Below are 72,089 nucleotides of genomic sequence, written 5' to 3'. Positions count from 1 at the left end.
TCATCAGAATGCATGTCTTTAAACCTATATTTGAGTTCTAGGTATGGCATTTTTGGTTAGGTAGTGGGTGCTATGATGGTCTCTCTTATTAAGATGGGTTGGTCTTGTATCTAGCAAAATACTCACATCCAAACACGACTTTCTTCATAAAGGGATATTTTATTCCTTAAAGAAACAACTTAAGGCCTCACTAACGATTTCCCAACCAAACCATAATCAAAGTTCAATAAAGCAATAAGTTCGATGGAATCAAACAATCTCTCTAATGCAGATTTAAATGCAACACTTAAACATTTAGTACACGCACGTTCATAACAATCAACTTCTTATCATTGACTAGCTACTAATGCACATATAATTCTATCTTATATGCCCTTTTTATACTACCCATCTCTCATAAACTAAAGCATTGAAATAATTTAATTAACAAAGTAAAACGACGATAATATAAGAAAATTATAACATAGAATAATAACATAAATAAAAATATAAAATAAATAAAGTGAAATAAATTAAGGAAATGCGTAGCGAATAAATTCGAAAATAAAGTTATTAATTCGAAAAAGTTTATATTTCCTAAATAACGAATTCTAAATCTTGAAACAACTAAATTTTTTTTTTTTTTTTTTTTTTGAACTTCTTTAAAAAATGTACTCATTTTTTGAATAATAAATAATAAGAAAAATAAAAATTTCGAAAGTATCGCTTTAACTTGAATAAATAATTTGATTTCGAATTTAAATAAAAATATTATGTTCTTTCAAACAAGATAAAAGGAAATCGGCCCCCCAAAAAAAAGTACCAATTTTTGAACACTATAATCATAGAAGCTCGATTTTTAAGAATTTTATTTTAAATAACTAGATAGTTAGGCGCCTAAAAATTTATTAAAGTAAAACCTTAGCTTCTAGATACCACTTTGTAACACCCCGACAATTCTCTCTTTTCTAAAATAACCTTTTAATATAAACGTAGAGAATTATCAAGGCATTATCGCCCGTGTGAAAACGTAACGGCTTATTCAGAATTTTGCAGCGGAAAACATAAAACTAACTTTAGGTTTATAAATAATCGATTACAGGTTTAGTCCCAAAAATCAACCAACGAAAATAAGGAAATATAAATAGTATGACAAGTTTAAAGTCCAATTAAGCAAACCCAAGTCAACTTAGCAAATCAAAACTAAATACAAGCTCTCTATTCCCGATCCCAATGATGCAACATCTTCAAACCTGCAGATGGACAATGCTTATTGATCCTTAGAGACTGCTCACCAAAGATTGGGTCATCACAGGATCAATAAGGCATAGCCATGATCAACATGCACAAGCAAAAGCACGTAATCAGCAAAGCTGAGTACTACATACTAAATCAATAATAATCCTTACATGATTCTATTAAACGAACAACCCTAACATGATACTAATGAACACAAACAAGGGCAGACAAAACATGATAGTTTGACGACCATACTTGACCAGACTAGACTAGGCTAGACTTTTAGCAAAAATATTATTTTAGTTGAAATAGACAATGGACCGAGTTGACCATCCAGAAGTCTTCACTAAGGAAGACGAGGTACGGGCGCGACTCCGTAACCTCAGTGACCTGCGATATCGAGGAACGTTTAAATAAAAATAGGACACGGTGATCAATCCGGTCCGAATTAAAGGCCATGGGCTACCACCATGAACCCCAACTCCTGTTTGTCCGTCACTTCAGACGTGCACAGTCTAAAGCTATTGCTATTCAGTTTCACTTTACATGATTTACAAATTGAGATTCCGTTATGACTCAACCATTACATAAGACAGACAATTCACATTTGTTCACAACTGTTTTTATCTTGGAATTAAGTAAGTGATCATAAAAGCATCAATCAAGACTCATTCCAACTTAACCAACCTTTCCTTTAACCATGAGCAACCCTGTATATGGGCATAGAGTTTCAACTTACTAAACAAGGTCCTCCGCCCTTATAAAGTAGTGAAAAGATAGAAAGGGAACAACAACCAATTGATCCAACCCAATCATATAGAATAATCTAGTGTTCCCAACCAACATGTTTGTATCAAACATCCATACTAACATGTTACAGTTCTTATAGTGCAAAATAAGTTCAATAAGTTTGTCCAACAGTATTAAACATGCACATTTCATATAACCAAGTTTGTCTATAATATCAACATCACCAAGTTCAACAATAATATCAACATGATTTCAACAATTAGCACACATTCCAAGCACGCAGGTATGTACGTACCTTGTGTAAACAAACTGCAAGACCACTTTAATAATTCAAAAGTCGCCTACGGAGAATTCTCCACCTAACAACAACCAATATAGACTCATATCAATTCATATTGAATTTTCAACAACATTAGGGAGCTTCAAACCCTTCCTAAACATAATTAGAACATTTTTCAATATCGAAACTTGAATATTTGGTTTCCTAGCATCATAATTATTATATTAATTATTGAAATTCGTTGAAAACTCTTCGCAAACATCATACTTTAAATTTTCAGCAATATAACTAATTTCAAACTACTCCCAAAACTTTGAAATCATAAAAACAATAACTTTAATAATTTATAATCATTCTACCATGATTTCAAAACTATTAAACCTTTAAAACCTTAAAATTTCATGCTTTAAATAATTAAAATTCAAATTCCAATTCAATTACATAATCTGAAAATTAATAATTTGATTATGCAAAACATATAATCTGAAATTCATAATTAAATTATAAAACTATAAAATTTAATTCAAGAAAACATAAATTAAATTAATTAAACATAATTAAAACATTAAATTAGCTTAGGGTTAGGAGTAAACCAAAAAGTGAAGGGAGGAAGAGCTGACGGCGGTTGGTGCAGCAGCACGGCGATGCCACAGTGGCAGCGCGGCGATGGGTGGTGGCGCAGCAGGGTGACCGAAGGTGGCTGGTGGTGCAAGCAGGAGGAAACGCACGCAGAGGAGAAAGAAAAGGAGGAGTGTTGATGCTTCGCGAAGGAGAAGGGAAGGGGCCAACGGCCGGTGCTGGTTGGTTGGCGGCAGCGACGGGGTGCAGGTGGCTTTCGCAACAAATGAACACAAGCATTAAGGAGGAGAGAACGAAAGGGAGAAGGAAAACCGAAGGAGAAAATGAGGAAGAAGGAGTTACCGGCGAGGAAGGTTGCACGCGACGGAGGAGGAGCGTCTGAGGTGGTTGGCCGGCGGCGTGAGGGACAACAGCAAGGAGGGCGGCGGTGGCTGAAGCAGAGAGAGAGTTTGCTTGCTTTTCACGTGAATTGGAGGAGAGGAGAGAAGAGGGTTTTTGGCTTTCTTGATTTTACGTGAAGTTGAATTATGGGTTGATAATATGGGTTTTCTTGTTTTGGGCTTTGTCAATTTGGGCTAGGATTAGAATTGAGTTTGTTTGAATCCAAAACCAGTTAATATTGTTTTCCAAATTCAATCGAACGTGTTTTCGCAATTCAAATTCTTTTCAACATAAAATTCTAAAATTATTTTTTTTGATTTCATAAATCGTTGAAATATTTAGAACGTATAAAAATAAATTACGTTAAATATATATTTATTACTAAACTTCATAAATTCTATTTAATTATAAATAATATACGTTAAAATATATTTAATAAAATTTATAAATTTACGGGGGATTACAGCTACAGTGTTTACGCACTTAAACCTTAATTTTTTTTATCTTTAGTGGAAATTTCATCTGGGTTTCTCGTTATTCGTTGAAATTTGACTACCTTTTTTGTTAAAGAAAAACTAAACTTGCAAATATTAAGTACAGTAATAATTATCGTTGTGTGGTTCACCATTGTTATCCATAGATTTGTAGGGTAAAGTTAAAGTTAAAGACTTCATAGAGTTGTTAATTAACATGTAATTGAATATTAGAATGATTATATGAGTTTTAGATTGAAAAAAAGAATAATTAGAAAAGGGGCAATTTAGGAAAAATAATATTTAAGTAATATTTAGTTATTCTGCATTTAGGAAAAATACTACCTGCAATTAGTATTTTCCATACCTAATTATTAGAGCGCCACATAAGCAATCATTGAAATTCGACGAATGATAAAGAGATAACAATTTAATTTAGAATTAAAATAATCAAGCGTCACATAAGAAAAAACTAACAAATCGGAATTGAATGGAGTTTTTAAATTAATTTAATACTCCATAAATAAAATGATCTTCTGTTATGTAGGATTTTATCCAATATTATACTAAGAGTTTTTATTTACTTTTTAATATTGTGATAAAGTAGAGTTTAACACAAAGTTGAACTTCCAATCATCAAAACATTATAAATAGACTACTTTTTTGTTGTAATAGTAGTAGTAGCAGCAGCAATGACAACAAAATAAATATCGTGACACTCATAGAAATCCTGAAAATATGAAGTATATAATGTGTTTGGTTGTTTGAAATGGATGAGAGGAGAGATATACAACAATTCAAAACTTTTGGTTTCAAAATTTAGCATCCCCTTAATTGTTGTAGGATACAAATATATGCTCGATCATCAATGTTTATATGTAATTAATATTACACTCAATTATAATATCCAAAATCATTGTTATGCATAGTAGTAATATGCTTTTCTAAAAGTTATTTTCTATTCGAATCTAAAAAGTATAACATTATAAATTTGATTATATATTTATTAATATAATTATACACTAGAATTTCAAATGCCCCACAATTAAGTGTGGACATGATAAAATGTAAAAGATAAAGTATTTTGTACAAAAGCTAAAAATTTATTGACTCAAGAGCACGAGTCAAGAAGCGTGGCTATGGACATATGAAATTATATGAGACACTATATAACTCTATGTTGAAGAACTTAGGTAGCAATTTGTAATTTTTGCCGACAATTATATGCTCGAGGAGTCAAGATTAATGAACAAGATCTAGACAATAAAATTAAAGAATAAACTATTGTAAAATTAAAAACATACGTGTAGTAGTATACTTCAAGTTATTTAACAAAAAAATAGTAGTACTAATTTGTAAGATAAGACTTAAAAATTTAGAAAATGTTGTATTTGTATCATAGTAAATCACACCTCCATCGATAGATTTTAAGAAATATTGTCTAGTAGAAAATAAAAAGTGATAAATTCAAAAGATTTGACATCTATCTAATGAAAAACAAAAGGTTTTGATCGCACAAGGTGTACAATAAATTTATTGTACACCAAGATAACTTTTACCCATTTTTTTGTAACTTTAATCTAGTTTTGATTAACTTTTATATTAGTAAAAAAAAGTTGATAGATAAATATTTTAAAGGGTTAGATGATTAATTTTATACATTATTAGTGATTTTGAAGAAATAAGTTTTCCTAAAATAAAAAAAATTATCACCAAAAAATAGATAACTTTAACATATATATGCTTAACTTTTAGGCATTTTGAGTTAACTTTTACTCTGGTGTACAATATTTATTGTACACCCATTGTAAATAAGAATTTGTGAATGAAAAATTAATTAAATTGATACTCTCATAATATAATTTGGATTCTCTATAAAAATTGATTTGGATAAAATCAATCAAGATGATCAAACTATATAGTTCTATATGATCAGATTTTAATCTCTAATTTCTTTTTTAGATTTACATATAAAGTTTTAATTGGTTTTTTTGTTTCTACATTTGGTTATATAATTTATATAATTTCTTTTCTTTTAGTCTCTGTGAGATTTGTGTCTAATCCCTCACCTTCTTAAAATAATATCACCAAACACATTTGGTAATGATTTGTGCGGGTTTATTTAGAAAAAAAATGATTGGGTAATTCTTTAAATTTTGTAACAAATAATAAAACACTTACTATGTACTACGTACTCATCGCTTTAAAAAAAATGTTATAGTTTCTAATTTTCACGTTTGCCAAAGAGCATTTTGTATCATTTTTATTCTAATAATACATTAGATAAAATTATAACATTTTGATATTCTTAATGTACCCATCGAAACGAAAATAAGACACTACATGTAACACCCCGACCTCTAAATCACTTATTAAGGAATACTTAGCAGCGGAAATAACCTAATTCGGTCGGGACATTACAGCCGTAACTCCCTCTTGGGAATTACAAGGCAACTATCAATCATAAGCTATTAAACTCCAAAATTCACATAATCATCCTTCTCAATTCCTTAATAAAAGTACGAAACTTAATCAAGAATCTTTACTTAAACTTGTTACAACTTAACATTAACTTAGGTGAACTTGGTAATAGTGAAATCCTCGCCACTACTCGTTTCCGTGGTCCCCAGCAGTACCTAAAACGGAAAACAAAACGGTGAGCCGAAGACTCAGTAACAAGTTACCCTAGCATCGTAATATCATTTCAATTCATTTTATTTAATAAACAAGGAGAATAGAATATAGTAAAACATTTAATAAATCAATATCATCATTTCAGGAACATTAGTTTCAGGAACGTCATTTCATTAATCTTTTTCCTTTTAACAGTATTTATTCTGGTCGTCATGACTTTACAGGAAAACATGGTAGGACGTCTCCTACGAACAGGGGAAACCAGTGCTTCATAACAGGGGGAGTCAATGCTCCATAACAGGGGAAGCCAGTGCTTCATTTCAGGGGGAACCTTGGTTCCATATCAGGGGAAGCCAGTGCTTCTTATCAGGGGGAACCTTGGTTCCATATCAGGGGAAGCCAGTGCTTCTTATCAGGGGGAGCCTGGGCTCCATATCAGGGGAAGCCAGTGATTCTTATTAGGGGGAGCCTGGGCTCCATATCAGGGGAACTTGACCAGTTCTTACACTTTTATTTATCATGTTTACATTTCTTTTAATCGAACATTAATCAGGAAAATCTCAATCATTCAGGGTGGTTCGATAAACCATTAAATCTCGTTATTTCATAAAATCATTTCTTTCAGGAATAATAATTCATTAAATCAATACTTTGCATAAAGCTGCATTATCGTAAAACAATTCAATCAAATTAAAACAATTCAATCAAATCATACTTGTAATCCCGCAATTCATAAAACATCATTATAAAACATCAATCATTCATAACATCATTCATAAATACATTTCGAAGGGAATGCGGGTACTAGCAATAACCGTTACCTCAATTCCATGATTTTCCAGGCCTTTTTCCTTGGTTCGTTCGTCCTGAGCTCCGAGTCCGATTTCTTTCAAAGTATCAAATTATTGAATTAATTATTAAAACGATAAATTTCTTAAAAACTAATACGATTTTAAAATAATGAATATGTATTTTATAATTTCGGAATTAATGAAATATTATTTATTCCCAAAAATCTGACAAATTATATTTTAAATCATTATTAATAATTTATTTTATTGAAATGTTTAAGTAACTATTTATTTTCGTATAACATTTAGATTGATAAATTCATAAATAATAATTTTATAAATAGTGAATATTGAAATGATGAATTTAATAAAATTATAAATGTTTATAATTTCTTGAAAATATTATTAAACGAAATTTCAATCAAAATTTCATAAATCGATTTACATGAATATTATTTAATTTCATTAATTAACGAAAATATTATTTAAATCCAAATTTTCAGTCAAAACATAAATCTGAAATTATCATGAAATTTGTATGATGACAATTGATTAATATGAGTGTTTAAATAAATAAATAAAAAGAGCTTACTTTGGGATATTGGGTCAGAACAAAGGGGTTGGGCTTAATTTCAGAAATAAAAACAAAGTTCCAAATTACTGGAACTCGTCCTTTTTTTTTTAAAGTTGGGTACGAAGAACAGGGGAAGTGAAGCAGGGGAAGAAGGCTCGAAACAGAGGAGGGAGAGGAGAGGAGAGAGAGGAGGTGGGGCTGCGCTTGGGTTCTGGACGGCGCAAAGGCGCGGAATCGCGCCGGTAAGGCGATGGTGGTGGTGTGTTCGCGACGGCGAAACAGCAAGGAAGGGGAGGGGGTGTTGCGCGAACAGGGGAAAGCAGGGGAGGGGTGGTGATTTGGGCGATTCTGGGCGGCGGCACAATGGTTCGCCGGAGTATTTGGGGGCGGAGATTTACTAGAGGGGTGGTGCGGTTATTGCTGCGTGGTGGTTAAATGGTGGTGGCTGCGGTGGGTCGAGTGGGTTTGGGGTGGTGTTTGACAGTGGTTTATGGTGGCGACAACCACTGATGGTGGTGGTGGTAGGGGTTCGAACAAAGAATACAAGGGGGAGTGATAATTAGTTTTGTTGATTGATTTTGGGTGAGGAACCAAAATGGCAATTGTCTGATTATAAAACTAAGAAGAGTGAAGAAGAAGATTCAGCCCTTGGGGAGCAAGCAATGAACCAAGGCTGAATTGTGAGGAAAAGGGAAGGAAGGAAAATGCTCCTCTTGTTTTGTACGTGGAGAGCAAAGATAAGAAAGGGAAATGAAATTTTGATTTTGCAAGGGTATTTTCGTAATTTCAATTACTTAGGTAAAAGTTCAGAAAATTGGTGTTGCCTTAGGAAATTAATTAGAATAGAAATGATTAATTAAAACTAAGTTTTAAAATAATTATTTATAAAAATATCGTTAACGAAAAATAAATTTAGTTTTCGAATGAGAACGTTCCGAAATTATTAAAAATCCGAAATAAATCACGGAGTAATTTAGATTTTTTTAAAAAGTAGCTTAAGCTCGAAAAATTTGAAATTTAATCATAGAATCTGAAAATTAATAAATCGTGTAATAATATTAAAAATTTAAGCGAAATAAAACTTCGTTAATTAAAATAAAGTTTGAAATTAATATTTAAAACGATTTTAAGCTAAATAAAAATAATTAAGCATATTAATCGAGTTTTAAAAATTCGGGGTATTACATTCTCACCCCCTTAGAAAAAGTTTCGTCCTCGAAACTTGAAAATTTGATTTATAAAATGTTTGTTGAAAATTGAAAACAATCGAATAAAAGTATGGTGTTTTATTTCAAAATCAAGATCTCACAATTTCAATTCTGACAACGTCTAGCCTTCATTCCGCCATCATCTTTTAGGACTCCGCTTCAACTCGAGACCTAGAATCGAAGAGTAAAGAATACAAAAGGGGCAAAATTATATTGATCATTAATCGTCATTAAGGTCAATTACATTCCGCCATCGTCTTTCGTATCTCCACTTTACTTCATAAAATAGGATCGAGGAGCAAAGAACATAAAAGGGGCAAATTGTTAGCTTAGACTTGGCTCCCATTTTACTTTGTGATATCTTGTTTGAAAGTATTTTCTACCGAAAATAGTAACTTTTAATGAGAATTAAATTATAATTCTGAAAATATACGTATATTTAGTGAAAACAAATATTTATCAACCAATTTCAATACTCGAATAATTTGTAAAAGTCATTTATTATATCAATCTCGTACTCTGAGCTCAGGAGAACTTCCATCGGAGGCGGCTTCCATGTTTAACAATTAGACTACCAGTACAATCATGTCATGTCATTATAAACACAATCCATATCATAGAGACATAATTCATGTGAACATTTCAAATTCAACATAAGCATAACATCTAACACACGAGCATGGTTGACCATAACATAATCATTCATAGAAAACATAGTAATTCATACATCATATCGTTCGTGGGCGAATAATTAGATATATTTCGCTTTCATTTTCCATTGGGCTTCTTTGTTGCAGGAAACTTATCGTTGACTTTCGTTATTCGATTCGTTTCGATTTCGATTTCCGATCTTTTCTTCTACGTCAAACAACTTCGTTGACTACGTTCGTTGCGGGGGTTTGAGTCCAACCACGTGACAAGAACTACATCATTAGACGTACGACTTTGTTACTTATCCTTAGTATTTTAAGTCGACAAACACTTGGGTTTTGGCGGATAATTCTAAGCCATCACATGTGCCTTTATCAGAAACAACCTAGGTTCTAGAAACTTAGTTCGGACTACCTGGCTATCATTTCGTCGATTCCTTTTCTTAACTCCATTGCATTCCTCAATAATAATTCTTTTCGAACTTCATAACATTTATTGATATCATCAACCTCATAGACAGACTAATTCTCGACAACTTACATTGGTAAGATCCCCAAAACTTAGTTTCATCTTTCGATCACCAGAAATCATGTTTTCCACCTAATATTTTGCAAAACCTTAATTCTCTCTCTTAGCTTTCTTCAAGCATTCTTTCAAAAACAATCCCTATAAATGATGCGGAAAGGTATACTGAAAACACCATCAACTTTATTGACTGACTAATTCCTGATTACTTCCTTCGGTATAATCCTCAGAACTCCATGTGTAACCTCAATTTTATATTTTCACCATAAATCATGTTTGGTCTCGATCACATAATATTTTTGCATAACTTTTTAATATTCTAGCTTAGCTTCCTTAACATATCTGAAAATACACTTAGGTGCTTATAACCACAAAACAATCATTATGAAGGGTGCGGGAAAATAACCCATAAATCAACCTTAATCATAACTTAAACGCTTTGAACCCTGAATAACCTTGATTTAAGCGGTGACTCACCTTTTATGAAATACAAACTCACACTCTTCTTGTACTCTATCAATCATCCTTAAATACAAACTCATGCTCTTTCGGTACTCTAAAAATCAACCTTAAATAATTCATAAACATAAAAGTTCCTTAAAACAATTCATATCCACAAAATCATGCTTTTATTAATTCTTTCATAAACTTCCTTGAGGACATTAATGATCCTTAAACATTTCATAACATGTCCTTGACAAAATATCTATGACATGATTCAAATCTAAAACAGGATACTTAGGTTCAAACGTACATAAGAACTAAATTGAAATAGTATCAGCGTTGGCGTCATCTTCTTCTTCCTTGTCAGCTCTCATCATGTAAGCCTTTCCAGATATTGGTGGTCGTGGTGGATCATGATTAACCCTAGCATTGTTGTTGTTTCGTTCATGATTGGTCGAGGTTGCTCTTGCAATATCCGTGGGAGGTGGTTTAGGGCAGTCTCTGACAAAATGATCTTTTCCTCCACATCGATAACATTTCTTTGTTCCTGCACGACATTCACTTTCAGTATGGTTTCTCTTCCCACACTTAGCACACCATACACTACGAGATGCTCTATCATTGTAACCTTGGTTTCTACTATCGTTCCTTCTATGATTATGGTTTCCTTGGTTTGGCCTTTTAGTTCCTCCATGGTTTTGATTATCATTCTTCCTTTTATCACCAACATTTTGTGCTTCTCGAAGTAATACAACTCGTTCAACATTAACTGCAATATCAACCATATCTTGATAGGAAGTAAACCTTTGAGTTGCCAACCTATCTTGGTATTTCAAATGAAGACCTCGCTCAAAACGGTTCATCCTAGATTGTTCTGTCGATACCAGCTCCGGTGCAAATCTTGATAATTCCATGAACTTGTTTGCATATTCCATAACACTCATTGTTCCTTGTTGCAAGTGCAAAAACTCGTCTTCCTTTTGTTTCCTCAGGGATGGTGGATAAAACTTATCTCTTAGTAACTTTTGCAGTTCGGTCCAACCAAATCTAGGCTCATTCTTCCTTTCCTTATTAACTTTCCACCATAAACTTGCTTGGCCCGTTAAGTAAAACACGGCGAAATCGACTCTCCATTCCTTAGGACATTGCAAGGTTTCAAACAATTGATCTACGCGATTAATCCAATCCTCGAATTCTACAGGGTCGGGCTTGCCATCGTAAGATGGTGGGTTTAGGGATGAAAACTTCTTGAACATTGATGCATTTTCGTTCGTATTCATCGATTTCTGTTTCTGAGAATCTTTGATTAATTCAGCTAACATCGTGCTAACGGTTTCTAATCATTCCATCCTTTCTTTGTGACCTTTGATAGGTTGATCGTCATAGGGATCATCATGGGCGACATCCTCGTAGATAGTGTCATCATTGACATGGACGTTGTGATCGTTGTGAGCTCCCTCGTTAATATCGTTAGCAGCCTCGATAGTCGACATTCTGCATAACATGCTCAATCAGGAAAACATACACAATAGGAAAATAATCCTTTTTCAGCCCGTTCCTACACTCACACTCATTTCATTTTAACTTAACATGATTTTAACATATTCTTTTTAACTTTTCCTTAAAACTCTTTGCTTAAAGCCTATTGAATTCTATTACGTGCAAAACCCGTAAGGTTTAGCACTTATGGTCCAGAACCTGGCTCTGATACCAAACTGTAACACCCCGACCTCTAAATCACTTATTAAGGAATACTTAGCAGCGGAAATAACCTAATTCGGTCGGGACATTACAGCCGTAACTCCCTCTTGGGAATTACAAGGCAACTATCAATCATAAGCTATTAAACTCCAAAATTCACATAATCATCCTTCTCAATTCCTTAATAAAAGTACGAAACTTAATCAAGAATCTTTACTTAAACTTGTTACAACTTAACATTAACTTAGGTGAACTTGGTAATAGTGAAATCCTCGCCACTACTCGTTTCCGTGGTCCCCAGCAGTACCTAAAACGGAAAACAAAACGGTGAGCCGAAGACTCAGTAACAAGTTACCCTAGCATCGTAATATCATTTCAATTTATTTTATTTAATAAACAAGGAGAATAGAATATAGTAAAACATTTAATAAATCAATATCATCATTTCAGGAACATTAATTTCAGGAACGTCATTTCATTAATCTTTTTCCTTTTAACAGTATTTATTCTGGTCGTCATGACTTTACAGGAAAACATGGTAGGACGTCTCCTACGAACAGGGGAAACCAGTGCTTCATAACAGGGGGAGTCAATGCTCCATAACAGGGGAAGCCAGTGCTTCATTTCAGGGGGAACCTTGGTTCCATATCAGGGGAAGCCAGTGCTTCTTATCAGGGGGAACCTTGGTTCCATATCAGGGGAAGCCAGTGCTTCTTATCAGGGGGAGCCTGGGCTCCATATCAGGGGAAGCCAGTGATTCTTATTAGGGGGAGCCTGGGCTCCATATCAGGGGAACTTGACCAATTCTTACACTTTTATTTATCATGTTTACATTTCTTTTAATCGAACATTAATCAGGAAAATCTCAATCATTCAGGGTGGTTCGATAAACCATTAAATCTCGTTATTTCATAAAATCATTTCTTTCAGGAATAATAATTCATTAAATCAATACTTTGCATAAAGCTGCATTATCGTAAAACAATTCAATCAAATCATACTTGTAATCCCGCAATTCATAAAACATCATTATAAAACATCAATCATTCATAACATCATTCATAAATACATTTCGAAGGGAATGCGGGTACTAGCAATAACCGTTACCTCAATTCCATGATTTGCCAGGCCTTTTTCCTTGGTTCGTTCGTCCTGAGCTCCGAGTCCGATTTCTTTCAAAGTATCAAATTATTGAATTAATTATTAAAACGATAAATTTCTTAAAAACTAATACGATTTTAAAATAATGAATATGTATTTTATAATTTCGGAATTAATGAAATATTATTTATTCCCAAAATTCTGACAAATCATATTTTAAATCATTATTAATAATTTATTTTATTGAAATGTTTAAGTAACTATTTATTTTCGTATAACATTTAGATTGATAAATTCATAAATAATAATTTTATAAATAGTGAATATTGAAATGATGAATTTAATAAAATTATAAAATTTCTTGAAAATATTATTAAACGAAATTTCAATCAAAATTTCATAAATCGATTTACATGAATATTATTTAATTTCATTAATTAACGAAAATATTATTTAAATCCAAATTTTCAGTCAAAACATAAATCTGAAATTATCATGAAATTTGTATGATGACAATTGATTAATATGAGTGTTTAAATAAATAAATAAATAAATAAAAAGAGCTTACTTTGGGATATTGGGCCAGAACAAAGGGGTTGGGCTTAATTTCAGAAATAAAAACAAAGTTCTAAATTACTGGAACTCGTCCTTTTTTTTAAAAAGTTGGGTACGAAGAATAGGGGAAGTGAAGCAGGGGAATAAGGCTCGAAACAGAGGAGGGAGAGGAGAGGAGAGGAGAGAGAGGAGGTGGGGCTGCGCTCGGGTTCTGGACGGCGCAAAGGCGCGGAATCGCGCCGGTAAGGCGATGGTGGTGGTGTGTTCGCGGCGGCGAAACAGCAAGGAAGGGGAGGGGGTGTTGCGCGAACAGGGGAAAGCAGGGGAGGGGTGGTGATTTGGGCGATTCTGGGCGGCGGCACAATGGTTCGCCGGAGTATTTGGGGGCGGAGATTTACTAGAGGGGTGGTGCGGTCATTGCGGCGTGGTGGTTAAATGGTGGTGGCTGCGGTGGGTCGAGTGGGTTTGGGGTGGTGTTTGACAGTGGTTTATGGTGGCGACAACCACTGATGGTGGTGGTGGTAGGGGTTCGAACAAAGAATACAAGGGGGAGTGATAATTAGTTTTGTTGATTGATTTTGGGTGAGGAACCAAAATGGCAATTGTCTGATTATAAAACTAAGAAGAGTGAAGAAGAAGATTCAGCCCTTGGGGAGCAAGCAATGAACCAAGGCTGAATTGTGAGGAAAAGGGGAAGGAAGGAAAATGCTCCTCTTGTTTTGTACGTGGAGAGCAAAGAGAAGAAAGGGAAATGGAATTTTTATTTTGCAAGGGTATTTTCGTAATTTCAATTACTTAGGTAAAAATTCAGAAAATTGGTGTTGCCTTAGGAAATTAATTAGAATAGAAATGATTAATTAAAACTAAGTTTTAAAATAATTATTTATAAAAATATCGTTAACGAAAAATAAATTTAGTTTTCGAATGAGAACGTTCCGAAATTATTAAAAATCCGAAATAAATCACGGAGTAATTTAGATTTTTTTAAAAAGTAGCTTAAGCTCGAAAAATTTGAAATTTAATCATAGAATCTGAAAATTAATAAATCGTGTAATAATATTAAAATTTTAAGCGAAATAAAACTTCGTTAATTAAAATAAAGTTTGAAATTAATATTTAAAACGATTTTAAGCTAAATAAAAATAATTAAGCATATTAATCGAGTTTTAAAAATTCGGGGTATTACACTACATGAATATATTTTTCTTTATTTATTGTAAATAATTTAGAAGATTCTCTTTATTTGTGAATACTGTCAAAATTCTAATTTATAATATCATGAATAAAGGGAGTAGTTGTTTTCGTTTGTTATTTATCCATAGTAATAAATTAATAAGATTTAAAAAAAATAAAAGTAAAAAGTTAGATCTCATAACTAAAAATAAAATAAAATTAATGATTAATTAGCGCAATAGTTCTTGATCGCAATAGTAAGTTACTATAGTTTTAAGAACGATTAAACAAATTATATATAAAAAAAATCGTACATCGCACGGGCTTAAATCTAATAAGTGAATAAAATAGAGCCCACAGCTAGATTTTTAATTTACGGAATGAAACATATTCTTAGTGATTACAAATTATTTTACTGATTTAGCCATATTTTGACTAATCTAAATTGATTTAGACTATATATTATTTTCTATTGAACACAATACTCCCTTCGTTTTCAGGTATTTGTCGCTTTAACTACATTTGTATGTTTAGAGTCTTTTTATATGAGTATTTAGACCTCTATTCTGCTGACGCTATTTTCAATTGTTTCAGGTCTAATAATACAAGATAAGTTAATATTACAAAAAATTGTACCATTAATGACGGAAAATCATGTCGTTAAAGGACAATAATCGTTGATTAATGACGAGATTTTCTATCACGAACCCGTCATAAAACGGGGTCATCGTTAATGAAAAACATCGTCGTTAACCCGTTGTAAAAGACATTTGCGGCGGTTGTTCCCGTTTTTGTTTGATTGTTAGCCCCGTCGCAAAAGGCTTTTGCGACGGGATTTTTGACCCGTCGTAATTAGGTTGTCGTTAAAGATACAAATTCTTGTAGTATAAGGGTCAATATGTTCAGATAAGATAAAATAATACAAGATGTATAAGTTTGTATAAGATAAGATGTCAATAAATTAAGTACACCTTTTTATAACTTCCCTTAATTTCCAAGCAATAAGATCAGATATATAATGGGTAATACGAAAAAATAATACAATAATCCCTCCATATTATTTAAAAAATACATTTTAATCGGCAGGTAATTTTCGTAGGGTGAGTTGAAATTTATTAAAATAAAATGAAAGTGGTGTATTGAATTATTATTTATTAGTTTAGGACCCGTGTCACGCACGGTGATTCAAAATAATGTAGAAGATACACTTAAAAATAAAATTTGTAACAATTAATTTTCCATAACACTAAACATTTTAAAGTAGCTAAAGTGGAAGAAAGTATTTACACAAAACTTTATTATATAAGAAAAGTAATAGAATTAATCACTTGCCTCTTGTGTATATATTTTCTTCCGTCGCTCATGTATCTCATCAACCTGCTTTCGCTCTGATTTTTTTAGGAATTCAATTTTCATTTTTCTGAGAGGTATGACTATTTATTTGAGTCATCATTTCTGATGAAGTCTTTCCTCCATTCCCAAAGCTACAAAAAACAAAAGATATTTGTAAAAACCATTTATCATTCCTTCTAATTCATGAATTCACTTTTTGATATATATCTCTTATAATACCTTTCAAGTATACCTACAATATGAAGTATATATATTAATTGTCTTGTTTACATACCTATTTTTAAAAGCATTGATTTCTTCAACATTTGAATTGATATGAAGTCTTGTTGCAAAAAGTGAACTTGATATAATCCATTAGTACCTTTATATGGATAAGATAGATATGTTATATAAATATCACATAATATATTTTCTCATAATCCACCAATCAATTTATTTCATACCTTGCCAATTCTTGATTTTCGCAAATTGGACTATTAGTATAACTTGACAATTTCGGTGCTCGGACAAGTAAGTAGTCAATTCATCAGCATAATGATTCCACATAGTATAACTCATAACATTTTTTTCTGAAATTCCCCATGAACATAGTAATAATACATTATTCAAAATCTTTATTTAGGAAACACTTATTTAACTTACTGGAGATCCTCTAATTGAATAGTGAGTTGCTTTGTTAAAAATATTCCTCATATAATCATCACTACTTGTTACTCCAGAAAGATATACAATCACATCTATTGCATGAAAATACAATTTTATGTTAGCAAACTATCTATATACTATAAATCATATCTTATGTTTTGAAAAGAGGAATTTTATCATACCCATTAAACAGGTGTTATCTAGGCTGTTTGAAATAATTGTATCAAAAGGCACCAAATCAAAACCATATGTAGGAATATTTGCCGCCAGTAAGACATTAACTCGAGTTAAAAACCAAAAATATATTTCGTAGGTGACCAATGGGCTTATATTCCCACTACTCTTTCCAACACCAAAGTTTGATATAGTTATAGTTCACCCTCATTAAGTAGAGGCTGGAATGTTCTCAACTAATATTTCTTGATAGTCGCTTGTATTTTCTCACCCTAACATGAAATGAGAAATGACGTAACTATAATAAAATAATTAATATAGTGAAGACGATAATAAAGTTGTCCATAAACTTGAAATAAGATAAAAGTGATTACCTCTGCATCTAACAACACCGGCCATGTCAATAGAGCAAACATCAACCGGGATTTTGAAGGATGCCAGTGTCCATAAACGAATAAGTCTAACTTGTAGTATCAAATTTTCCGTAGTAGGATTTATGTCCTTAATCATCGCGATATTTTGTGCCATTATTGATTTTTGTGTTTGAAAGTTATAGTAATTTTAAGAATAACATGATCGATCAGTGAACTCGTGGTTTCTTAATGGTACACTTTCACGATTTTTATACTGCATGGAATATTCCCAAAGATTTTATTTAATAATCTAAAAATGTCAATTTTTTTTTTTAAGCGTTGATTTGAAGAATGAAGCTGAAAGTCATGATGTACGTGTCATATTTTTCTGATGAATTTGTCAAAGTTCTCCTTGTATTTTTTATGTATATAATTTTTGTGATATATAATTTTCATAATGTGCACTATATATTACTCCGTATTATTCTATATCGTTTTTTCTTTTTCCCGCTGAAATCTTGCTTGATATATTATCTAAAGATTGCTGAAATCGCTGAAAGTATGACCAAATTTATGTAAGCTCGTAATTTCAACGATTTTAGTAATCTAAATTGACCATTTTGAGGAAAGTACGACCTTGCTTTAATATATTCTCCAAACATTGCTATTTTCTCAAAAATTATGACCAGAAACTAAGGTAAAATATTATCAATTGTACTTAAGTTAAGGAATCTATTTATCTAAGGTCGTAATTTCAGCGAGACCATTTTTAGGAAAGTTCGACTTTGCTTTAATATATTCTCCAAAGATTGCTATTATTGCTGAAATTATGACAAAAAAGTAAGGTTAAATATTATTAAGTGTACTTATTTTTTATCTCTTATATATACGACGTTGCTTTAATATATTCTCCAAACGATAATTTAGAAAACCGTTTTATTTTTATATATATGTTATGTTTTTAATATTCGCTAGGAAACCGTTTTATTTTTTTAAGTAATAGATTAGTAATTTAAGAAAAAAAAGATAGTAATAGATTATTGCTGAAATTATGACCAGAAATTAAGGTCAAATATTATTAAGTGTACTTATTTTTTATTCTTTTATATATACAACTTTGTAAATTTATCAAACATAGATTATAAAATCAAACCATTTACCATTATCAATGATATATGTAATGAAATATTTTTTACCAAATCTTTTATTCCATTTAAGATAAATTTACCAAAGACTTATAGATTTGGTAAATTTACCGAATCTTTTATAATGGATTTGGTACATTTAATAATAATATATTTACTCAAATTTAGATAATATATTTACTAATTTTTTATCTCTTACATATACGACGTTGCTTTAATTTAAGATATTCTCCAAAAGTTAATTTAGGAAACCGTTTTATATTTATATATACGGTATATCTTTAATATTCTCTAGGAAACCGTTTTATTTTTTCAAGTAATAGATTAGTAATTTAAGAAAAAAAGGAAAAAAGAAATAAATTTTTTTGGCGGGAAAAAGTTGCACCAGGAATTGACACGTGTCATTCCTGGTGTCTCTTTTAGTATATAGTAAAGTAATAGATTGGAAGAAATTGTTAGTCGGTGGATTATTTATTGTGGTAAAAAGAGTACTCCGTATGTGAGTGAGTGTGAGTACCACAAAAGGGATAGAAAGATTAATATAATTGTAAATGGAGATCATGACATGCCCAAAATAGAAAGTGTATCTCTTTAATAAAATAAAGTTGAATAAGAAAAGTGTATTTTTAAAATATACTAGATTAGATCCCGTGCACGCACGGATTTTGATCATTGTTTTTACAAAATATTTAACTGAAATATCTCCAAACTACTGCATCATTATAAAATTTGAACATATCCATTTAAATTTATTCATCTAATATGCATATTTTAAATGCGTAATGGTAATTGGATCAAAATTTCGAGTGAATATATTTTCCATTATTAATGTACCGATTTGACTAAAATATTACTAAAAAAAATTATCAAAATTATTATTGTCATAATATATAAACTAATATTTGTCCATACATAAATAGTTTATAAAAAAGGATAGAGAATAAAATTAAAATAGATACACTTTTTAGGAAAATGAATTTTGGCGGAAAATTTTTGCACCAGGAAGTGACATATGTCATTCCTAGTGTCTGTTTTAGTATAAAGTAATAGATATTGAGGGAGTATAAGATAAGTTGAGACCTATAAAAAAAAGGTAAAATAATATAAATGAAATTCATGTGAAATTAACGGTATCCTAATTTATTTATTTTTAATAGGTAAGAATAAGGGACCATACTGAACCAGCATCTAGCACAGCTGCACATGTTAACCAGCTCAGCTCCGCAAATATTCGCTTGAGCCACTACCAAGCATTACTTTTAGGATTTCTTGGAGCACTTTCATAGGGGTGTTTATTTTTAGAGACCATGTCTAATCGGGTGGCTAAACAATAGTCTCTCCGTTTCTAAACATTCGCCACTTGCATTATTTTCTTTGATTTTAATTTTAATTTTTTTTTTTTGAAGAAACTTGATTTTAATTTTTAGGAGTTGAATATAAACATTAGGTGAGTGAAAATAGTTTACGACTTTACGGTGGTAACCCTGTAGGAAGCAAGATCTAACAGCTAAGTCTGGAGATTCCTGTGACCTCGTGATTAGCAATATCAATTACCATTTCTCCAACCACAAACTATGCAATTATTTTTGTTTATTAAACTGGAATATAATTATTACGGAGTACAATTATTTAGCTAGCTTTCTCCCACGTATGCTTTGTCACGTTCCTAGTGAGTAGTGGCTATTCTTTTTGGGTTCATCGAGGTCGCACGTGTCACGGGCAAATAAAGTAACGATCTGGAATCTGGAGGGAAGTACTGCCCGGGAATCGTGGGCAGTTGAGGGAGGGCCCCACTACTTTGGGACTTTTTCCTTTTTGGTTGGGGCAGGTGTTAAAAGAGTAATTACTGTAATTAGGGTGGGGGAATTTTTTAATCACAAAACATTGACTTGTAAGATACTCTCCCTATCAATCCTGACTGAGTCCTGACTCACCATTGGACCCACACCAATCAACTCCTTAAAATTAAGATTTTTTTATTATTATTTTTATTGATCTAAATACTTGTATTTAAAGTTACACTATTGCCATAAATTTGTCTTTGTAATTAATTAATGAACTCTTGACTTGATGGGTTAAAATTTTAAAATTGTGGGTCTGTGTATAATGATAACAATTTGGAATATTTTTTTTCTCAAATGTAGTTTACATAGTTTTTCTAGCTCATTTGTACAAAAATGTCTATGTAATTGAATTAACATCAATTTCGTCGCTTAAAAGCTTATACGTTAGGGTCCTTGGATTCTTGGAGTGAATCTCCAAAGTGACAAAATCAAGATCTAATTCTACCCCGATGTTGGGTTAGAGTTGGATCTTGAATTGAGTTGCTCTTTGTGGAGAGTTACATGAGAATAACTCTTGGTCAGGATTTCCAAGTAAATATGATGGGCAACTATATCTTTGTGACACTTAGACACGACTCTCCATCGCGAGGACCACCAAATCGTGGAAAGGAGCTTTAGTAGTTCTTTTGGAGAATTCACCAATGTTGTTTAGTTTGAAAGAGCTCCTGAGAGTGTTTTGTAGATAAAAAAAATGGAAGAGAAAGATATGATAGCTCGTTTGAGAGCCTTGTAAAAATGAACTTCCTCTAAAGCCATGCCACTGGTCGTCAAAGAAATTAATTGATTAAATTTGCTCACTATAAACTTATTTTTAATGACAGCTAGTCACATTGCTCTTTACTATAGTTATCTAGGTTGCGTTCTGTTCAAATAAATTTTATTGGAACTTGTGAAACTTATTAATGGAACTTATTTGACCTTGATAGAACGTACCTGAACTTATTGGACTTGAAATGATTTTTTTTTGTTAAATTTGAAGAGATCGAGTGCAATCTTAGTGTGACAAAGTTAAACACAAAATATAGTTGTTTAAATTATATGCATTGTTATCGTAAAACCGACATATAATATAGAACATAAAATAAATATTTAAAGTGATAAATACTTAAAAACAAGGGTGCAGAAGTTTATACATTTAGACCAATCACCAATCCACCAAATAACATCTTACATAATCACATTTATTTTTGGTTTGCTGATAGGTCAAAAGTTAAGTTGTTAAATTATAAGTATGGGTGGACACGAACAGAACTGTTCGTGAAAAGTTCGGAATCGTTTCGATAAAAGTTCGGCTCGAGCTCGATTCTTTTGTAAATGAACCAAGCTTGAGCTTAAATTTATGGTTCGATAACTAAACGAACCCAACTCAAACTCAATGGTGTTCGGTTCGAGAGCTCGCAAACTCGTTAATTTAAGAATAATAATGCATATTTATGAGATTTTTATATATTGTTTAATACCATTATCCAAACTATTAATTAAATGACAAATAAGGGATAACATTTTACATAACTTGTCCAAGTAAAATACTAATATAATGTTAGATTAAGAAAATTATTAGTAATATTATAGCACCTGTTGGTAGAATATGGTTTATCAATTTATCGATTCAAACACTACGACAGAAAATGCTTTTAATAGCGCTTAATAATGCTTTTAACAACGCTTCTTGAAGCGCTGTTGTTGGCTCCGCTATTAAAAGTAAAAGGTACCTTTAATAGCGCTTTTCAAAAGCGCTGTCATATGTAATATTAGGATAATTCAAATTTTTCTTTCATAGCACTTTATAAGCGCTATTAAAGAAACGCTATTAAAGGTTTACCGCCAATTTTTAAATTATTTTCTAATAGCAGATGTATATAGAGCGCTATCAAAGTTATTATTATTATTTTTTTTATATTTATTATATACCTGAAAAGTATCTCATTTTTTGCCACAAAATAACACCATATATTGAAGAATAGTAAATAGTTGAAAATTAATTTCCAAACCTGAATTAAAAGAATTTTTGCAATTGTAACCCTAATAAAACCGATTACATAGATCTAAAATAAAATTCTAAACATTAAACTACGTAAAATACATTAATTAATAGAGTCTTATTTTTTTTGTTCCTTCAACATAACCTAGCTATTATACAATTGTTGAACAACATGGCGCACCCATTCGGTTCTTACTTAGTCAATCTGCTCCTTGTCATAACTTGGAAACTGACAATCTGAAAAGTACTGCGAAACAATGGGGTATAATAATTCATACATATATAGAAAGGAAAAACCCGAAAGAATTAGTATTACCATAAACAATAAGTGCCATACATGAAAAAAAATTGAACTTCACATTATAGTAATAGATTATGATGTTTTTGGAAAAGAATTACAGATAATTCCTTGCTGATATATTATCAATTGAAGCTACGGAGATGGATCCGAGATGGATGCCATGAAAAATCTGACTCAAAAACCAAGAGGTTCATCTGGGATGTCAGATGTAGGACAAAGTAAACAGTTACACAAGACAGTAGTAGTCCAAGCAAAGGAATCTAGTCTACCAATAAGTGAAGGCAAAAGAAGTCTTGTTCATCAAATCAGACTCGTAGCCCTTCCATTTTGTTTACTCAGACAAAAGTGACAAAGATGAAGATGGTCCGAGTACCATTACAGAATAAGATTGTTCCTTTGACATCAGAAGCCATAAGTGAAAAGTATAGTACATAGCCGGTTCTTAAGTTGTGGAGATCTTTACAGGGAATGCGTACTATTAATGAATCTCTAAAGTGTTGCATGTCCAAGGAAGCCACTAATCACTAGCTACCACACTAAGTATTTTGCAAGTGTTAATCCAACTCTTAGGCGCTATGGATCTTGACAATAAAACAGAATAAAACAATAAAATCTTGATAAATATAGCATACCTTTATCACTTCATGTGACGCAATCCCGCCTATGAAGGAAGAGACCGCATGTAGCTCTGCAGCCCCAAACTGGGAGATTTAATTTATGAGATCCTCGAACAAGATTGATCAATTGCAGCCAAGATCAGCTAGTAAGCTGAGAACTAGTCTTTAGTCGAGATATATCTTCATCTATCTCTCTGCCAAGATGAAGTTTACACATTTAGATTCAGTCCCACAACAACCACATCGCAATATATTCCAAAGAGAATGAGGAGCTACCACTGGCCGGCCAGCAAAACTGTTATAGTTAGCACCAAATTGGTCTACATCTCGCAACAAGATATAAAACCCAAGAGCCATATTGTAGCAGGGACAAAAAGCATATTTCCCAGAAGAAAACCTGAGCAAAACTGACGGGGAGAGAGACTATCTATTTCCATATTAATATAAGTGTAGACTTCAACCAAAGATAAGTAAAACAATACTGACATATGACAATAAAAATGTCACCTACCTGTATTCCTCATCTGTCAAATACTTCTGCAACTTAGAAAGGCTTAGAGAATTGAACTCCTCCTGAATTATACGATCTCTGCATACCTAGAAAAACATAGTTACATTAAGAAACAAAACCATTAGGAATATAAAAAAGAATATTATTGGATCTTCTCAATCCTCTATTGGCTAGGATGTCTTCAATCATGAAAAATCTCAAACTTATGGAAAAAACATAATAACTTATGACAAAACAAAAACGAAGTATACATACTTCTTAATTGAAGCTATGTATTAACCTCCAACTTTAGAATGCAAAATCTCCCATCTTCCTAAATTTGTAGTTCCAATTCTGACGTCCTACTTCCAAAATATCATTAAAATTCAAACAACAATTCAGCATGTCCAATTCTGATGTCCTAGTTCCAATTTTTAGTTCCAATCATTATATAAGGTAACTAAGTTCACATTGAACCACAAACATATTTTGCTGCTCCTCCTACCCCAAGTGTAGAAACGCTTTTTTTATAGTGCTGACACTGAAATATAATGTGTCCGAACACTGGCAAGCTCCCACCAAATCGTGGGTTCTAATTGATTGGTATCACTATCTAAGCATGCGATATGGCATAGCGAAAGTACCATAAAACGTATTCAGCAAGTGAAGGGTAAAAGATTACTCAAAGTATGATTTCCACCTATCACACAGGCAAACTCCCAGTTGGTATAGAATCAACAGCAACTTATAATAACATAAGATGATTCAGCTTTTGGTGCAACAAATGCCAGAAATTTAAAGTAGAGAGAATCCCATACAACTATTTAACTATTTTGCATCAAATTTTATTCAACAAACTGTGAAGAAGAAAGTATTGAGCAACTGACCCAAATAACAGTCCCAGAATTTGGCAATTCTGAATCATTCCTATTAATGGCAGATGGCAGCGTCTGATGAAGAGGAGCAAATGCCCCAAGTCCTGCAGTTTCAAGAACATTGCAGCTCCCTAAAGCCAGCCCTTTTGGTAAACCCTTCTTCTCCATGTATTCTTTCAGATTACGCACAATTGTCTCTGTCGGATTTTCAGCAACTCCATGAAACTTCTTAACATGAACTGTTAGTCTGTTACTGCTGACGGTGCAGGACCTTCTGAACCCATTTTTCCAACAATCCAGATACTACTTTAACAAATATTATACCACCAATATGAGCTACAATAGTCAATAACCTGCATCAGAACACATTGTTAGATCAACCTGATAAAGTAAGAACATTTTTTCAGAACAAAATCAACACCAATAAAGTCTATCAGCAATTAAAAACTTTTTGCATAATAGTATGCCTGAAAATTTCCACCCCCTCCCATTTTCATTATGGAAAATTTCCTAAATTTGTAGTTCCAATTCTGATGTCCTACTTCCAAAATATCATTAAAATTCAAACAACAATTCAGCACTCATTGTAACAATCCTATAGGTTTTGTACTTTGTCAAGCCCCTAGCTCTTGAGAGTCTCTTTAACTTATTAGCAACCGCAGAAGCACAATATTATAATTAAAAAAACTCTTATTAGTTGACAAAAAAAAAGAATCTTACTTTCAAAATTTCAGCCTTTTAAAATAAGAAATTGTAGACAATGGTTAAAAAGCTCCTAGTTTTACAACCTGGTGAGCTTCCAGGCGATGCGAGATACCTAAGCATAATAGTATGTAACATCCACAATCTCTGCCTCCTCAAGCAACCCAACACAAGAACACCTAAAATTCAAAACCCTCAAATTTAGACAATTCCGACCTACTGATGCTTCAGGCAATAAACTGCATAAATTATAACAAACAAGCACTAAAAATCTTACATAGGAGTAGATAGCACTGCAGGAACTAATGCTTCAGTATATTTAAATGTGAGCTTGGACCATACTCAATCACTTTATCAGTCCATTCTTTCTCTCCTACAATCTCAATAATACAATTTTGTCGTCCCACCAAGACCTCAAGAAGCTTGAGTTTTTTACAATTAAACACCTCAAATCTAAGCAAAGACGGGCAACTCAGTACTTGCCGATCATAGATGCTCTCTAAATTTGGCAAGTCAAAAAGCATAAATTTTGTTAACTTTGTAATAGTTATACAAGTTGGGTTAACTTTGTAATAGTTATTACAGATTTCATCTTCTTACAGTGTTTAATTTACATGGAATGACATGAGTGAATTGATTAATGGATTATGGTAGCCATAAGTTTTGCTCCAATGCAATCATGAAATCAAATAATTCGACAACCTATTATCAAAATTAAGAATCAAAACCCAATTACAATCTAAATGCTCACTACCTAGGTATACCAATTCAGAGGAACAAAAACCCATAGCCCATAATTAACCCAATCAAAATTAAACCAAACATAATCAACAAATTCCGCAAATTTTGTGGATGAATTACCTTAAAATTCAATTTCGTAGTGAGAAGAAGCATCGTAGGGCGCAGGGCGAGAGAAAACGCCGCCATCTGAAATAAATCGCCGCCGCCTGAAGGAACTCGTCGCCGTGTGAAGGACTTTGGTAGGAGGGTTTCGGCGTCCATTGAGACTTTTGGGGTTTTGAGGTTTTGCAGATTGACTGAAGAGAATCCGAGGAGAGAAAGAGTTAGGTGGTTAACTTTTTACTCGTTTTAACATTTTGTTCCCTATAATAAACGGGAAGTCTTTTTTACTATAATAAACGGGTAATATGATAGCGCAGAAGATCTAAACGCTATAATATGTGAACATATCACAGCGCTTTTTAGATAAGCGCTATAATATGTTGTTTTTTAAATTTTTGATAGCTGAAGAGGCAAAAGCGCTATTAAATAAACGCTATTAAATGACATTTCTGTAGTAGTGAAAGCTCGAACAAGCTTAAAACTCGGCTCGAACTCGAAGAATTCTTATCAAACCTAGATCGATAAGGATTTGAAAGCTCGAGGTAAGTTCGAGCTCGAGTTCGAACTTGGAAAAAATAAATAAACCAAGCCGAGCCTATTAGAGTTCGGCTCGTGTCCACCCCTGATTATAAGGATATAGGTGGTGTTTGGTTGTTAGAGGTTCGGTAGAAAATTAGAGGATTGAAGCAATTTAGAGGTTTGACCTTTCAAAACCTCTAATTGGAGTGTTTGGTTGTTAGAGGTTTGGAATAGTTGATTCTTCTCAAACCTCTAAATCCAAAAAGTAGCTGAGAGCAGCTTTTTTTTCATTAGAGGATTGGGATTTTAACGTGAATTTACCACATTGACTAGCTTATTCAAACAACTAACTACTAACCGCTAATCACCAAACAGGGCCATAAACATGTCAATTTGCTGACATAAGATTTGATTAGGAGCTAGGTTTCTTAAAAAAAGAAACATTTTAATAGAATATATTTTCTCAATTCTTCTTTACATGACACATTTGAGTTTTAGACACTATTTACACAACTTTCTTTGACTACCTTTTGTGATATATTTATACTTAATAAAAAAAATATAGCCGTGTGGGGTCTTGTTAGATTCGTCTCAATATATATTACTCCGTATTTAAATATCAACTTTTTATAATTTTTATTTACCTATAACTGAACATATTAATGTTTGAAATCATACATTGACAAAAGTAGCTAAATAATTGTGCGACAACTTTTGTGTAACACCGTCTTACCGTCAAAACCACTTTGATTACTTGACTAATTGGTTATATTGCTTAACTATTTGGTTATATTGTTTAATTAAGTGGTTTCATTGCTTAACTAATTAGTTAAGCTAATTAGTTTTAGTGCTTAACTAATTAGTTATATTACTTAACTACTCCATCTGTCTCTTTTTGTTCTTTACGCTTGGTATTTTTCACGCATTTTAACGATTAATTAATTTACATCGAGATTCCTCAAATTTTTTATTTTAACAAGATAAATTACGTTTATTTATAATGTTTTCACTTTTATCAAAATTTTGATATTGGGAAATGAGAAAATTTTAATGTCCCAATAAAAAGTGTGAGAGATTAAATGACACAATGAATTTAATTGGTTAAAATAATAATTGGACACAAATTTTGATAGATAATACTAAGTCATTTATATGATAATATAAAAGGAAATGTAAAAAACATTTTGAAATACCCAAAAAGGAAAACGTAAAGAAAAAAAGAGACGGAGGGAGTAATTGATTTAAATGCTTAACAAATTGATTTAAGTGCTTAATTAATTGGTTATGTTGTTTAATTTATACAGACATTAAAGTGATCTTTTGTGTAAGACCGCCTTATATAAAAGTCTATAATACTCGTATCATATACTCCAAATGAAGTATGAGTATTTGAGAAAGAGATTTCTTCTTGACTTCTTCTAAGTTCTACTCCGTAAGTAGTTGGGAATTTGGGATTCATGGGTCAAGTTTTGACTCTTGACTTACAAGTTACAAGACGTACAATATACAAAGTATTTTGGAATTAAATGTGGTTTTAAATTGCTAGGCGTATGGCGGTGTCTCCGTTATGGGTCTAGCCGTCTAAGTATATTGCGACTTTTTTCTGTTTATACGGGTGTTGCTTTAATAGTAGGTGTTCATAAAAAAGATAGTCGCGAATCGTATCCAAAATCGGAAAAATTGGAATAAGCGGGCAGTAAATCGAATCGAAAAAAAAACATAAATGGTTATAGTAACCGAATCGATAAAATTAACGGTTAAACAGGTCGGTTACGGTTACGAATTTTGACAAAATGGTTAACCGAAAAAACTGAAATTTGTGCTTTTTAAAAAATTATTCATTTTAATTTAGTTGGAGGTGACAAAATCACTAAATTATAGGTAAAGCATTTTAGTAAAAAAAAATGTTTGTTTGTGCGCTGCTAGCTCAATTAGGTACTTACTTCTTAGGCTCTAGCCCATTAGTCCATTACTGCAAAAATGAGCACGTGACTTTGTAATTTTGTTTGAACATGATGAACTTGTGTAATATTTGACGTTGTTTGGACTTATTTTTGTTTGACTTGATCTTCTATTTAAAAATGTTATTTTTTGGGAAAAAATAATACGATAAATGCGATCCAAAATAGAAATAAAAAATTAATAGCGGTTTATGGTTAACCGGGTAACCAAACCGAAACCGCGGTTAACCAGGTAACCAAACCGAAACCGCGGTTAACCATTTAAACCGTACGGTTACGGTTCATGGAAATGTCGAACCAAAATTTTCGGTTATCAAGCCGAATCAAGTTTCGGGACGGTTAACCACCCATGAACACCCCTAGCTTTACCTATTCTTAGTGTTACATATTGTGAAACAATTTGAATTGGAGTAAATTTTATTACTTCCTTCGTCCCTTAATACTCGCACCGCTTTTTTTTCGGGTCGTTCCTTAATACTTGCACCGCTTTTATAAGTGGAAATTTTTACCAATATTTTACTCCCTCCGTCCCTTAATACTCGCACCGCTTTCCTTTTCGGGCAGTCCCTTAATACTTGCACCGCTTCTATAAATGAAAATTTATACCAATATTATATTATTTCTCACACTTACTTACTAACCCCACCTACACCCTTATTCCCTATAAAAAACCATTTAAAAATTAACACCCCCAATCACCACTCCCCACCTCTTACACATTCCCACTAATTATATTAAAAAAATACCCCACTATCAACTAACACCCATTAAATTAATAAGTCAATTCAAATGTCTTAAACTCCGCACCGGTCAAACCGGTGCGAGTATTAAGGGACGGAGGGAGTACATTGTACTAAAACAGACACCAGGAGTCCAGGAATGACACATGCCATTTCCTGGTGCAAAATTTGTCCGTTAAAAAACTCTTTCCTAAACGTCATATCTACTTTATTTATTATTTTATTTTCTCTTTATTTTGTATAAACTGCTACTCCCTCCATCCCTTAATAATCGCGCCGCTTTCCTTTTTGGGTAGTCTCTTAATACTTGTACCGATTCTATAAAATGAAATTTTTACCAATATTATATTATTTCTCACACTTACCTACTAAACCACCTGCACCTCTACTCCCTACAAAAAATCATTTAAAAATTCACACCCCCCACTCACCACTCCCCACCCATTACACATTTACCACTAACTATATTAAAAAAATACCCCACTATCAACTAACATCCGACCCATTAAATTAATAAGTCAATTCAGTCAATTCAAATGTCTCTTTCCGAACATGACCATTGTCTCTGAGTTCTAGAAATACCTCACCAAGTAAAACTTGATCTAGTAGAAATGGTTCCATCTTCTAACTTATAATTTTTATTAGGGGTACAAGGTACTTTGGATCGGAGGAGGGTTTTCCCTTATCCTCCCCCCTCTTTCCTAAGTGTCTAGTCCCCTAAGTCGCATCTTACAACGTAAACAAGACGAAAGGGAAAACCTTTTATTCCATTCCTAACACTTGTGTAAGTGTTAAGTGGTTTGATAAAAAAACGAGCCCGAAACAGTAATAAAAAAGTTAAAACGAAAATGTGCACGAAACATATATGCTGATCCGTAGATGAATTTGATCTATGTTTAAGAGCATGATCAACCCCAAGTCTTAAGACATGAATTGTGCTGACTTGGCATATGATTCATCAGTCTTAAGATCAGACATATATAAATTGTAGCATTGAAGTAGACAAGTCTTATCAAAATCTTAAAGTGAGTCTTGAAAAATTAAGACTCAACTTAAGACTTGGTATGTGAGTTAAATTAAATAATAAAATGATATTTTACATAAATTTACAAGTCTTAAATGATTTAATGGGTGAAAAGCTAAATTTGATTGAATATTAAGGAGTCTTAACAATAATTTAATTATTTAATATTAATAAAATGTTGACATGGCAAATGAAGAAAATCTTAAGACAAGACCCCCTTGATCTTGCTCTAACAAGTAGCAAACTACGTAGAACATAGGAAATGCACGTACAGTACTTAACAGATTAGCAAGTCCGATAATTAAGCATACACAGATGACAGAACAATAGAAGTAGTTGTTGGGAACAAACATGTTATTACATTCAGAATTATTTCTCTTATAGGTTGACATTATCAGCTGTAGAATGCAACTCCTTATTGGTCTTTGTTTTGCCTTTTTGATAGACATATATACGTAGTAGTATCACAAACCCACAGTTTTTATCAATGTTTTGTGCTGCTTTTTTCTTCTACTTGTTTATCTCTATCAAGTGGATTACAATTTTTTCCAAGTTGTTATTTTTAAAATAAAATCTAACTTATGATCGCAAAATATAATCAAATATTAGGGGTTGTTCTCTTCAACTTAATAATAAGGCATGAACTTATCTGAACTTAACTTATCTGAATTATAAGATATTATTTTATTATTTAATTTATATAACCTTATTTAACTTATACTCCGTAAGACATAATATGATGTTACAAGACCTTATTAAACCTTATTATACTTTATTTAAAGTTTATTAGATTATTACTAAACTTTTTAACCATTAGAATATTGATAATATATAGTTGATTGCAGGTGAGTACTACTCATTAGTCATTACCTATTCCTTATAAGATAATATTGTACATAACATAACAAAGTCAATACGTACTGTAATGGAGAGTCTGTAACATTTTCCACGCACATCAACCGACTCAAAACGATAATGTTGTATTCTACGAATTAGGGGAAATCGACTTGATTGATTCCTTAATACTTCGTACTTAATTATTAGTGTTATTATTGGCTACTACGTACTTCATTACAGTGAACAAGTACGGATTAATGGATACTAATTTAGTTGATTAAAGTTAAAAGATGGTGGATAGTCAAATGCGTAGTATGAACAACGTACGTTATTTACCCAGATGAAACGATAATGTGTGACATCTATATGTACTCCGTACCACGTAATCTTGATAGTTGATAGAGGTTCAGAGTGGCGAATGAGAAAAGCAAATATACCAGGAGGGAGGGGGCAAGAGATCACTGTACAGAGAAATTGTCTGGTGAAGTAGGGGAAAGCACTATAAATTTCATCATTCATCAACTTGTTTAAATTATTATCATTTCTTTTTTTTTTAATATTTAAAAACAAAAAACAACTTCATTTTGGTCCCATCCACCCCACCCAAAAATATTGAAATAAATAAGTTGTACTACTGCACTTCCTAAGTTTGAAGTTGAAACAGGTGCATGTACCAACAGCATTACCTAAATTAAAGCTGCTTTTCCCAATGCCCATAGATTCCAACCCCATTCATTTTTTATTTATTTACTCCACACCAAATCATTACTGTCTGTTTCTTTTAACTTAAAACACTCCAGGTGTTGTTTGGTTGAGCGTGAGAAATAGAACTTTATAAGAAGATATTTTTTTATGTATAAGCATTTTTTAATATTATTGTGTTAAACATGAGAAGTTTCACTTACCTAGGCGAACATAAGTAAACAACTTCCTCCATATCGTAAGGAAGTGAAACTTTTTAGGAAGTGTGATTTCTCATGTTTTTGTCAACCAAACAATCCTACAATTTCCAAACATTCTTGACAGGAATTAGGCTTTGATATTCAAATGGTACTGGAGACTCCTGTCTAACCCATACTCCCTATGGAGTCGACTAATCCGTGAGAAATACGATTACAGGCCAACACTTTCAGCAACTGCCATCACAATCCCTTCCCATGGCGGACAGTGGAGAAATATATGCTCAGCTATCCTAAAACACTCTCACGCAGGATCCTTCATCATGACGAAAATAAGGAAAAAGATTGGAAACGGGGAAATCACTTTGTTCTGGCACGACATATGGGTCGGGGAAGCCCCACTAAAATTGATATGCCCACGCCTGTTCCTGATCAGCGCCTCACAGAATGCCTTAATCTCATCATGTGGCTTTTGGGATGGGCTTATTTGGAGATGGACCTTCTAGTGGAAATGGGCGTTACGACCTCGTATATATGCGAGCAGACAACTCTATTCCAAACTCTTGACAGAGTCTCCCTTTTCCAGGATAATGCGGACTCTCTAGTGTGGTGCCCTTATAATACATACGGGTCAATTCTCTGTTAAATCATTCTCCCTTGAGCTTGCAAAGATCAATCCCAACCGCCCTGTAACCATCAATAAAGGTGTACGGAGAAACTTAGTCCCTCACCGAGTGGAGGTATTCGTATGGCTGGCCCTACTTGGAAAAATCAATTCGAAGGAAAAACTGGCTCGTTTCGGTATCATCCCCCAAACAGAAACATCTTGTATGCTATGCAATGAGGCAGTTGAAAGCAGTGACCATCTGTTCATACAATGTCGATTTTCAAGAAGCATGTGGAATTGGTGGCTCGAAGCTCTGGGAACTGTGCTTGGCCTTCCCTGCTTCGACCCGTGAAGCCTTCAAGCAATGGTCACATCCCATCTATGGTAGCTTTTTCAAAAAGGTATGGACAACATCCTTTTTCATCATTCTCCGGACTGTTTGGAGGGAGAGAAACACGAGATGTGTTGAAAATAAGTCATGCTCCCTTTCACAACTCCAAAACCTTATCCTCTTGAGGCTTAGTTGGTGGAAAGGTTTGGGGAGACCCTTTCCCCTACAACACTGATGATCGATATCATACACAACCCACATTGCCTCCGATGGGCTGCGAGAACAACAACACAACTCATATCAAATCCGATCATAAGTAAACCCATGTGGACACCACCAAGCAGCAGTACATTAAAGTGGAACATTGACGCATCCCTAAAGCTGACTGAGTGCATATCCTCGATTGGAGGAGTCTTAAGAAACTGTCATGGAAACTTCATGTGTGTGTTCTCTAGTCCTATCCCACTTGTGGAGATAAATCATGCTGAAGTTCTCGCAATACACAGGGAAATTAAAATTTTCATGGCCTACGAGCACCTACGCCAACTCAAGCTAGTAGTTGAATCCGACTCGAAAAACGCAGTCAAACGGTGCTCCAATAAACAACCAGGACCTTGGAACCTCACATTCATTCTCAACAGGGATGGGGATCGACATCATATATAAGGGACGCAAAACAAACATGGTGGCGGATACCCTAGCGAAACAAGGACTTCATAGACAGGATGAGTTTATTGCATGGCTGTAACATATATTTTCCCCTCCTCCATGTAATCATGTAATACACTTTCCTCAAAGTGTAATTAGGTCGTACCAAATTGGGTACCTAGCCAAAATAAATAAAAACAACCACAAATTATATATATATAAAAAAATCCTACAATTTTCCACTTTCTAAAAAGTCATACTTTCTATGGATTTTTATGTCAACCAAACATCAGCTAGAAATGTGATAATTAGATGTTTGGAATAAATAGAGTTGTTTTACAACGTTTATTAGTGGTGGTTTGATCATTTCAAGAGGGTAATGAGAGTGTTTGACGAAGATAGATTTGGAATAGATTTTTCGAATGAAAAAACTCAATATCAGAGCTTTTTGCATTACAATTTATGGAATAGTGTTTTAAAAAGTGGATGTAAAATGATAACTTTGTCTGATGTTATCTAACATTACAACCCTTGCCAACGTACATCATTTTATGCTTATACCCTTAATGGGTTATATTATACATTATACAAATACGGAGTACTAATTTACCAAACACTATACACTACCCACATTTATTAACCAGGTAATGCAAACAACTACTCATAAGAACTACTCCCTCCGTCTTTTTTTTTTCTTTTACGTTCCCTTTTTGGAATGTCCCAAAATATTATTTACATTTCCTTTTATATTATCACATAAATGCTTTAATATTTTATCAAATACGTGTTCAATGATTATTTTAACCAATTAAATTCATTGGGTCATTTAATCTTTTACAATTTTCCATTTGGACATTAAAGTTTTCTCATTTTTCCAATATCAGAATTTTGATAATAGTGGAAACATTATAAATAGACGTAATTTTCCTTGTTTTAAAAAATAAATTAGAGGAGTCTTAATGCACATTACAATAAGGGGAGACTCTTATTTAGTGGACTCTTAATCTACTCCTTCCGTTTCTTTTTGTTCTTTACATTTGACATTTTACACGTTTATTAACGACTAATAAATGTGCATTGAGATTCCTTTTTTTTTTTTATTTAAACAGGTAAAATTACGTAAATTTATAATGCTTTCACTCTTATCAAAATTCTGATATTAGTAAAATTAGAAAAATTTAATGTCCGAATAGAAAAGTGTGAGAGATTAAATGACCCAATGAATTTACTTGGTTAAAATAATCATTTGACACAAATTTTGGTACTCCCTCCGTATTTTTTTAAGAGATACACTTGGTTGGGCACGGGTCTTAAAAAGAATAAAAGAAGTAGGGTTGGGGTAGATATTTTAATAAATAAGTAAATTGGGGACCATGTCCTTTTGAACAAGTGGAGGTGGGGGTGGGGTGGGTGTAGTTGTAAAATTATTTTTTAATTGGATGGTGGGTCATAAAGTGTAGTAGATATATTATTTAATTAGGTGGTGGGGTTAGATAAGTTACCAAAAATGGCAAGTGTATCTCTTAAAAAAATACGGCCGGAAAATGCAAGTGTATCTCTTAAAAAAATACGGAGGGAGTATAATATTAAAGCATTTATGTGATAAAGGAAATGTAAAGAACATTTTAAGACACCAAAAAAAAACCCGCAAAGAACAAAAAGAAATGGAGAGGGTATTTCTTATGACACCTAAGTACCAACTCCAAATAAGAGTCTCCTCTTAAAAATTGTGAAAATGGACTAATTAACTTTTAACACTAGTTCTTATTCTGTCTTACCCATTTTTTTTATACAAAAACAATGATGTGGCACTACCTCTTATTTGTAAGAGCTACTCCGTAGCTTTTATTTCAGAAATTTCTCTTACAATCTCGAAATAAAAAACTCTCGTTACACATCTAAGAGCTATCACTTATTTTTTTCTCTCTCCTTAAGAGTCATCTAGAGCTCCCCAATCTCCACTATTATTGCTCTTAATTAATCGTTAAAACGCGTGAAAAATATCAAACGTAGAGAACAAAAAGAGACGGAGAGAGCAATTGCCCAATAGCTTGGAAAATTTTGATTCCCGATAAAGTGTTTCCATTGAAAAAAAGGAAAAGAAAAATGCCTAAGTTCCCAACTTATTAATTTTCGATTAATATTTTTTTTTTTTAAATACAACATCTAGTTTAACCAATAATAATACACTAGTCCTTTTCAATTATTCACTTTTGGTCCTACACCTATTTTTTATTATATTTTATTTTTTATATACATACTAATTTTTTTTTTTTCTGGGGGAGAGGGGTTAGTCTACCAAATTGTTTTCTTTATAAGATGACCTAAGTGGCCATATTTATTTTCTTACTTGTACTTCTTACATTTTTCTCAATCATTTTCTCCAGCAAAATAATCAGTTTCCCAGCTTCTTCTTCTTTTTCTTGATTGAACCAACAACAAAAGAAGAAGAAAATAAAATGGCATCATTTGCTAAACAAAGATCTTCTAATTCAAGAGTTTCATTTTATGCCGGAAGTGAAGATTTCTACAATCATCAACAACCTCATTTTCTCGATTCGTGTTTTCTTTGCAACAAACAACTCAAACCCAATCATGACATCTTTATGTACAGGTAATTAACAACCCAAAAACCCCCCTTTTACTTTCGAGTTCGAGTTGGAGTATTTTTCAATTTTAATCTTTGATTGGGTTGGTTACTAATATATATGGAAATCATCATTTTTGTTTTGCAGGGGAAATACACCATTTTGTAGTGATGAATGCAGACAAGATCAGATAGAGATAGATGAAGCAAAGGAAAGACCTTGCAGGAATCTAAGGACCCTAAGAAAAACGGACACCCCTACAAAATCCGGGTCTAAAAGAACTGTACGGACTGGAACTGTTTCTGTGGCCTGAAGTTTTTATCAGATCATAAATCTCCTCAAATCTTGCTATCTTTTTTTTCCATGATTTTTTTTTACCTAATAATTTGGGGGAAAAAATAATAATAATTCAAGCAGTGACTAAAAATATTAACATAGATACTTAGATAATAATTAAATGCTGTAATTTTGGTGTGATCTGCTAGAAATGTTTTTATAGGGAATTACATTACTACCCTCACAAAGTGGGGAAAAAGTGTATGTACTATGTTTGAGATGAGCACAAAGGGAAAGAGAAACAAGATATGAAGGAGAACAATTTTGTAATTTTATCTTTTCTTTTTTAACTGGATGTGGATGTTTTTGAGTTTGATGGAATATAATGCTTTTGAGTATTTTGATTTTTGATCTACTTTTTGTGTTATACTTACTAAGTAATTCGTATGTTTTTTTTTTACTATCCACATATATTCCGTACAAAATAATTATGTTGAAGTATAGGCGTATATAGAATGAATATTTTGTAATTAAGAAGTCCGGTCACTTTTAAATTACATTTTTTAAAGGTGACTTTTATTGTGATTATTGATTAAGCATGTTATGAGCAATTATATATACTAGAAATGTCCCATGTTTGATGGCACAAAATGGGCATGGACAACTCATGCAACAGCAATCGTGATTTGAGGGGGTCCGTCTACAGAAATTTGATGCAAGCAAAGGACAAAATTTGTTGCTACTTGATCCAAGAACTCAATAAAAAAAGAATTAAGAGATGAATAAGTTAAGAGTAGGGGGGTTTTGTAGGATGTGACTTTGAAGGAGACAATCCTTAACAAGTTACGGAGTAGCATCAAGTAACCTATGCCAATGAACAAGAATGTTGTTCTATTATTTCTTTTTGGATCCCAACAATAACAATATAAATTACAAATATAAGAGGAATTTTTTTTTATATATGTAGCTTATCGTGCACAAACCTCGGTAAAAGACATCATTAGTAATGTTGTTCCACTATATTATCTCATTATGTTTTGTGTGTGTGTGTGTGAATGAGGCGTAAGAGCAATATAAATTACATGTAAATGGGGAGTGGCCGAGTGGGTGATTCAAACCTGTAACCTATGTATACGTAATAGGTCAAGACATCATTGGTTATCATCTCATCACATTACTACAAAAAAGGCTAAAGGAACTACTAATATAGCACCATATAAACTACTAATCCGGTTTCTTGGATAAGGAAACCTTATATGAGAAATATTTCGATTTTTTCAAAATCAACTCTCATTTACTAGTTATTAATGTAAACCTAGCTACAATCCAAAAGCACCGAACCATCAATTCAATATACACAATTTTACATGAAAAAGAACCTTGAACTAATCCATTTCATGAGCTCCCATTTAAATTCTGCAGATTTCTCAACACCAATGCAAAAGAAAAAGCTCTTTAGTCCACCTTAATAAGTGTTATCAATTTATCATCCTTTGTTCATTTGTTGGCCAAGGATTATTAAGTTTTTTTCCTCTCTTCGTAATCACCCTAAAACAAAAAGAAAGCCACGTACCATGAACGATCTTAACATGGGTCATGTGAAGAATAATATTTACACCCCGATTCCCTGACCTTTTCACGAACCCTTTTAAAAAATAGCATTCATTGCAAATTTTTAAATTCAGTGAAAATTAAATTCAACAAAAATAAGTTAAGACTCTATTATGTTCGACTTATTTTGATTTATTTCAGATAAAATAAATTCAGTTAATTTCAAATAATATAAGTTCAACAAATTAAGTTTTCGACATTTTCACACACAAATAAGTTTTTTCCAGACAAAATAAGTTTTTTTGGGATAAAATAAGTTCAGATAAGTTCGGATAAGTTCGGATAAGTTCAGTTAAGTTCAGATAAGTTCAGATAATATATGTTCATACTAAATAAGTCGAATAAAACGGAGCCGAAGTTTAGTAAAAAAAAAGTTTTAATAAGTAAAATCCAGTAATTTCAATGAAAAAATGCTCCGTTGTTATACCGAATTTGCAGTTTAATTCTAAGAAAATCAAGATTGACAATAATGTTGTATTTTATGACTTTAACTAGTGTGTGGCTCGGGCGATGTCCCGGATGCTACTTTGAATAATTAAAATTCAAGATTCTTCTTCAGCTCAACATTTGACCAAAATAAATGTAGTCTATAAAAGTGGAAAGATTCATTAAGTTCATCAACTACACATGTACACTACGTCATTTATCACGCCAAATAATTTTTCAATTAGATCATCTTACAATTCGTTTAATTTATTTTCCAGTGAAACAAAGTGCTTCAGATTAATAAACAATAAATTAGACATATGTAGCAAAATTCTATATATTTTTTTGGTGAGAAGAGAGGGGCATAAACCCCTGAAGCAGAACGAAACTACAGAAAATAAAATAATACAAGAAATAAAGCAAAATACCAACTAAAGCCTACTGCCTTCAGGCTGCAAGAGCAGGAACCACTCTTGATTTCTTGCTATGGCCATGCCCCCCAAATCCTCCAATAAAACGCTTCGAAGATTCGAAGGGATCGCCTCAAAACAGTGAAGCGCTGCTCCATATCGACTCCAAAGTGTTGGAAGTATAGGTAGTGATGCTTCAAAAGAATGAAATTTGTGCTTGTCCCACATTGACAAAAAATAAGAGTTTTACCCACTTTATATATCCTCACTCCACTAATAGGTTTGTTAGAAGACTTGAGAGGAGGCTCTAGGCCACCGCACACGCGCGCGGGCCAGGCTCGGGCGAGGGCGAGTGGCGCGGCGCGTTCGCGGGTGTGGGTGGGGCCCTTTTTGCCACCAATCAATCCCGTGTAACGGCTAGTTGTTGTATTTTGGTAACCGAATATTTTCCATAACGGTTACAGATTTTATTCCGGAAATTGAGTCGTTGATTGATTCTAATTGATTACCGAATTTATTTCCTTCCCGAAATAATTCTTCAGCCTTCCGTTATTTTTGCTCTGCGAAAATTTTCCTCTCAAACACATACTCTCTGATTCATTTTGGGCAACGTTTAATTTCGTTTTCAATCTATCTTTTTGTACTACACCAACGAGATAGATGTCGTGTAACCCTGGAGGTTGATTGTCAAGAGGCCGTGTGTACGTAACGGGGCAAATTCAACTTTAGGGCAGTGTTCATACACGCCACGACTTGGTTAAAGATAAGTTTATTCGTTCATTACTAGTCATTGTTCCTACAATCTAAAGTTGAATTTTTTCTTCCGTGTTTTATTTTTACAATGGCTGGTCATATCCCTACTGCTATCCCTTTTACTTCTGCCATGCTTCCCAACCCTTTCATCCCTGATATGTCTAAGTTAGATCCTTTCGATGGGAAGAATTATAAGATGTGGTCTGATAAGATGGAGTTTTTCTTGGGTCAAATTGGGGTAGATTATTGTCTTACTGTTATTGCTGCCCCTGCTAATTCCACTAGGGATTTTGAGAAAGATAACAAAACCTGTCGTGGGATGTTGTTGCACTACATGACTGCTTCTCTTTATATGATTCATAGTAAGTCTAAGAATGCTATGGAAATTTGGGATGCTCTGAAAACTAAGTATGGAACTGATGATTTTGGGACTAAGAAATATGCTTGTAGTAGTTGGTTAAATTTCCGTATGACTGATGATAAGCCTGTCCTTGATCAAGTTCATGAGTATGAACATTTATGTGCTGATATTGTTGCTGAGGGTATGAAAATCTGTGAGCTTTTCCAAGCCAATTGTCTCCTTGAGAAATTACCCCCATCTTGGCAAACCTATGTCCATTCCATGAAACACAAACAAAAAGACTTTACCCTTCAAGAACTCGTTTCCCACATTAAGATTGAAGAGCAGAACCGTATCCAAACCAAGGGAAAAACTACTGACCATTCTTCCTCTACTGCTAATCTTGTTGAAACTAAAAGAAATGCAGGTTATAATAAGGGACCGAAAGGCAAGGGTCCAAATCAGTTCCATGGTACAAGGCAGAACAACAACAACAAGGAGAAAAGGCAGTTTAAAGGAAATTGCTATACTTGCGGTAAGTATGGTCATTCAGCTAGGGAATGCAGGCAAGGACATGGACCTGGGAACAAGCCAAAGGAGAACAAGCCAAAGGAGAACAAGCCTCAAGCTAATCTCACTGAAGACATCATTGCTGCTGTTGTGTCCGAGGTGAATCTGGTGAGCAACGTGACTGAATGGGTTGTTGATACTGGAGCAACTCGCCACATTTGTTCGAGCAAGGACATGTTTCAAGACTATGAAAAAGTTTCTGAAGGAGAATGTGTCTTCATGGGCAACTCAAGCACTGTGAGTGTACTTGGCAAAGGAAAAGTTTTTCTAAAGCTTACTTCTGGAAAAACTATTGCTTTGCAAAATATTTTGCATGTACCCGATATCCGCAGGAACCTCATTTCTGGTGCTTTACTTAACAAAGCAAGTATCAAGTTAACTTTTGAATCTGATAAACTTGTACTTACCAGAAATGGTGAATTTGTGGGTAAGGGATTTTGTAATGGGGGTTTATTTGTGCTTGATGTTGTGACTGATAATAATAATAATTCTGCTTCTGTTTATATTGCCGAGTCAGTTTCTTTATGGCATTCTAGACTAGGTCATGTGAATGTTGCATCTGTCAAGAGACTCAAACAACTTAGTCTTATTCCAGATTTTAGTAATACCTCTTTTGACAAATGTGAAGTTTGTGTAGAAGCTAAGCACCCGAAAAAAGCCTTTAATAAGAATGTATGTCGATCTTCTACCCTACTAGAACTAATTCATAGTGACTTAGGCGACTTTAAGAATTCCATGAGTAGAGGAGGAAAACGTTATTATATTACCTTTGTAGATGATTTTTCTCGTTATTGTAAGGTCTATTTATTGAGTACTAAAGATGAGGCAGAAGAGAAATTCCATATTTATAAGGCTGAGGTTGAAAACCAATTAGACCTGAAAATAAAGAGAGTTAGATCAGATAGAGGTGGTGAATATGATGGAACTCCTTTAAAGAAATTTTGTGAAGCTAATGGGATTATTCATGAGGTTACAGCTCCTTATACCCCAGAACAGAATGGAATAGCTGAACGCAAAAATAGGACACTTAAGGATATGATGAATGCTATGCTTATAAGTTCTGGTATGCCTACTAACATGTGGGGTGAGGCAATTCTTTCTGCTTGCTATGTGCTTAACCGTGTTCCCCATAAAAAATTAGATAAAACCCCATATGAATTGTGGAAAGGGTTTAAGCCTAATTTGGGTTACCTTAAAGTGTGGGGGTGTTTGGGAAAAATAGGACTTCCTGATTTCCAAAGGAGTAAGATTGGACCTAAAACCGTGGATGGTATTTTTATAGGTTATGCGTCCAACAGTGCTGCATATAGATTCATTCTTAAGGATGCATCTGGTTTTGGACCAATTCGTGAGTCAAGGGATGTAGAGTTTTTTGAGCATATTTTTCCTATGAAAGTTAATGTTCAAGCATGCTTACCTGTTGCATCTCCACCTTCCATTGTGCATCATGACATTGCATCATCTAGTGAGACTCTAGAACCTAGAAGGAGTAAAAGAACTAGAACTGAGTCTAGCTTTGGACCCGATTTTATTACTGCCTTCCTAATTGAGAAAGAGTTATTAGACGAGCAAGAAGTTGATGCATTTCTCTTAGAAGAAAACCCTAGATCCTATGGAGAAGCTATGAGGTCAATTGATTCAAGTTTTTGGTTAGAGGCCATAAATAGTGAAATTGAGTCTATCATGAGTAATAACACTTGGATTTTGTCTGATCTTCCTAGAGGTTGCAAGCCCTTATGTAGTAAGTGGATTTTTACTAAGAAACATACTCCAAAAGGATCCTTGATTAAGTATAAAGCTAGGCTTGTGGTAGGAGGTCATCGTCAAAAGCATGGTGTAGACTATTTTGATACATATTCTCCTGTCACTAAAGTTGCCACCATTAGAGTCTTAATTGCACTTGCATCCATTCATGATCTTGTTGTGCATCAAATGGATGTAAAAACTGCTTTTTTGAATGGTGATTTGAATGAAGAAATTTATATGAAGCAACCAGAGGGATGTGTTGTTCCTGGACAGGAAGATAAGGTATGCAGGCTCATTAGATCATTGTATGGATTAAAACAAGCACCTAAACAATGGTATGACAAATTTCATCAAACTATTATTTCTAATGGCTTTCAGGTAAATGATTCTGATGCTTGTTTATTCCAAACTTTCAAAACTTGGTTGCGTTTTCATATGTCTATACGTGGATGACATGTTAATTTTTGGTACCAATATAGACATAGTGAACGAAACCAAGGCTTTCCTAAATTCTTGTTTTGAGATGAAGGATTTAGGAGAGGCAGATGTGATTCTTGGCATAAAGATTACTAGAACTTCATATGGGATGTCTTTAAACCAATCTCATTATATTGAAAAGATTTTAAAGAAATTTGGTCAATTTGACTGCACTCCAGTGCAAACCCCATATGATTCTAGTATTCATTTGAAAAAGAACAAAGGTAATTCTGTATCACAGGAACAATATGCCAAGATTATTGGAAGTTTGATGTTTTTGATGAACTACACTAGACCTGATATAGCATATGCGGTTAGTAGATTGAGTAGATATACTCATAATCCTAATCAAGATCACTGGAATGCATTGATTAGATTATTGAAGTATTTGAAAGGCACTATCAATTGGGGTTTACATTATCATAGAGCACCTTGTGTTCTTGAGGGATATTGTGATGCCAATTGGGTGTCGGATAGTGATGAAATTCAATCTACTAGTGGCTATGTTTTTACTCTAAACTTGCATCGCCAAATCTACTATGGAATCTGAGTTTATTGCTTTAGAATTGGCAGGACAGGAAGCTGAATGGATAAGGAGTTTGCTTGCTGATATTCCATTGTGGGGGAAACCAGCTCCATCAGTTTCAATGCATTGTGACTCACAAGCTGCAATTGGGGTAGCGAAAAATCAAGCCTATAATGGAAAGAGAAGGCATATTCGCTTAAGGCATGCTATAGTTAGAGATCTGATCAGAAAAAATGTAATATCACTCGAGTATGTAAAGTCCGAGAGGAATATTGCAGATCCTCTCACCAAAGGCCTTTGTAGAAAAATGGTGCTTGAGTCAGCACAAGGAATGGGTTTAAAGCCTATTGTGGAGTAAATTGTGGTGGACACCCATCTTAGGAAATCTAAGTTCAATGGGTCAAACGAAATCACAAAAGAACTCATGTTTGTTACTACTACCCTTCCTAATAATAAAAGTGATGTAGTATTTTTCTAACTGTCATATGCGTAAGGTTGAGCTAAGGCTCTTAATAAGTTCATAGCCTTGAAAAGGTGGTTTGTGACAGTACAAACTTGATGAACTTACCTATGTGAATGTGGGGGTTACGCCCAATCCCCTATGAGAGTCCTTAAGGCTTAGGACCACTAGAGCATTCATGAAAATCCGGGTATTTTGTGGGGCACTAAAAAATTACAAATTGCGAAAACGAGTCTTGATTTGAGAAAAGTTGAAACGCGCAAAAGTAGTTTACTAACTTCGTGATAGGTTCAATGAGAAATCTACCTAAAACGACTGTAAGATATTTTTGTATGCGTTGGGTGTTAATTCAAGTCCAAAAGACATTGACACTTTCAAAACTAAAGTCTCCGTTGCCCAAAACGTTCCTTCCTAGTTTTTCCTGTTCTTTTGAATCACGTGGGGGATTGTTGGAAGTATAGGTAGTGATGCTTCAAAAGAATGAAATTTGTGCTTGTCCCACATTGACAAAAAATAAGAGTTTTACCCACTTTATATATCCTCACTCCACTAATAGGTTTGTTAGAAGACTTGAGAGGAGGCTCTAGGCCACCGCACACGCGCGCGCGCGGGCCGGGCTCGGGCGAGGGCGAGTGGCGCGGCGCGTTCGCGGGTGTGGGTGTGGCCCTTTTTTCCACCAATCAATCCCGTGTAACGGCTAGTTGTTGTATTTTGGTAACCGAATATTTTCCATAACGGTTACAGATTTTATTCCGGAAATTGAGTCGTTGATTGATTCTAATTGATTACCGAATTTATTTCCTTCCCGAAATAATTCTTCAGCCTTCCGTTATTTATTTTGGCTTCCTCCTTCACAAAGAAAACACAGAAAAATTGCTCTCCGAAAATTTTCCTCTCAAACACATACTCTCTGATTCATTTTGGGCAACGTTCAATTTCGTTTTTAATCTATCTTTTTGTACTACACCAACGAGATAGATGTCGTGTAACCCTGGAGGTTGATTGTCAAGAGACCGTGTGTACGTAACGGGGCAAATTCAACTTTAGGGCAGTGTTCATACACGCCACGACTTGGTTAAAGATAAGTTTATTCGTTCATTACTAGTCATTGTTCCTACACAAAGTTCGCAAGCCAATCTGCAACTCTGTTAGCTTCACGATAACAGTGTTGAACAGTCACCTCCCAACCTTGCCTTCTTAAAATACTTCTACATTCCCTGACGATATGAAAGAATGGTGAATTCGGAATAGCCGTATCTACCAACAATTGACCGACCACTTTCGAATCCACAGAGAGTTGGACTCTCTTGTGACCAGCATCCCAAGCTACTGCAAGTCCCCTTAGAACCCCTAGCAGTTCAACTCTTGTACACGAGCAGTTACCGCAGCGAGCAGAAAACACCTCATGTAGCTCCCCTCTTGGGCCTCTTATCAGACCACATACCTGGATTCCCACGAGAAGCACCATCTGTGTTTAATTTCACCCAACCCATTCGTAAAGTCAACCACCTTACAAAGATCATTTCCTTTCCTCTCTTCCTTTTTCCCGAATTGACTCTTCATTTACCATAAAGAATTTATTACCTTTTTTTTCCAATAGTTTTTTCGTGTTATGTGTAGTCTGACTTTATGTATAATAAACTTATATAAAAGTTTCCTATGTGGATAAACATAATTTAGGGAATTAATGGTGATGGTGTGAAGTAGTTGTAGGTTGAGAGTTGGGGTTTTGAAGGCTCCTCGTTATCTTAATGATTTTTTATTAATGATCTCTATTTTTTTTAAAAGAAGTATTTTCTTTTTACTATTTGATCATATATTTTCATATATTTATGTGTCATTTTATTGTTTAAGATGTGAATATATATAATTATATTTTGATTGATTACTTGTACTAAGGGGGCGTTTGGTTTGATGCCTCCAATAAATGATAAGAGAATCGACCTACCCTTTTCCTTGGAGGTTGTTTGTTAATTCAAATATATCATTAATTTCCTAGAAGTTTTCTATACTGATTCTCTACCCCCTAGGTTTTCAATTCAATTAGTTTCCATAGCCATTCGCACTCTGTACCACCAGCCGCCAACCACTTTCCCTTTCCTTTCCTCTACTTCAAGGCCACCTTAATCGTCAATAACCAACACCTTGACCCCTACATGCCTATCCCACATTCCCACCATCGTTCGACCAACCCACCCTAGCCAACAAAAGCACCCACGTACCTTTCTGATCCTCTACCCCTAAACACTTGCATGTACCAACGCACTCAACCACCAAAAACCCTTATCAAGCTACCAAAAATTCTCTCCACCACCAACGAAAATCAATCAATTAATCAAACTATAATCAAAATCTTAGATGTATATATGGATAAAAATCTCCGAACCTCAACCACAACCCAAGAAACAACCCCCTTAAAATCCCATGAAAACTACTCTTTAAAATTTTCCTTCCACCACGAAACCACCCTTCCACCACCTTGCCTAAAAAGAAAGGACCATGAAAATTGACAATGTTTAATATTTTAAAATTGATTTTTAATACAAATTTGATTGGGTAAGGTCAAAATTCAAACTGAACAACAATTAGGTCTTAGTGATACATGTGAATTGAATATTGTTTAGAATATTTGATATTTTTAGAATTTTGTTTAATTATTTTGTAGATTTGTTTTTATCAAAACAAAGTACAAATATAATTGTTTTTAATTATTAGACTTTAATGATAATCATAATACCTCTTTTGTTATACCGAATTTGCAGTTTAATTCTAAGAAAATCAAGATTGACAATAATATTGTATTTAATAACTTCAATTAAGAATATTAGAATTATGTCATAAATATTTGTATTTGCATACTGAATCATGTCAACATGTCGATCTTGATAGGATGCGAAATGGAAACGTGCTTTGAATATTGAAAGGAAATTTTAATCCCCTTTGATTAGCACCAGATATTTTTTTCCCTTATTTATTTGTGTTTTTATCCCATTTAACGAATAAAGAATTTACTACGTGTACTTTTTTTTGCCAATAATTTTTTTTCGTATTATTTGTAGTTCGACTTTATGTATAATTAGCTTATATAAAAGTTTCATATATGGATAAATGTAATTTAGGGAATTAATGGTGATGATGTGGAATAGTTGTGGGTTGAGAGTTGGGGTTTTGAAGGCTCCTCATTACTCACCACTTTGCTTTAATATAGTTTGATTCTTAATATTTATCCGATTTTGGTAGTAAGAAATGTGCGGAAAAAATCGTTAGTGACACATATTTTTTTTGTATCATTTTTAATTAAATTTTGTAAATAGGTTGTACGAGTATGGAGGTATTGATGTATAATGATACTAAGACTTTTTTTTAACTTATTGTAGCTAGTATATTTAATATTAAGTTTTAAAAAGTTTCTTTAATAAAGATATTTTTAAAAAATAAAAATAAAAGACAAGGATACACCATGAGATGACATATATCATTTTTGGTGTGTCTTTTAGTATATAGCTAGTTTATTGATGATAATAATTTATACATTATCATTTTGTCCATACAAATAAAATGTGTGAATGCATGATATTTCTCCACGTGTTGCCATTACATGGCTAATAACATGACGCCATGTCATGTGTACATATTACACTTATTGTTACCTCACAAATAGATGCTGATATCAATGCTCGAACTCATGATCTTGTTTTTGTTGATCTAAAGTTTTAACCACCACTCCAATTCATCAACTTATGACTTTAAATCAATAAAAAAAAATGTGCTATAAATACCCATTTATAATAACAAAAAATGGTTTAACTTTTCTTTATATACTCAAATCTATAAGTATCTTTTATTATTTTTGAAAGTTGTTCAAATCGTACATAGAATTGTTAAAAATATGTAACCGAAAATAAGAAAACAAATATTGTACTTATTTTTTAGCTGACCCAATATGTTCCCCTTAAAAGGTATGTAAGTTTGTAACCCAATGTAAAATTTGTAATTTAAGAAATTTCTTATAAGGTACTACGGAGTACATATATGAAGAACAAAAAATTAAAATTTTCTACAAATCAAGTAAATCCCTCAAAAAGTTCATTCTTCAGTTTTAGTTCTTAAACAATATACTACATACATAATGCTTCGTATAATAAAATTTACAGCATATGTCAGTGATGTTTTATTTTTAAAAGTAATTTCAAAATCATATAAATAACCCCGGACCAATAACACTAGTTTGTTTTCTATAGTATTATCGCCTCGGGTAAGTTTTAACCAATGAAAATCCAAAAACGAAACTGAGCAAATCCAAGCCCATATTATAAGGTCCAAACGACAGTGGACAGCCCACGAAACCTTTTTTATTTGTTTTTCCACCCCTTGGCATTAAACGCCTTTTACAAATTTTCTTCTTCCAATCTTACAACCACCTCCAATCTCCACAACTTAAGATTTCCTGATCGCCGCCGTCGTGAGAAGTAATGGGTAAGATTCCGGTGAAGATGAAGATGGTGCAGTACGCTTTGTCTCCGTACCAACAAAAGGTGATGCCTGGATTATGGAAAGATCTTCCCGGAAAACTTAGCCACAAGGTGACGGAGAATTATATCAGCACCACCCTTTTGCTCGGACCTCTCGTCGGAGTGTACTCCTATGTTCAGTGGTACCTGGAGAAGGAGAAACTGTCTCATCGCTTTTAGATCTTTCGAGGTCCTTCTTTTTCTCTCTCCTATTTCCGGGTTGAATGTTTCTAAGATCAGTTCTTTGCCCTTTTGTTACGGATGGATTTATAGAAGTTGTCTTGCTATTGGATTTATGATGGTTTTGGTGTGAATTGTCATAAATACTGAACAAAGTTGCAATAAATTTGTATTTGTTTAACGAATTTTGGGTGTGTTTAGCTTCGATTATGTTGATATTTGGTGATGTTACAGGTTGAAATGGTAAATATGAATGCTGCATCATTGTTGAATATTTAGAATTTGGGAAGAGTTGCAGATATATCGTATTAACTGGGAGGTTGGCTAGAAACATATCCGGGCTTGTACATTTTGGAGGCTAACAAGCTGGTACAAATTTGTTTGTTATTGGTGATGATGACTACCATATTTTGTTTGTACCAATAAAGCAAAACCCATAACATAATAAATGTGTACCAATAAAACGTGTTAGCGTCCAAATTGCACTGACTTGGTTGTTGTTTGAGATTTCCTCAGTTACCTGGTCTTATTTTATGTGATAGGATATTTGATTTCTTCGAAAGATGAGGTTTTGTTCTAGTGTTAGATTTTAATAGACCTCCACATAAGGTATATATACTTGGGAATATCACCTAACATCCGCAGTTTTAGCTGGATTTGATGCAAAAGTTGGTTTTTTCTCCATTTTAGGTGTTTGAAGCTAATATTACAGGGGATTTTCTAGGTGGCGGGGGATTGCTTAATTTCTGACGATAGTGAGGCAGAATTGATCTATGGTTTTATAGCATTTGTTATGTTTAAATTTGTGAAATTATCTGTTCCCGGATGAGACTTTGTAGCATTTTGAAAGCACTTAGGTGAACATTTTGCCACTTACATTTAGCGGTGTCTTGTTATGTTCCTTGACCCGGGGGGTAATTTTTGCAATAACAGAAGGTTCCCACACTTGTGGGTTCAAGTAGCAGAAATGATTTTTCACGTCAACTACTCAACTGGAGTCCAATGATATTTTGCATGTTCAGATGAGCACAATCCTCCTGTGTTTGCATATTTGTCAGTGTGTATGAAACTTGGAAAATTAAGTGGTTCTTGCACAAATATAAAAGGCAAGAAGAGAAAGTATTGGCTAGTTACGAAACTTGCTTAATGAAGCATATGTACTAGCATAGAATGCTTACTCATGCTTCTGCTGAGGTCCTGAGGAAATTCCTAACCTTCTTACATCCTATTCCTATTGTTAGAGCTTATGAAACAAAAACATTTTACTTTCATCTTATCGAAACAAAATGTGTGTCGATGCAACCAAGCATGGGGGCATGTCTGGTGTCTTCATTAAGAGCCTAGTCTAGAATTTAGACTGGATATTTTTCTAGTTATCTTTTATGTTTTTCCAGTTTTCTGCTTGGTCTTAGTTTCAACTTGTGTTTAACTTATCCAACGGGGCATCCGTTCTGTGTCTCAACTCTCATTTGAGACTCATTGGCTGAGCTAGAATAGTGTGTTTAGGACTGCCACATCGTTTGTGCAATTGTGCTTGTGCATTGTGCATTGTGCATTGTGAGCCCCTAGATTGGTTACTTGTACTCCATACAACGCGTCCCACCATGAATTCCTTGCGTTGCTATTGTGATTTGTGACAGACGACAGTAGTACCAAAATTTTAACAAGTCTAGTTTTGGGCATTTTTGCCTGATTGTGTATAGAATATGAATGACACACAGATTTTGATTGCATAATTTGAAAAACACTTGGGACCCAAGTGAGAGTTCGGTATAAGCTCCAACCCAATCACTTCGAGCCTTTGCTGTTAGTACTCCGTATACGTTTCCATCTTTTTCATTTTACTCAGTCTTCCAAATGATTGGCTTCTCATTTAGGGCATGTTTGAATTGAGTGTAATAGTCTAATAGATCAAGGGGGAACCCATTTAGGCCATGTTTGAATTGAGTGTAATAGTCTAATAGATCAAGGGGTTAATAAAAGGAAAATGAAGGTGAATTGAGGTGGTTGCAAAGAGGGTGGTGTTGTGTTGTTGTGACTTGTGAGGAGAAGGGAGGGGGAAGCTATTACCTTAAACTAGCTTTTGATCCCGATCAATGAACGACCGATTATATAGTCATTGTTAAGCCGTATTTTAAAGTGTTGATTATAGAGGTGATTTTAGTGGGAATATATGATTTATATAGAGGTGAAATTTAAAAGTTGAAAATATATAAATTAGATGGTGAATTAATATTGAGTGCCGGAGATGGAGTGCAAGACGTTGAATGAATATATGAATTAGTAAATTGATGTTAAAGGAGAAAGATCAAGTGGAAGAGGTGTTGAATATGTAAAATAAATACTTCGTATAACAAACAACAAAAGGAAAAAAGAATTGGATGAAAGATGGAGGTGACACGTGTGGATGAAAGATACAGGTAATACGTGTCGTCTAACAATCAATGGTCTTCCTTTTTATAGACTAGGTATAGATGGGGTAATAATCACCTTGGTGAGATGGTGGGTAACTAGGTAACTATTACTCCATTGGTGAGGAGGGTAACTATTCCCCTTTTAATTTCTTCTTACAAACACTAGCTTATTCTTCATCCCCTTATTATTACCTCCAATTACCTTAATTTTTTTTTTATAGTTTGACTTTTATTGACTCTGTATATACTTTATGTTAAGCTTCTGGACGCCTCACCTCTCTATCGACCACCTTTCATTCCGAAATGCAGTAATCATAACATCTAGGAATTCAAGTCATGGCCTTTAATGTAGGAGCTCCTTTTTGTCAGGTTGTCAAATAATTTGATCAGTTGACCCAGTTATGCAGTTTGACAAACTTGGGATGCTGATTTCATCGTTAGACTTCTGAATTCTGTAATCTTAAAGAGTCAAGAACAACAAGAAGATCATCATCGTAGTACCCACTCCCTTTGGACATGAAGATCATCAGAACTGTATGAAGTCTTATTAGTAGAGACAAACCTTAGGTAGCAAAGCAAAGCTACAAGCCCAGAGCAGACCAAAGTTATGGGCAAGGTCGGGAGGTCAAAACCAAGTGGTGTTGGTCTAGCAGATCAAAGGCCCCAGGGCAGACCAAACTCACAGAGGTAGGCCATACCTCGCAGAACAACATAAGTCCAAAGGAATTACAGGCTAGACGACAAAAGTAAATACATCGCCGTCACACACATGGAGACATCTGAGTAGGTCAAAGTATAGAATTGTACGCCTATAACCCCCACATATTCTTGGTACTTTCTCCACCTTCTCTCTACTTTCTTTCTCTTAAGATTTCTTATACACTTGCTGACTTAAGCATTGGAAGGGGTTTACTCGGTTAAACCCCCGAGGTTAGCTTACGTTTACTCTGCTTGACAGGGCAATGATCCAATTATTGTTTTAGAGGGAGTAGTTCGAGCAAGAGGAGGGATTGGGGTCGACTCGCGGCCAGAGCTAACCCGCCCAGAGTCATCACCGCGGATAATAGAACTTCCTCTGCTAGTCCCACCACATCGAATTGTATCGACCGCGAATAGGAGCACGCTGACCACTGGTAGCCATTTCAGCAAGCGTTTTATACGCCTCCTATGCCGAAGCGTCAACAGGCTCGTTGGTTAAAATTTCCTCATTCGGACCTAGACCTATAGCCTCCAGGTTCACGAACTGAAGACCTGCACCAATCCAGAACAATCGGTTAGGCGCAGAACATTATGAGAACAAGCGTTAAAGAAAAATGAAAGAATAAAATAATAAAAAAAGAGAAAAGAAGAGAAGAAATAGAGAGAAATAGAGAGAAAAGATGAAAAAAATGGGGGAGAAAAAAAACCAACCTTGAGGGTCGGTGTTGCATAAAAACACAGTAGAGAGCATGTCGTTGCGCAAAATATAATTGGAAGGGGGAAGCCAATTTTTGGGCATGGTAGGCCCTTCCCTGACTCCGTGACAGCATGAACGATCTTAAACCAAGCAAAGGCCTCGTCTTCTTGAAGCAGACCAACCAGCGTATCAATACCTGCCATGCGCATACGAGGCTGGACAAACCCCATTGGGGCTGGATAGTCCTTAGATAAGCGGTCGTTCCAGTTCTTCACCCCAGTAGGGGTACCAAGAGAAGTCATTTTCAACTTCGCAGAATACAGAGAATACCAACCCACAACCTCAGGGGAGGTAGAAGAAGTACGGAGACGATGGAGGCGTTTGCAAAGAGAAAGTATCTGGTAAACCCTTGAAACGACAACCCATAAGTAGCAGATCAAACCCCGAACAACAAGGGGTGAAATTGGGCGAGGAAATTGTTAAAAGCCTTGAGTATTTTAACAAGAGACGTATCTAGAGGAAAGCGGAGCCCATAGTCGTGGTTGTGAGCATACATGCCAATATGACCTAGAGGGGGATGAGTGATACGAGCAGACACATCTGGCAAGACCAGACAATAACCCTCTGGCATAGCATAGAAGTCATTGCCAACCCCAGCGTAGTCAAGCCTGGTTGCACGACCCAACCACTCACCATTTAGCTCTGCATACAAAGGCCCATAACACATACCAGCAGATAAAAAGGAGTAGACGAACCCGAAGGAACATTTTCCTCCACGTACAACGGATAAGGACGAAGTTTAGCAATGTCATCCAATGTCATATCCTCAGATATCCGATTAATGTTCTCAAGAGAGGCCATGAAAGCAGATTCACGACGTCTGTAAACATAAAAAGATTCAAAAGATTCAGATGCTTCATTATGGTCACTGAAATTGTCTAACCAGGCCCTCTGTGACAGATAGCATGCAAGACCTTCATCTAAGATCTAAGGTCTAAGGTCTTAATTCAATAAACGGGCAATTATATAGTGTTTGTTAAGATGTCTTTTAAAGTGCTAATTTTATTGAGGGCTTGTGATTCTAATGGGAATATATGATTTATATAGGGTTGGATTTTAAAAGTTGAAAAAAATATACTTCCCTCGTTTCAAAAAATTTGCAACACTTTTAGTTTTGCCACTATTTATATACCAACTTTGACCATATATTTTACTAATCTATAAAAAGCAAATGTTATCGAGTAAAATGTCGTTGAATTGGTCTCATTATGTACTTTCATAATATTAACTTTTAAAACAAGATAATTAGAAATAATTAGGTCAAAGTTATACTTTGGCAAACGTGATAGTCAAAGTGTTGCAATTTTTTTGAAACAGAGGAAGTATAAAATAGATGGTTAATGTAAAAGAGGGAGATGAAGTGGAAGATGTTGAATGAATAAATAAACTAAATGGTGAATTGATGTTGAATAAGGAGGATGAAGTGAAAGAGGTATAAAAACTGTAAAATGCTTCGTATAACAAACAAGCAAAGGAAAAATTGGAAGAAAAAAAACAAATTTTGTGGATGAAAGATGGGGTGACACATGTCGTCTAATCGTTTGTGGTTTTCCTTTTTAAATAACAGATATAGATAGACTAGGTAGAGATTTGGTATAAAGATATACTACGTGTCTACGTATAATTGAAGTAGTTGACTAGTTTTTTTAATCCGAACAATGCAAGGTTTTTAATTCGGTAGTAGCATAATTAACCTGAGCTTCATCTAAGGTCTACCTAGCATAGTAGATAGCATGCAAGACCCTTTCCTTTCTCTGACCCAAAACTGCCCCAACTGCATAGTCACTTGCATCACACATAATCTCGAACGGTAGGTCCCACTCGGGAGAATGGATGGTAGGAGCCGTGATTAATGCCTGTTTAATCCTGTCAAAGGCCTCAAGACAAGCATCAGTAAACACAAATGGAGCATCTTTGAGGAGGAGCTGGGTTAGTGGTTTAACAATTTTAGAAAAGTCCTTGATAAAGCGGCGATAAAACCCTGCATGACCAAGAAAACTTCTTACACCCTTCACATTAACTGGAGAGTGCAATTTTTCAATCACTTGGACCTTAGCACGATCCACCTGAATGCTCTTATCAGATATCAAATGTCCCAAGACCACCCCTTCAGTAACCATGAAATGATACTTTTCCCAATTTAAGACCAAGTTATATTTTTCAAATTTTTTTTAACACTTTAGTCAGATTAGCCAAACAGGAATAAAAGGAAGTACCCTAGACACTAAAATCATCCATAAACACTTTCAAGATAGACTTTATAAACTCAGAAAAGATGCTCATCATGCAACGTTGAAAAGTATCAGGTGCATTACACAGACCAAAGGACATCCTATGATATGCAAAAGTACCATAGGGACAGATGAAAGTGGTCTTTTCCTGATCATCTAGATGTATGGGGATTCGGAAAAAGACAGAATAACTATCCAGATAACAAAAAAAACTTATGACAGGCTAGCCTTTTCAACATTTGATCAATAAAGGAAGGGGAAAGTGTTCCTTTTTAGTAGTAACATTTAGACGCCTATAGTCAATACACATGTGCCACCCTGTAACTACCCTAGTTGGGATCAACTCATTCTTTTCATTTCTAACCACATTCGTCCCCCTTTTCTTTGGGACTACCTGAACAGGACTCACCCACTTAGAAACAGACACAACATAAACAATACCCGCATCAAGCAATTTCATAACTTCAGCTTTCACAACATCTTGCATGATGGGGTTCAGACGACGTTGAGGTTGAATGCATGGCTTTTGATTATCATCTAAATGTATCCTATGCATGCAAAAATCTGGGCTAATACCCTTTAGATCATCAATACTGTACCCAATGGCCTTTTTATGCTTTTTCAACACGGTAAGAGGTTGGGATAACTGGTCTGCATCAAGTTCAGTACTGACGATCACAGGGAAAAGCTTCTCATCATCCAAAAATGCATATTTCAGATTAGCAGGAAGAGTTTTAAGTTGGGTTTCTTTACCTCTTTCACAGAACAAACAAGCCGAACTAACCTCTTCGTCTTGGTGCTCTCCTAGAGTTCAAGCTCTCCACCATCAAGAGCCAACTCTAGAGCATCCACTTTAACGCTCTAAGAACTACCATCACCTGCAAAAGATTCACAACAAAACACTGCCTCCAAATGATCCTTTTCGAGGGCTTGGGAGACGTTATCTCGCATAATAAAATCAACCACATCAATTCGATAACATTGTTCTTCCTCTAGCATGGGACTCTTTAAGGCACTATTCAGATTAAAAGTAACCTTATCATACCCCACAGACATAGTTAATTTCCCACTTTTCACATCTATAATCGCCGCTGCCGTATGAAGGAATGGTCTACCTAAGATAATGGGAATTCGGGAGTCCTCCTGCATGTCTACCACCACAAAATCCACAGGTATGTAAAACTTACCTACTCTAACGGGAACATCATCTAAAACACCTAAGGGGTATTTCATAGAACGGTCTGCCATTTGTAGTGTAATGTTGGTAACCTTAAGCTCACCCATGTTTAATTTAGTACAGACAGACAAGGGCAGAACAGACACACTAGCACCTAGATCACACAAAGCTTTATCAATAAAAATGATGCCAATGTTACATGGGATGGAAAAACTCTCGGGTTCTTTAAGTTTAGGTGGAGACTTATTTTGCAACAAAGCACTACATTCTTCAGTAAAATCTACAGTCTCTACCTCACAAAAAGCACGTTTCCTGGTCAAAATATCTTTCATAAACTTAGCATATGCAGGAACCTGTAAAATCAATCCAGTAAAAGGAACCGTTACCTGCAAGTTTTTTACCACATCCAAGAATTTGCCAAACTGTTTGTCTAGATTACTTTTGAGTTGCCGTTTTGGGAAGGGAAGTGCAATAGGTGGTACTTGAATACTAGTTCCCTTCTTAACCTCGGGTGTAGCCTCTTTCTCACAGACTACCTTTTCAGCTTGTATCTCTTCCATGACTACCTTCTCAGCTACTTTCTCTACCAGACCACTGGCAGACTCCCTAGAATCAACATCTACAAGCATAGAAGGACCTTCATACCCATGCCCGCTTCGCAAGGTGATAGCATTTGCAGTTTATCTATTCTCGTGCTGTGAAGGAAGTTGTCCTTGTGTTCTCCCTGCAAGACTAATGACCATCTGGGCCAACTGATTATCAATGATTTTATTATGAGCGGCAAGAGCATCAATTTTAGCATCCTTTTCATTTAGAGACTTCTGCATCTGGAGCATCATATTACGCATCTCCACCAACATAGGATCAGACTGAGTGGCCCGAGGCTGTGATTGTGGAGGTTGTGTCTGTTGTCTAGAGAACCCAGGTGGTCCATCAGACTGTTGATTATAGTTGCTCCGTGGTTGGAATTGTGATGTGGTGGTGGGGGATGTTGAACCTGATGTGAGTTTTGAATATTCATACTCCTGTTAGATAGTAGGGGATTATGTTTGTACCCCTCATTATAGGAATTGGAGTATAAATCATTCTGCTTGTAGGATTGAAATGCATTACATTGCTCGATGGAGCTTCTACGCTCCTGTGCATAATGGCCAGATATACCACAACTATCACAGACATTCACAGATTGGGCACTCATTGTAGCTACACTAGTAGGTTGGGCAAATTGAGATGTTGTTGCTTGCATATTATCAAATTTGTAATGTAAAGCAGTCAATTGGGCAGTCAGTTGTTCAATGGAATTTAACTCATGCTTACCACCCTTGTTAGATAGACCACTAGGATTCCCGTACTGGGCATTATGAATGGCCATATCCTCAATCACCTCCATGGCTCTAGACACATGAAGTTGCATGAATTTCCCACTAGCGGCAGAATCCAAAATAAGCCTAGAATCATTACCCAGACCATTACAGAATTGTTGAATCAAGAACCACGATTGTAGACCATGGTGTGGGCACTCTCTCTCTTCAAATCTTTAAACCTTTCCCAGACTTCGAACAAACTCTCATCTGTGTGTTGAGTAATAGAAATAATCTGACTCCTCAGACGGGTTGTCTTCTCAGGTGGAAAGTATTTCACATAGAATGCAAGGGCCAAAGATTCCTAGTACGTAATTTTCATAGCCGCTCGATTGAGCCCATTGATCCACAACTTCGCTTTTCCACTCAGAGAAAATGGGAAAAGCATCTCCATAGTCTGTCCTGGGGTCACATTCTTCTGCTTGATAGTAGAGCAATATTGAATGAAGGACTGAATATGAAGATTAGGGTCCTCACCCTCCTCCCCACCGAATTGGTACCTCTCAATCATATTTATCAAAGCACGTTCAATTTTGAACTCTCAGCTGCAATAGAAGGCATGATCGCCTTAGGTAGCACAGACAAACTTGGCTTAGAATAGTATGTAAGCCTCGCCTCAACTTCTTCGTCACCCATCTCTGAATCTGTATGAAATAGATCACCAACAAGATGTTCAGATTCAGGCTCAGAATAATCTCCCAATTGTGTGATAAAGTTTCTTCGTCTACGAAAGGTCCGTTCAGGTTCAGGATCGAACGGAGTAAGATTACTAGTACCTACGGTCCTAGGCATAGACAAAGAAACTACAAACAATTGTGAGATCCGATCTCAAGGAACGCGAGTCCCTTGAGATGTAACAATAATCTAGAACAAAAAATTAATAACAGAAAATAAAATCGTTTCCCTTTTTCAGGCTTAAGTCGTATCACATAATAAAAGATAAACCTATATAATTCCACTAACAAGATAGCAAGGGAAGTCAGGATCGAATCCACAGGGAAACGTCGTTATTTCTATTACTAAAATAAGTTCTAGACTATCGGGAAATAAGAGATTGGTTTGGTTTGAATAATAAAGCTACAACGATAATTGGAAAGGTCTAGGGCATATGTACACCAACGAACAACAATCCAGGATGATAAACAATACTAATAATCAATAAAGTAGTTAATCGGACTAGCATGCTCTCTCGAATCGATACTAATCATAGACTTGAAATTAACAGACTCTCACTAAGTATTAATCTCAATTCTACCTATTGAAACAAGCCTAAACATCAAATTGCATCTCTCGAATCTTAACTTGATAATGCTAGACTAATACAATTAAACATGCGCAAATCTAATCGCAAAGTAAATGAGATCAATCAATAGGAAATCAACCAACAATATCCACAATTAACAACATTCAATCATCCCTTCATATTAGTTTATGGATTCCCAAACCCTAGAATAAGACTACTCACACATAATTGAAATAAGCAAAACAATAATATTGAACAGAAACATGATTTGAAGCAATTAATAAAACAAAGCACTGAATTAAAATTTAATAATAAAGCTTAGAAACGAAATAATACTTAAACGAAGAACAAGGGAAAAACCGAAAGATTGAAACTATAATTGAAATAAGAACCAAGTGTTTGGAATATTTGAGAAAATAAACTAAGTTAAGAATAAAGCTTAATGCTAAAAACTAAGATAATAAGATTACAATAATTAAGGGCTTATATAGTCTTTCCCAAAACAAACAAAAACCGGAAATAAACTTAATGAAACGCGCTGAAACCAGTCGGCGCCAGATCGGGCGCTGGGTCGCCCGACAGGCGTGTAGCTCGTAACCCGCCCGGCGGGCATCCGTCCGCCCGTCGGGCGGATTTTCATCCTTCAGAAGTTCTGCGGTGTGGGCGCCCGATGGGCACCAGGTAGAGTTGATCATCACGGGCCCGACCCGCTGGCCCGACCCGACCTGCTGGCCCGACCCGACCCGAAAATTAGCGGGTTTTGGGTAGATTATTTCGGCCCGATATTTGGGCCCGACCCGAACTTTTGAAAAAAATTGCGGGCATTGGGCAACACAAAGCAACAATTTTAGTTATAAATTTGGCCCGGCCTGAAAATGGCCCAGAAGCCCGTTAATTTTGGTCCGAAATAGCGGGTTTTGGGCACACAAAATTGGCCCGAACCTTGGCCCGGCCCGGCCCGACATAATGGGCATATTTTTATTACCTCGGCTCGGCCGACCTTTTGATCAGGTCTAGCACCGGGCGATGGGCGCCCGATCGGGCGCGTGCTGAAAGGTGATTTTTCTCCCTCGGTTGGTCTCCCTTCGCCCCATCGATCGTAGGTCGACCAGCTAGATGCATCATTCTTCAATAATAACACCGAGTCTAACTCTTGGGGATAAAAAATGGACATCCTAGGCTCCCAAAAGTCGACAATGATTGTCCCAAACCTACTCGGGATCGTGTAGCTAGTGGTCCGTAATAACACGAAACGAGCCTAAAAAGGCCAATTTCTCTTCAAACAACCTGAAATCTCAAGACACACTACATAACACATATTAGTACTCAAAATGGATCTTAGGAGCTCATTTAACACAGAAAAGTACTAAGGGACGAGGGTAAAAACTCTATTTAAAATGCACATATCACTCTGCAAACAAGAATCCATGCCTAGCCTCATGGGGGTACAAAAGTATTTTTAACTCCTCTAAGTCCTCTAGTGCTGGTATGGTTAGTGTCATTCGGGATGGGAGAACAACAAAGATTATGGATGATGTGTGGCTTCGCTGTAGGAAAGTTGTTTTCAAGAATAATAATATGGGGGAGAGAGTTGTTAGGTTATGATACATATAAAGCATATATATTTCATGCGGAAAAACCATAAAGCCAGGAATCCAAATTAATTGCCACATAACAATTAGCATAATTTAGGATACATACTTATGTAGCGTGCCCTCCCTAGCTGCTCCCGAACCGAACAAGAACAAGTTTAGGACTCCAAGTGTCGTCCCTCCGTAGATAGTCCACAGCACGTTTGGATCCGCCTTAGATTTAATTAACTAGAATTCAACCTAAGGTTTTAAGTTATTCGAATATAATTTGTGGCAAATTATTAACTTTTCTTTTAACCTTAAAACTATATGAATACTTGAATTGATTGATCATAAATTGTGAATGCCATCACCTATTTATAGGGTAGGATTATCGGGACTAGAAACCTACTAGGATTCTATTAATCTAGTCTTATTAGAATTAGATATCAATTAAAACTATTAAGTTAATGTTTAATTCAACAACTAACTCTAGTAGTTTTAGGAAATTAATCTTTAATCTAATCATAATCGCTTAAGGATTCGATGCATGCACAAACTCAACGCACACACGCACGCACAACCCACGAGGGGCGCTGGGCGCGCGCGCACACGGAGAGGGCTCGGCCCAGCAACTGCTCGCAGCCTACGAAGGGTGCGCGCTCTGCTGGCCTCGCTGGGCTTGGCCTTGCGCTTTGCTTGGCTGGGCCTTGCGGTGCTGGCGGGCTGCCTTGCTGCCTTGCGCACATGGGCTTTGCTAGGCGCAGGCCTGACTTCGTGCTGGGCCTTGCGTCTAGCAAGCTCGTCCGATGTTTATTTCATACGACGCGCTTCCGATTAATTTTTCGATTCCGGTTCATTTCCGATTCGAGCAATATTTAATATTTCCGATTCCGGAATTAATTTCCGTTTCGAACAAATATTTAATATTTCCGATTCCGGAATTATTTTCCGATTCCGATAATATTTCCGATTCCGACAATATTTCCGTTTCCGGCAATATTTCCGATTCCGGCAATATTTCCATTTCCAATAATATTTTCCGATACGTACCATGTTTCCGTTTCCGGCAACATCTACGACTTGGATAATATTTATATTTCTGATACGATCCATATTTCCGTTTCCGACAATATCATCGTTTCCGGAGTATTCATAATTTGCCTTTTGACGATTTCAGCTCCCACTGGAACCGAGATCCGTCGATTCCGAATATCCATAAATGGAGTATTTAATTCACTTAAATACTTGATCCGTTCACGTGCTATTTGTGTGACCCTACGGGTTCAGTCAAGAGTAAGCTGTGGATTAATATTATTAATTCCACTTGAACTGAAGCGGCCTCTAGCTAGGCATACTGTTCACTTTATCTCACTGAATTATTAACTTGTATAATTAATTAATACCGAACCGCATTAATTAGACTTAGCATTGAATGCATACTTGGACCAATGACATTATTTCCTTCAATAGTTGCCTACCCTTGAATGGTTTCAGAGTTAATCTCTGAAAAAAATAATTTGAATTCAAGCATGATATGTGACAGGCTTAAGTCGTATCACTGTGAGGGGGTCGAAAAAGCACGAGGCTAATGCGTGACCTCGTCCCTCGTGGGTGTGACGATTCTTTTTATTCAATCAAGTGTAATTGGATTTCCTGTGAGTTTACACCCAATTGACTAGTAATATAGGAGTCGCCATTCAGTTTTTAACGACAATGAGAAAAACTGACAAAACCCGGTTATCGTGACATAAAGGGAGTGCAATTATGTTTGACCACGACGGCCGTAGGTTCACTTGTGATCCCTGGTGTGGGGATCTCTCAACATACACCCGCAAGGTAGAGATTGAGGGTTCGGGGGACTGTAACTACCGAGAGGAGTACTTCGCTCGTCGATAACTCCAGAGGCAGGATATCCTTACTAGCTCAGCATAAATAATTGAAGGGACATGCGTTAACTATTAAACTAATCTGAGTTGATTTTAGCAATATGCAACATATAATACTAGTTCGATCGCGATTATCTGATTTAGATTGCATTAAGGGACCTAGCATGATAATCCAATTTCCCGAAAATATTATATTTGTTAGGCGTGATAGAACAATCAGATTTAGTTAGTTTAACAGTTCATAAAAAGGGCCAGGAAAGCAATTAAATCATCGAGAAGGGACACATTACGACGCACCCTTGAGAGGTGCGTCACGGTTCTCAGAAAACTAACCACTTTGACTTTGCTATTTCTCCTTTTTATTTAACGAATCTCAATTATGGGACAGGATACGTTCTGTTCGATTTATGGATCGATTGCGACAGAACGCGTGAACAGTTTCGCAGCGTGAGGCTTAGGCTAAGGGTTGGAGTCAATACTCAGAATATAATTGTGTGTTGTGTGTGTTCCTTTCACGTCGAATTTGGGGCTGTATTTATAGGGAAGAGTTCGTGGAAAGATAGAATTGCAGAGTTCTAATCCACAAAGAATTAGGAAAAAACACGTACCCAGGTATTTTCAGCGCCCAGAGCCAGGCGTTGAAAATAGGGTCTGGGCTGTTTTCTTAGTCAGATTCGGATTCCTGAAATCCGTAGAGTTTGAGACTTAATCGAGTCTTTTAATGCGTATCAATTTCATGACGGAATGCGTCTGGGCCCGTTACGAACTCTAGGCACGTTAGGATTTTAATTAATACGTAACTCTTATTTCCGAATCATATTAGGAATAGGATTCTCGCAGTTTTCTATCTCATTTAGGATTTATGTCGGAATGCAACACCTAATTCTGACAGGTTTCTATCTTTTATAACTTGCCACTTTTAAAAGCTACCCTTTACGGTAGTTACTATTTTTAGCAGGTTTCTATAAATAGCAGGTTTCGGGTGAAATAAAAAGGGGAATTGAGATTCATTTTTTTTATAGGAGATGCTTTGTCAAGTGGAGATTTATGTTTTCATCATCGAACCTTTCCCTTTCGGGAATGGGGACAAAGTAGGTGTGTACAGTTAGCCCCCACTTTGACTGAGTCTTGGAATAAGACGATGGTCAAAGTATTAGACGGAGTGCGTCACATAAGCCATGGTGTATGTGACCTGTTTTGCGAGGGTCTCACGAGCCCTCGAGTGATAACATTTGACTTAAGGGTCATCACTTGAAATGTCGACATATCCCTCACGTGTCATTGGGATTTGTCAACTAATAGTATAGAAACTTCCTCACTTTGTCATTGGAAGGATCTAAAGGTGCGTAGAAACTCCCTCACTTTGTCATTGGGAGTAGCTACAGATGTTTTCGAAATCAAAGCTATAAAGTGTAATTGGGCCTGGCCAAGCCCAATCACGAGGTAAAAATGTTTTTAAAGATTCTCATTTTCAGGGCTAGCTAAACGAGAAAACCCCCTTGTTTTTATGGGACGTAAAACGAAGGAAAATCCTGCACATCGCTCTTTTTTTGGAAAAAACGAAAAACCAATCCTTTTAATTTTTGGAAAAGGGAAAACCAGAAGAAGTTATCGCTGCAGCGACTAAGGACCTGCACGGTTAGTGATGCAAACCCCGCCTGCTAAAGATGGCGAGCCTGTCCGCTAAGGGTGGACACCCCGTCCGATAGAAGTGGACGAATCTGTTTTTGAAATTTTGAAGGTAAGGACCTACGCGGTTTGTGACGTAGACCCCGCCGGCTAAAGACGGCGAGCCTGTCCGCTAAGGGTGGACACCCCGTCCGATAGAAGTGGACGAATCTATTTTGAAATTTGTTTTGTGTTTTTGAAAATAAGGACCTACGTGGTTTGCGCCGTAGACCCCGCCGGCTGAAGATGGCGAACCTATTTCATTTTGTTTTTGAAGACTTCATTTTTGGAAAACTGAGGACCTGCGCGGCTAGTGACGCAGACCCCGCCCGCTGAAGGTGGGCGAGCCCTGTCCGCTAAGGGTGGACGTCCCTGAATTCGTTTTTTCGATTGGGGAACTCGCGCGGTTTGTGACGCGATCCTGCCGACTGAAGATGGGCAAGTTCCTATTTCTTTGGTTCTTTGTGATTTCTTTTGAGAATTTCTTTTTATTCATTCTTGCAAGAGCGAATTCTTTCGAGGGATGCTCGAATTTAGTTGTAACCTGAACGTGGGCTGACAACGTGTTCAGACGGACCTTTGTCTTGCGACCGTCTGCTTTCGTGATTTTGAGCTAGTCTTTACGGCTCGACTTGGTCTTCGATCAGAGGACTGTGCACAAGTTTCAATGACGACCTTTCGATGAGGTCGAACCTGTCGTTGTTTTTTTTGAGATATCCAAACATGATATGGTGTATGGCGCAGTCCGGGAAGGTGATTTTGATCTTGCGCTCCTTGTTGGAGTCTATTTTTCGCGAGCCCCCAAGCACTGGGGCTCGTCGGCTGTTTTTCGCATCTTGTAATCATGTTTGGGGTCATACTCGTATGTGCGAGCGACCTTTTATAGTAGTGTGCTACTTTAGCGAAGCCGTGGAATGCGACTTTAGTTTTCAGGCGACATCCGGTTTTAGCTTGGCCCGGATTAATCCTTTGACAGACAAACATTTTTTATTTGGAAAACCAACGACTTAACGATACACATTTTTGGTGTTTCAAAGAATGACCATGATATTTAACTTGTTTTCCGAAAAGTATACATAAGCATTTTCTGAGACGAGTCTAAGTTTCGACCAAGTTTTAACGTTTATATTTGCTTATTTGGGAGCTAAAGGCGCTTTGGGCTTGATCCTACTTGCAATAGGGCCTCGTGTTTAGCAACACGGTCTTAAGTCCTTTCCTGTTCCGCGTTTTGTGAAATCCGGGCCTCGGGCTGCATTTTCAGCGCCCAAGGCCAGGCGTTAAACATTTCGGCGCCCAGCCGTGGGCGCTGAAAGTCTTTTCCTGGTGATATTTGACTTTCGGATTTCCTAACACGTTTCCGAATGGGATCAGGATGTCACTGGGTGCGTCCAGCTATATATAGGGGCTAGATACGTCCCTATTTTCCACCACTCTCAAATTCTTTCCCTCTTTTTTTTGCTGTGTTTTAATTACTCATTGCTTTTGCCATGTCGATCCCTACTTTCTCACTCCAACGGACTGTTAGGCGTTGGCTACGGACCCTTACTCCCACAGAAAAGGCTTTGTTAAAAGAATACCACTTAGAGGCACTTTTAGGCTTACAACAAATTAATATTGATTATAACTTTCTGCATGTTGCCCTAAGCTTTTGGGACTCCAATCATCATGTTTTTGCCTTTCGGGGCAACGAAATTGAAGGAAATAATGCCCTTGGTCTAAGTATGCATTCTATGTTAAGTCTAATAAGTGCGGTTCAGTATTAATTAACAAGTTAATAATTCAGTGAGATCAAGTGAGCTGAATGCCTAGCTAGAGGCCGCTTCAGTTCAAGTGGAATTAATGATATTAATCCACAGCTTACTCTTGACTGAACCCGTAGGGTCACACAAATAGTACGTAAACGGATCAAGTATTTAATGGCATTAAATATTCTATCTATGGATATTCGGAATCGACGGATCTTGGTTTCAGTGGGAGCTGAGATCCTCACAAGCAAGAAATGAATACTCCGGAAACGATGATATTGCCGGAAACGGAAATATGGATCGTATCGGAAATATAAATATTATCCAAGTCGTAGAAGTTGCCGGAAACGGAAACATGGTACGTATCGGAAAATATTATCGGAAATGGAAATATTGCCGGAATCGGAAATATTGTCGGAAACGGAAATATTGTCAGAATCGGAAATATTATCGGAATCGGAAAATAATTCCGGAAACGGAAATATTAAATATTTGTTCGAAACGGAAATTAATTCCGGAATCGGAAATATTAAATATTGTTCGTATCGGAAATGAATTCCGAAAACCGGGAATTTTATCGGAAGCGTATCGTACGAATAAGCATCGGACGAGGCCTGCCGGACGAAGGCCCAACACGAAGCCAGGCCATCGCCCAGCAAGCAATGGCGCGCCACAACACATCCCAAGGCTGCGGCAGGCCTACCGCAAGGCAAGCCCAGCGCGCAGCGGCAGCCTCGTGGGCTGCGGTAGCTCGCATGGGCTTCGTGGGCGTGTGGGCTGTGCGCGGGCATGGCCTGCATGCTTGCGGGTCATGCTCGTGTGTGTGTTTGTGTCCATGCATAATTCCTAAAACTATTAGGATTTGATGTATGATTAAATTCCTATTCCTATTAGGATTATTTAATTAAATAGAGTCCTTGTAGGATTCTAAGTTTAATTAAATCGTATCCTACTAGGATTCCAGTTCCCTTTCCAAACCTCTATAAATAAGGGCCTAGGGTCATAATTTATACGAACGATTGAAGTATTCAAAGGGTAAGTTTTTGAAATAAAATTTAGCCACACTCTTGCACAATAATAACCGAAATTCCTAAGCCCCTTAAGGGCGATTCTAGTTGGTCAATCTTGAGGCGGATCCGGACGTACTGTGGACTATCTACGGAGGGACGACACTTGGAGTCCTAAAGACTTGTTCTTGTTCGCTTCGGGCGCAGCTAGGGAAGGCACGCTACAAAGTGTATGCATCTATACTATGCTAAATGATTATGTGTAAATAATATGCTTTCCTGGCTTTATGGTTTTTCCGCATGATTTATGTATTGTCATATGTATCATAACCTAACAGTGGTATCACGAGCCTCTTATTATTTTCATAATCTAAATTGCATGAACATGGTTAAATATTACTCCCTCTATTTCTTTTTGTTGTATCCGTTTCCATTTTAAGTGTTTCTTTTTGTTGTATCCGTTTCTATTTTTGGACATACATTTTATCCTAAAATACCCTTACATTTCTATCTAATTACCAAAATACCTAAAGATTCTACCCATATTCCCACCTAAATTTCCCCACCCCTATTATTTAATTCTTTTCCCTTCCCCCATATACTCACTCTCTCACCTCATTTATCACCCATCATTATCACTCCTCTCTCTTACCTTATTTCTTTATTATTTTCTCTCTTCTTTTTTTATTATAATCTCTTACATACAATCATTTTTCTTACACCCAATCATTACACTTATACCAATACAAACCAAGATTCCAATTTTCTTAAAAACTCCCCACTTTCTGAAATGGATACATAAAAAAGAAATGGAGGGAGTAGAAATTTGCAAGAATTAAAAAGGGGTGATTAATTTTCGTAATTGTTAATTAATTGCAAATTGCGTTTATTTAATTATACGTACGCAGTTTTTCGGCAGTTTCTTCGTTACTCATCCAAATCGAGTGATTTTTGTGTCAATTTCGCATGTAAAAGGCATTCTAAAATTTTGATAAAAAAGAGTATTTTTCGGCCGAACCCAGAATTCTCAAATTCGAAGCCTAACTATGACTTTTCGAAGGTTTTAGTTTTTCGAATGCAAAATTTTGTAAATTTAAGATGTTAAATTAAATATTTGCGATTCTTGTTGATAAATCTTGAATTTTTGATTGACCTACTGTATATGTTTAACAAGTTTGAATGCCTAGCCTTGTTAATTATGCAATCTAATTTGTAATTATGATTAATTTGTTGAAAATTGGAATAATTTAGAATTAATTTGATTTTCATAATTACTTATAATTTAATTAGATACCTATGATTAAAAACCACCATAAAAATTGTAAATTTGTGTTAAATTTTAAATTTTTATGACCTAGACTTGAATCCATGTTAATCGGAAATCAATTAAATAATAAATTTTCGATTTTTCGCCCTAAAATTATGAAATTAATATTATTTATTAATTTGTCATTAATTTTGAATATAAATTTTTAATTTTTATGCGATTCGCTCATATAACTTGCACGCACAAAGCAATGGACGCTACGTGTTACCCTTAAGGGGTGTTGTATAGTGCGGGCATGTGACGACGAGCAAGGGAGCTCGTCGCCCATGCGGTACGAATGCAGCGAGCAAGGGCATGGTGCACGAGCACAAGGCAGCAGCCCTGCCTTGTGTCGTGGGCTGTGAGCAATGGGCGCATGGGCAGGGGCGAGAGCAAGGCACGAGCAGTCGCGTGTGGGCAGCAAGCGTGCTGCGCCACAGCGCGCACTGCCTCACGCAAGCATGCGGAGCCTCGCGCGCAGCGAGCGCAAGCTCGCGTGCCACGAGCGCTACGCACAACGTCGATGGCTCGCGCGCAGCGAGCGCCAGCTCGCATACTGCTGCCTCGTGCGATGAGCGCAAGCTCGCGTGCGGGAAAGGCAGGCGCGCAGCGAGCGATGGCTCGCGTACATCGAGCGCTGGCGCGCGCAGCGAGCACCAGCTCGCGTGTTCGATTGATGCCTTGCGATGGTGAGCAGCAGCGATGCGACGCAGCGCATGGGCTGCGCGCACATGGCCAGCGATGGCTGTGTGCGTGTGGCCCATGGGCGTGCGTTGCGTGGGATTGTTGCGTTGCGATTAGATCGTTTTGAAATTTTAATTTGAAATTTTCAGTTTACGTAATTTTAATTAATTTTAAAATTAATAATTTAAATTATTTTCTTGGATTTTAATTTTGAATATTGTAATTATAATAAATTTTATTTATTCTAATTATTTTACTAAAATTAAAATCATGAATTAATTTAAATACGACTGAAATTAAATTAAACTTTTTGGATTAAATTATAAATTTATATGAGCTTTAAATTTTAATTAAATTTGTATGTTTCCGGTTAGACTAGAAATACATTTTTATGTTTAAAATTAGTAAAGCATATGAATTTATTGGTTTAAGTGGGAGCCCTTTTAGTCATAAACTCTTGATTAGGTCTACAAATCCTTAAGGTTAAAACAACTTGATTAGAATTAATAAGGACTGAATAATTTGTAGATTATTGGTGCCCTTGATTAATTGCTGCAAATGTTTATGTGATGCATAATGTGTTTTACTAACCAGCTATGTGGGCTATTCATGATAATGAATGGGTGAATGGTATATATTGTATATGTACTATTTTGCAGGTTATGAAGTGACTAGTATGGCCCAAATAGGATAGAAAATATGGTCTGCGTACCATTAATTTGAATGTAATTGGTCTAAAGTACCAAAGTTGTTTTTCAATTCAAATATGGTCTGCGTACCATCAAATAGTTGTAATTAGTTTTAATTATAGCTTATCCTATTTGAAGAAAATGGTGCCTCCCACGGAGATTTTCAAGACGGACTTTGAAGTTAAAGCTTCAAGATGAAGTCGGGCCATACTAGATCACATTTATCTTATGCATGCTTTAAGTTATTTATTGCTTTAAATATGTCTTAAATATGCATTAGATCAAAGCTTGATTATGTTGCATGATTAAGGATTTTAGTTCACTTAAAATCTAACCAACATAGTAAGAGCCTTAAGTTCCAAACTTAAAAGTTGAGTTAAAAGGTGCCATGCCAAAATATACACTTGCTTGGATATCCTTTACATCAATCTAGTAATAGTTTTCGCTCAGTGAGGTGTTACTTATTGGTCCTAAAGGGGCAAGGTACACAAATAATTGTGACTACATGTTAGTTTTGGTGAAACTCAACGATATAAGTAAGGAGTCCTTTTATGTCGTGGCAAAATCGATAGGTTTACCTAATAAGTTCTTAGACGTACCTATCAACCAAGAATAGTTTCTAGACTATTAGCAAAAGGCTTTTACTTACCTAAGATGTTTTAGGATTAAGTCGACAAACTGTGCTTAGTTCTTTAATGATTTTAGGATCTTGGAATCATTTTATTCACACCTGCCGGAACATTAAATTCGAATAAAATGCTAATAACTTGTTTGAATTGCATGATTGCTTTAATTTTCAAGTTATTATTCATGATAAATGTTTAGACTTTGCATGCTTCAATGTATGTTTTAATTATTGTTTATAATTAAATATCTTACACTGCGGAAAATCCTTTTAGAAAGGTAACAGTAAATTTCCTCGATTGGTAGTGAATCCAAGAACGATTCAAGGAAATGAGAGAAAATGAGCAATTTAAAATGTACGTTTCTTATAGCAACTTTTATGGTTGTTTTCAAGTATCAAAATCGAATGGCAAACCAATTGGTGCTTGTGAATTCAAAATACACTGTAGTTTTGAGATCATAAAGCATTGAGTTTAAACGCTCAGCCTTACCAATGGTTAACAACCTAATATCTTTGTCCATTTAATTCTCGAATGAGTCCAGTCCCTAGACATTCGAATAGATCGATGCTTAGAGAACTTTAGAAGCTTCTGGTAAGATCATCTAGTTGAAACAGAATATTCAACATAAATGGTAAGAACTTTGATAAAATGACATTGGACATGTCTAACAAAGTATAAAAGTCAACACTAGAGAATTCAATTCTTAAGACTATAAGAAAGGGTACAAGAAATAGGAAAACAAAGGAACAAATGAAAGGAATTTACGATTCCGGTTCTACCTATAAGTTTATGTTTAAGAGAAGTGACCTAGCAATCAAACTTCCTTGGTATCACATACCGCTTGAGGTTCTTACTTCGGTAATAACTCAAATAATGGAAGCTAGGCTACACTAATGGCCTACAAGTGGGAAATGAAGCATGGCAATGCTACATTAGCTGTAGGGTCATCTAGGTTGTTTTAAGTCCTTTCAAAGGCTGGAACTTAATGGCTATTTTGTTCCACAATCAGCATACCTAAATTTCTGTTTTCAAACACAGAAAGACTCACATTCAGAAGAACAAAAACTATGTTTGTTTGTTTATTTGAATAAAATGGTCATTTACGGGTTGAGTCAATATGCTTGATTAAAACAAACAAATCTTTAACAATAAAACTTTACTAGGTTCAAATCAATCTCTTGATTTGAGTTCCACTAATCTTTGGCATTGTTGCTTAGACCATGTCAACAAGTTAACATTCACAAGCTCTATTTTAATGGACTTTTGAAAGTTGATTGATTTCTTGATCAATTTAAGACAACTAGTCTTACTTGTTGAAAGTAACAAAAGATATGAACTATTGTTAGAACGCCTAGACAATAGAGTTCAAAGCTAAAGAAAGATTTTATGACTTTATTATTTCACATTTGAGTGAATATAGGTTTATTTACTCAAATGTGATATAAGTTGAATCTGTTTGGCTAGTTCAAAGATTCAGAAGTATAAAATCCACTTGGCAAGAAATCATAAAGATCTAGGTTAGATCATGTTGATGATTACTTGAGACCAAATATGATCATCAATGATTGTGTGTTGTAATTTCACAATCTAGGTCCATAAGATATGGCATATCTACGTTGGAATGATCGAAGTCAATTAGTACTTGATTCGATCAATGATGAATCATAAAGACTTTTCCTATAATTTCTAAAACAAAATGCTCAACTACCACCAAACTAAACCAAATTCGTCAAAGCTATTGAAAAGTAATTTCAGAATAACTTTTCATAAAATATATCTAGAGAGTTGCAAAACTCAGTGGGAGCTTAGTGTTTGTCATTCGACAAACTAAGGCCCAAGTATAGATATATGTTTCATTATGATTTATTCAAATGAGACACAAGGGTATTGTTTCTACCACGAATTTTTGAGAACATAATGTTTGTTTGCTCGAAATAATGTCCTTTTGGAGATTCGTTTCCAAAATGACAAGTGGGAGAAAATAGACCTCGGAAGTCTTCGAGGCGAACAACAAACATAAACGGACAATCCGGAGGCTTTTCGAAGATCTTTAGAAAATCCGAACACGTATTCTTTAAGGACTTTAGAAGTGGCTTTTAAAGAATAGACATATCTTAGAACACTTTACCAGTGCTTCAAGGAGAACAGAATATTCAAAGGACTTTCAAGTGGCTATTAATATTCTATTGTTTGATGTTCTATACCCAAGTAGGCATAGAGT

The 72,089-nt window shown here is 35.2% G+C and overlaps 3 protein-coding genes, 1 long non-coding RNA gene and 1 other non-coding gene across 18 annotated transcripts; 3 read left to right on the top strand and 2 right to left on the bottom strand.

Moving 5' to 3' along the window:
* Positions 1-1,044: 1,044 nt before the first annotated feature.
* Positions 1,045-2,441, bottom strand: LOC130467078 (uncharacterized). The gene is made up of 2 exons (XR_008927246.1): positions 2,264-2,441; positions 1,045-1,266 (listed from the first exon to the last, which is right to left on the bottom strand). It is a non-coding gene; the product is annotated as an uncharacterized lncRNA (long non-coding RNA).
* A 20,064-nt stretch (positions 2,442-22,505) lies between these two features.
* LOC130468006 (uncharacterized) lies at positions 22,506-26,806 on the bottom strand. 14 transcript variants are annotated; one of them, XR_008928249.1, is made up of 6 exons: positions 26,380-26,806; positions 25,537-25,697; positions 24,829-25,169; positions 23,728-24,048; positions 23,467-23,645; positions 22,506-22,780 (listed from the first exon to the last, which is right to left on the bottom strand). XR_008928249.1 is itself a non-coding variant. In XM_056837304.1 (4 exons), exons 2-4 carry the CDS (start codon positions 24,982-24,984, stop codon positions 23,591-23,593), a joined length of 297 nt encoding a protein of 98 aa, XP_056693282.1. In that variant the 5' UTR covers positions 24,985-25,169; positions 26,380-26,800; the 3' UTR covers positions 22,506-23,590. The 14 variants fall into 14 exon arrangements, 3 of the variants coding, with proteins under 3 accessions (XP_056693282.1, XP_056693281.1, XP_056693280.1); XR_008928248.1 differs by having other exon boundaries at positions 25,605-25,697; positions 26,380-26,804; XR_008928251.1 differs by having other exon boundaries at positions 25,634-25,697; positions 26,380-26,804.
* Positions 26,807-36,236: 9,430 nt separating this feature from the next.
* On the top strand, positions 36,237-37,206 carry LOC110804469 (FCS-Like Zinc finger 3). The gene is made up of 2 exons (XM_022010064.2): positions 36,237-36,541; positions 36,663-37,206. The coding sequence occupies exons 1-2, from the start codon at positions 36,387-36,389 to the stop codon at positions 36,826-36,828; spliced, it is 321 nt and encodes a 106-aa protein (XP_021865756.1). The 5' UTR covers positions 36,237-36,386; the 3' UTR covers positions 36,829-37,206.
* Positions 37,207-48,475: 11,269 nt separating this feature from the next.
* Positions 48,476-48,986, top strand: LOC110804465 (cytochrome b-c1 complex subunit 8). Its single transcript, XM_022010057.2, has one exon. The coding sequence runs from the start codon at positions 48,583-48,585 to the stop codon at positions 48,799-48,801; it is 219 nt and encodes a 72-aa protein (XP_021865749.1). The 5' UTR covers positions 48,476-48,582; the 3' UTR covers positions 48,802-48,986.
* Positions 48,987-57,581: 8,595 nt separating this feature from the next.
* Positions 57,582-57,690, top strand: LOC130468306 (small nucleolar RNA R71). Its single transcript, XR_008928703.1, has one exon. It is a non-coding gene; the product is annotated as a small nucleolar RNA R71 (small nucleolar RNA).
* The last annotated feature ends 14,399 nt before the right edge of the window (positions 57,691-72,089 follow it).

The sequence above is a fragment of the Spinacia oleracea genome, chromosome 2, assembly GCF_020520425.1.
Source record: "Spinacia oleracea cultivar Varoflay chromosome 2, BTI_SOV_V1, whole genome shotgun sequence".
NCBI classification, from domain to species: Eukaryota; Viridiplantae; Streptophyta; class Magnoliopsida; order Caryophyllales; family Amaranthaceae; genus Spinacia; species Spinacia oleracea.
Note: the sequence above shows the minus strand (reverse complement) of the source record. Positions and strands in the feature narration are given on the sequence as shown.

Coding starts and splice junctions, on each gene's coding strand:
- LOC130468006 (XM_056837303.1), bottom strand. CDS start 24,984: ATGGAGAAGAAGGGTTTACCAAAAGGGCTGGCTTTAGGGAGCTGCAAT. Junction 24,049..24,828: donor ATTCTGGGACTGTTATTTGG/GTCAGTTGCTCA, acceptor ATGTTTTTCTAG/GTATGCAGAGATCGTATAAT. Junction 23,859..23,962: donor TTGACAGATGAGGAATACAG/GTAGGTGACATT, acceptor TCTCCCCGTCAG/TTTTGCTCAGGTTTTCTTCT.
- LOC110804469 (XM_022010064.2), top strand. CDS start 36,387: ATGGCATCATTTGCTAAACAAAGATCTTCTAATTCAAGAGTTTCATTT. Junction 36,542..36,662: donor CATGACATCTTTATGTACAG/GTAATTAACAAC, acceptor TTTGTTTTGCAG/GGGAAATACACCATTTTGTA.
- LOC110804465 (XM_022010057.2), top strand. CDS start 48,583: ATGGGTAAGATTCCGGTGAAGATGAAGATGGTGCAGTACGCTTTGTCT.